At 43.2% G+C, this 71,720-nt stretch overlaps 3 protein-coding genes across 8 annotated transcripts; 1 reads left to right on the top strand and 2 right to left on the bottom strand.

Moving 5' to 3' along the window:
* Window positions 1-26,035: 26,035 nt before the first annotated feature.
* Window positions 26,036-29,479, bottom strand: lgals2a (lectin, galactoside-binding, soluble, 2a). Its single transcript, XM_062407164.1, has 4 exons — window positions 29,346-29,479; window positions 27,415-27,494; window positions 27,075-27,246; window positions 26,036-26,726 (listed from the first exon to the last, which is right to left on the bottom strand). The coding sequence occupies exons 1-4, from the start codon at window positions 29,349-29,351 to the stop codon at window positions 26,580-26,582; spliced, it is 405 nt and encodes a 134-aa protein (XP_062263148.1). The 5' UTR covers window positions 29,352-29,479; the 3' UTR covers window positions 26,036-26,579.
* Window positions 29,480-32,130: 2,651 nt separating this feature from the next.
* On the top strand, window positions 32,131-39,930 carry gtpbp1 (GTP binding protein 1). 2 transcript variants are annotated; one of them, XM_062407428.1, is made up of 15 exons: window positions 32,131-32,215; window positions 32,352-32,589; window positions 34,213-34,321; window positions 34,438-34,618; window positions 34,914-35,097; window positions 35,295-35,459; window positions 35,676-35,799; window positions 36,153-36,267; window positions 36,369-36,513; window positions 36,628-36,810; window positions 37,047-37,182; window positions 37,559-37,737; window positions 37,947-38,102; window positions 38,293-38,343; window positions 38,868-39,930. In XM_062407428.1, exons 2-15 carry the CDS (start codon window positions 32,395-32,397, stop codon window positions 38,982-38,984), a joined length of 2,040 nt encoding a protein of 679 aa, XP_062263412.1. In that variant the 5' UTR covers window positions 32,131-32,215; window positions 32,352-32,394; the 3' UTR covers window positions 38,985-39,930. The 2 variants fall into 2 exon arrangements, with proteins under 2 accessions (XP_062263412.1, XP_062263411.1); XM_062407427.1 differs by having other exon boundaries at window positions 34,210-34,321.
* Window positions 39,931-40,049: 119 nt separating this feature from the next.
* On the bottom strand, window positions 40,050-52,796 carry sgsm3 (small G protein signaling modulator 3). Of its 5 annotated transcripts, none has more exons than XM_062407424.1 (22): window positions 52,608-52,796; window positions 48,300-48,391; window positions 47,962-48,047; window positions 47,560-47,623; window positions 46,666-46,877; window positions 46,366-46,473; window positions 46,001-46,144; window positions 45,701-45,896; window positions 45,426-45,571; window positions 45,008-45,241; window positions 44,678-44,860; window positions 44,362-44,517; window positions 44,194-44,248; window positions 44,044-44,093; window positions 43,719-43,871; window positions 43,555-43,625; window positions 43,191-43,239; window positions 42,899-42,984; window positions 42,646-42,768; window positions 42,334-42,394; window positions 42,118-42,210; window positions 40,050-41,734 (listed from the first exon to the last, which is right to left on the bottom strand). In XM_062407424.1, exons 2-21 carry the CDS (start codon window positions 48,304-48,306, stop codon window positions 42,139-42,141), a joined length of 2,256 nt encoding a protein of 751 aa, XP_062263408.1. In that variant the 5' UTR covers window positions 48,307-48,391; window positions 52,608-52,796; the 3' UTR covers window positions 40,050-41,734; window positions 42,118-42,138. The 5 variants fall into 5 exon arrangements, with proteins under 5 accessions (XP_062263408.1, XP_062263409.1, XP_062263406.1 ...); XM_062407425.1 differs by having other exon boundaries at window positions 42,139-42,210; XM_062407422.1 differs by lacking the exon at window positions 42,118-42,210 and adding an exon at window positions 50,281-50,352 and having other exon boundaries at window positions 52,608-52,795.
* Between the last annotated feature and the right edge of the window lie 18,924 nt (window positions 52,797-71,720).

Raw genomic sequence — 71,720 nt, 5'->3', positions numbered from 1 at the left:
ACGGTATACTTTAACTTGTAGATAGTCTTACCTGTCAATATGTAAATATGTTGTTTCAAGTGGGACTTTGACTGATGATTTGGAACTTTTAACGTTTAACATTTTTGCTAAATAACTTTTCCTGTGATGGTCGGGTGTGGATCTGAGTTGTCTTACTGTCTCTACTCTGAAGCAAAGCATGGCTTCAGACAGACATAGTGCAGTTACCCACTGTCATCACCTCAAAGTGAAGGCAAGAAGCTGCTCCAGCTCGGACTGAAGATCCAGACACCTCACTGGAGCAAAGACCAACTCAGAGCCCACTACCACTCCCTGTCACAGGGTGTGGAGGCTCCATGAGTTCAACCCCACCTCAACCACACAGGTCTGGTTACGGCAAGGATTCTCCTTCTTCTTCTTCTCCTGTGGTACCCATGTGTCCAGCGCCTAACTCCCCCTATTGGCTTCCTCTAGTACTAACACTTTCGCCACTTCCTCAAAGCCAACAACTCTGAAACTATTAATTGAAACAGGGATTTTATGTAGAAAGAATTACACTTGAATGTGATCGCGATACCTTCTAAATACCCCCACTACATAAGAATGAACTACATGTGGCTTTTTTAAATGTCCAGGCTGCAAAGAAATATGCTAAAGAAGATTTGTAATCGTGCGTCAAAGTTTTAAAATAATCTCCCACTGCAGAGAGAAATGAATCCTCCGTCGTACCATTACAAAAAGAAAAAACTGCTGGAACGGATTTAGCTTTTAATTAATGCAAATGACAATTTTCTTGATGAAAATCTTGATATTGCTTTCACCCTTTTAAAGATTTTATCGTTTCAACATCTTTTATTATTGTATCTGTTATTTCATCTTTTATCTTATGAATTGACAAGTGACGTATGATAAAGTTTGATATCATTTATTATATTTGAAATAGGGACCCTGTAACCTACAGAATGGACTAAATGCACATCACTACCTCTGCTTTTTCTGTAGTGGGACCAAGCTAAGGCCTACACACAGCTTTCAATCACCTCAGTAACAGTGTTCTTCAAGTTTGACTCATTTTCTACTCCCCGTTTCCATTTTTCCCGATCTCTCTGAACGTGTGTGTGTGTCTGTGTGTGTGTGTGTGTGTGTGCTCCAACTGAAGTTTCCCCCTCTCTTCCTGTCACACTCCCCCCCTCACCTCCTCTGCAGTTCTCCCTAACAAGCGGCGCAGACTAAAAGGCAAAGAACCAGTCACAAATCATCCTGTTTTCTGTGAAGCTGAGGGGGCTAAAAATACTAATGTCTCTCTGCTCCTCCTCATTACTGTCTGGGTTTCTTGATACAAGCACACACACACGCACAAGCACACACACACACACAAACACACGCACACACACGCACACACATGCGTACGCACACACACACAGGTTGAGCAGCAGAACCTTGGTTCTGACCTTTGTCTTCAGAGTAAACGTCTTCATGAAGAGACGATGCAGTGTCTGTATTTCTGTGAGATTACTTTACATGTCGGTATATTTTTTGGCCTTGGGCACTTTCATTCATTATGCGAATATACATTCTTTTTGGAAGTAAGTCAATTTTTTCCCACTTATTCACTGCAAACAAAAGCATCACTCAAACACTGCATCATTGTCGTTGAGGCTGTTCTGCAACTGACCTCGGACGGACTGACTGACACAGTTCTGGGTCAACAGAATCTTGCTACGGTCCTCTGCCTCCGCAGATGAGGCTCTCTTATCCCCAGTGGGACCTCAGACGTCTTCACTGACAACCTGTGTGTCAGGAACTGAAGCCATGGTCGATCTCCAGCTCTAACAGACGGTGGAACCCTCTCTCTCTCTCTCTCTCTCTCTCTCTCTCTCTCTCTCTAATGTGACATTCATCATCACTGGATGCATATAAAAGCTATCATTATTTCTGAATGATGACTTGGTGTGGCTGTATTGCAATATTGAAAAAAAATGATTGCAACTGTCACAACTTTGCGTCAATGTGTGAAGGAATTTTTTCATTTTCGTGGCATTTATTCATCACGTCTGTGGTGTAAAGGCCCTGAAGGCCCGAGTCAAACACATTAACACCTCCTCGTCACCACACGCACCCACACGCACACGCACACACACACACACGCACACGTCGCTGGAAGTCAAAGGCTGTGTGTGAGAGCAGCCTTGGTTGATCTTAGGTGCATTCAGAGACATTACTTATGTTTAATCATGTCTGTGTCCACCATGTCCAGCATTGCCTGGTTGAGAAGATCCCTTAAGGGGAGGATGACTTATGTAAGTGAGTGTGCATACCTGTGTGTTTCTGTATTTATTGTCTTGCAATTTTCAATCTGTGTCAGTCTGGGATAGACTCTGATCTGTTTGGCTGCTGACCACGACCTAGTATATAGCCTCCCACCTCTGTAAGTCAAGTGGCAGTGTGGTTGTGTGCCTGTGTGTGTGTGGGTGTGTGGTTGTGTGTAGGCAGAGTGATGCCCCAGGATGCCCGCTGCCTCTCCAGGGATGAGAGGTGTCGTAAAAAATAGAGCTTTCATGGTCTAGTTCCCGGCTCGTGTCTGCATCCACAACAGATTAAACCGCTGTCGCTAATTGCTTGCTCCAGTTCTTACTATTAAGAATAGTTTAGAAACATTACATGAAGTTTTCTTCACTATTGGGACACTGCCTGTTATTTGGAACATCTATCTATCCGTCAATTCATCCATCCAGTCCATTCCAAGTGTTCCCTTTGTATTTTTAGTTGTTCCTCTGTTAATGTGTGTGTTTGGGTGTATGTGTGTGTGTGTGTGTGTGTGTAAGCCAGATGGTCTCTGGTCACAGTCCCGGTGGAATGTGAACTCTACAGTTGTTGCCACTGAGGTGTCTGCACCTTGTGTTCATTTCTCCACGGTTTTCCTCAAGACATCAAACATTATGTGAAAAGGATTTTTCCCTGATGAACTTTTATGGCCCGAAAAACTATCAAACACTTATTTTCTCACTTGCACCCAGTTGTATCCATCCCAATAGAGGTGGTTAAATCAAACTGTGCACCAGTAGATGGAGTAACGTCTGTCTGTATTTCAATTCTCTCAACAACCACTCATCCAGTCAACTCTACACTTGCCGGGTGTATTGATATGGACCTGAGAAGTGTTTTGGATGAGTGAGTCATTACAAGGCTTTAAAACGTCATGATTCCAGACCTGTGTGTTGCATGAGGGGCAGAAAGAGGTGGTGTTCAGTTTTCCTCTGCATTGTTGCTCAGTCATGACCGGAGCTGTCGGGTTTCTCTCCACAATGTTCTATGGTCTTGACCTTACTCAGTTAAGTGCCCTGAGATAATGTAAGCTCCAATTCGGTGCTATACAAATGAATCAAGCATATCTAATTTATTGCCGCAATTTTTTTCCCAATCAACCACAGTAATTTGACCTGAATGCCTCCGTGGATTCAGGTGCGAGCAGAGCTTTTATCACTGGAGAAAGCCGAGGGGTGAGATGTCAGCTCCACTCAGTGTCACTCAGAGAGCAGCGTGTGGATTGGGATGTTTTTCCTCCCCAGTCTGCCCTCATACCTCAGGGTGCGCTCCCACATGCAGACATTTTCGACACGCTCACCTCCATGCAGCCCACCCGTCCGTGAGCTGAGCACTTAATATGCGGCTCGACTCGACTGCTTCACCGAGACCTTTCCTCTTCCCCTCCGTCTCGTCCTGGCATTACCAGGGGCCGACTTAATAGAATTCATAAAACAAAGAAGGGATTGATTGGTAAATGAGGCGTGTGAGGGGGGCCAGCGTAGAAATTAATTATTAGAGCAGCACAGTCCCGACTTGTGATCAACAAGCGTGGACCTGTGGAGCCTTCTCCCTCTGTGTGTGTGTGTGGGTGTGTGTGTGTGTGTGTGTGTGTGTGTGTGTGTGTGTGTGTGTGTTTTCCAATTAAACGCAAGGAAATTGAGAGACTTGGCCTGTAGGAATCTAATTACCAGAATCCTTGGGAGGAAAGAGGACAGAGTGCCTTCAATGTGTCAGCACTTCTTGCATTGAGTGAGTGTGTGTGTGTGTGTGTGTGTGTGTGTGTGTGTGCAGAGGCGATGATATATGTTTATGTATTTGTACAGGTGTGAGTGTGTATAAATTCATAAAAAATGATTTCTGCATCAATGATTGTGTATTTTATTAGTGTTGTATTTAGGTGCGCAGGTTGCGTGTTTCCTTGCATGCGGTGCATTCAGGCCATTATCAGCCTCTGTAACGTGTGCGAGCAAGTGTATGTGTAAGTGTGTTTCATTTGATGTGTTGTGAATTCTCTGTTTAGTCACGTGTGAGTTTATGCGCTATAGGTTTATGAGCGGCCAGGGGTAATGAATCAGGGAGGGGCTCAAAGGAGCCGCAGCGTCATCACCATCAACAACCACAATGGCTGCATACATCTGTCAGCCCCCGCCCTGGTCCTTAGAAAACACAGCTGGCATAAAACAGAGAGATCAGACAGGTGAGAGAAGGAGACAGGAAGCCATAGAGGGAGAGATGAGAGGGCAATGAAGGAGGTGGACGCTCAATTCAGACCTGTGACGTCACATCACGGACATGAAAGCTGTTTAATGTTTATTCCAACTGTTGTTGAGCCGTTTCAAACTGCAAATATGAATCTCATGAAAAGCATAGAAGGACGACACCGCTCCACTTCCTCCCACCATCCAGAAATTTAGACAGAATATATACCGGGTACTAGCAAAAGATATTTACAACGTACTTTTCAGTTTTGGCCCATCCAATACCATGGAGGAGGTGAGATGTATGACTTAGACTGCGTTCTAAACAGTCAGAGCGGGCAGGTCGTAAATCTTTATACACAGATGAGTAAAAGTCCGGATCTGAGGACAATCTGTGTATTTCTGCCAAGTGGTGAACTGACCCAGTGACAAACCTGTGTACTGGTACTGGTCGGCATTTGTTTATATCCTCTTCTTCACAGTTTACTTAGCAAAATCCTCAGTGCTGTATGCAGGGCTTGTGAATTATTTCTTCTGGTAATAGTATGCCAATTAAACTTTTTTTCTTTTTCATTTTTTCTCCATAGCAAGTCACAAAAAGCTGAGGAAGCCAAACGGCAAATAAACCAGAAGAGGTCAAACAAAGTCTCATGTTTCAAGTGCCCTTTTATATTCATCAAAAGTTAACTGGAAATAGTAGATTATAGTCATTTTAAGCTTCAAGATACAACTTTCATGTAAGCTGCTCCCTTCTCTTACTCCCATTTAGTCACTTAACTCCAGACCATGACTCAGTGTCTCTTATCTGCACCGTCACTTAACCAATACAACATAACATCATTTTTTCTACTGCCTCACAATGTCGGCACACACACGTGCGTTCACACACTCAACATGTCACGTTGTTCGACCACAGCGATCACTCACACTCCGTTATTCCTATTCTTCACATGGGCGCGACCCACGACTGATGTGTTGACACTTGAGAAGAGGGAGCAGGATTCAGACGTCACAGGAGGAATCACATTGTTCCCCAAGTGATCAGGCTCCGTGTGTGATTGGACAAGTTGTTAGTCACGGAATACGTTGCTCTGTGATTGGTGGGAAGTTGTAAATAACCTGAATATAGACAATATATAAAAACAAGTACCGTGGGGATATTTCTATTGGTCTGAAATTAATGACACCAAAACACTGTTTGTCACTCGGATTGTAAGTCTCTGTCTGTGCGTTAATTCTCTCTCTCTCTATCACAAACACACAGACACACACACACACACACACACACACACACACACATACACACATACATACACACACAAGGAGAGTCCATGATCAATCAAATTTATCAACAAATAGCCAGTGAGTGGGAGCTGACATTTACAGCCCTGCAGCTCTCAGATTTATTTGTGTGTGTGTGTGTGTGTGTGTGTGTGTGTGTGTGTGTGTGTTTGTGTGTGTGTGTGTGTGTGTGTGTGTGCGTGTCTGTGAGTGTGCAAAAAAACTCACTATCGCTACTAATAGAGTATTAGTAGCGATAACTAAATGACGCTGTTGACGAAAACGTCTATGGTTCGACGAAGCTACTGTTTTGAAGCGCTGTGACCTTGAAGGTGCTCAAGAGATTACTTGAATGAAGAAAGTCGTACGTGGCCAGCACCTCTTCTCACAGTATGTGATAGATGAGAGGAGAACGGAGGTGGATGAGTTTAGCGGCTCGACTGAAGAGGATGGGAGGAGGAGGGGAGGAGGAGGGGGGGGGGGGGGGAACCATGTAGAGCAAAGGGAGAGAGAGTACAATGAGTTTCCAGCCCAAAGCTAGTTTGTTTTGTGTGTTCACCTCGTCTTAGATACATTTCTCATCTACACACACACACACACACACACACACACACACACACACCCTCTGGCAATAGTCGACGTTAATCCATTTCATTTACAACCAACTAATAGAAAACATTAGCCAGCGAGAATAGAGTGTGTGTGTGTATACCGTCGTGCGTGTGTGTATTTGTGTGTTTACAGCTTGACTGATCACCTAACAAAGATCAAATCTGATTTTCATTTCACTGCAGAATGCGCTGCCGGATTCATCAATTCAGTCACCGCGGTTGACAAAAGATCAATGTGGAGTCTGATCAGAAATATACACGCTGGTTTCAATCAATTATTTATTCTGTGAATAGAAAACAGAGGAATCGCTGGCATTTAAACCGCCACAGATTTGTCGGGGTTTCAAGTTTGCTTCAAACTTGTGAAAAATGCTGCAGCCTGCAGGGAATGGGAATTTGGATTTTATTTGTTTCAGATCAAAATCCTGTTCAGGTCTGTTAATGGTTTGAGAGCAACATTTAACGCCTCTTTTAGGACTTAACAAAATACTGCCACTTTGTTTTAATCTCTGAAACCAAATTATTGCAAACTTTTGCTCTGTTTGGCTTCTGCCTCCTGGATCTGTTGCCGAATAATGCAGAGCAAGAGCCCGAGAGATAGAGACAGATAGAGCAGAGAGCTGTTTTTCACAGATAACTTGTATTATCCAGTCAAATGTCTCCTAAAATGATCAGGCTGAGATTCTATAAAACCGTTGTGCGTCTGTCCTGGTGACTCAATGGGCAGAGAAACATATAGAATGGATATCCACATTGGTGGACCATGACCGAGGTCGGCGGCTGATGACGGATCCTGATAAGTGGCAGTGGACTAAAGTGGATCATGATCTTGCTGGCTGCTGACCATAGACTATGATTGCAGCAGGACTGCTTGATATATCGTATTGAAGTTATCCTTCAAGATGTTTACCCTCATCAATGCTGCTAAAAACTTTAATCTTGATGTTTTCCTGCACTTGAGATCTATTGCACGTCTGTCCGTCCTCGGAGAGGGATCCCTCACATGTGGCTCTCTCTGAGGTTTCTACATATTTTTACCCTGTTAAAAGAGTTTTTAGTAGTTTTTCCTTACTCTTGTTGAGGGTTAAGGACAGAGGATGTCACACCATGTTAAAGCCCTATGACACGAATTGTGATTTGTGAATATGGGCTACACAAATAAAATTTGATTGATTGATTGATTTATATTTACCAATTGAACGATGGAAATGTCAGTCGTTTCCTGATTATTCAATGGGAGTTATGTAACTACTTAATGTATGTAGCTACTTAAAAAAAAAAATACTCCTAACATGCAGCTTCTCATTTCCTGGCTCGTTGTTGTCGATGATGCAAGTTCTGAGTTTTACAGTTTTGTCAACGTTGCAAAAATGACCTTAATGTACATCGACAGTCGCTGTCAATCATTTTGCACGAATACCAGAAGGATCCAAAAGTCGAATCCCTCTTGCTACAGCATTACCTTGCGTTGCTTGCGAGTGATTAATGAACCGTTAATCATGCAGTCGGCCACGCAGAACATCACCAGGCACTAACGCTGAGGAAGTGACACCCCCGAATCCAAAAGGTCACGAATCTTCGCGGCAGGGGAACCGTTTGTTCACATCAGCGAGCAGCGAGCGGAGTGGGTTTGAACAGCAGGATGTGGTCTCCGTCAAAATGACTTAGTGACGGTGGAGTAGGCCGGTGATGCCCTTCTGCGCCGGTGTCAGACCTGACAGGTGACAAAACAGCTGAGGAAGAGGCACGCCACGGGACCACATGTGTGTCGGTGTGTGTCGGAGGGAGCGGGAGAGAACGGTGTCTGCGTGGGAGAGGTACACATCACTGTATCACAACATGGTACAGTGTGTATTTGAGCAGCACAATAAATATGTGGCAAAAAAAAATTCGGGTACATTTTAGACAATAGCTATAAATATACCGAAACGCCAGGAAGGTGAGATTCTCACGTTGGTCCCGAGAAAACAGGTTCAAATTAAGAATGAAGCAAGTTTGGAGGGAAATAAAAATAAAAATGGTGGCTCGGGATGAATGTGTGTTAGGTTTGGTGTCAGGGTGATGTAGCTGATCATTAAAGTGGAGAGCAGGTGGGAGGGTGGATGTTTCTGGGGCAACAGAACAGAACAGAGGGGCCTTCTGGGGGTGTGCTGTGGTCCAAATTCAACCAAACACCTGTGAGGGGGGGGGGGGGGGGGGGGTTGTACTCACTCTTAAGACCTCAACAGTAAATCCTGAGTCGTGTTTAACTTCTGTTTGTTTAACAGAAGAGCAACAGCAACTTGCGACCCACATAGCAAAACAAATTTTGGTCCAGATTTGGCCCACATCCGACATCTGGCCCACATACCGCATGGAATGATGGCACTGGGACGCCAGGTGTGGACCACAAGTAAACAAGAGCAAAACCGGCAACCAAAGGTGGCCCGAATTTGTTTTGTGCTATTTGTGTCCCATTCACCCATTTAGCAAATGGTCCACTTTAGGTTCACATCCAGATTACACCGTGCAAAAAAAAAGGGGCCACATTTGATTTGGGCTACTTGGACCACTTCTGCTATTTGAGAAGGGCTCACATCCATTTGGTCCAGGCCACGAGAAAAACCAGAGGGTGCCGCGTCATTATCTGAAGTGGGCCTCATCCGTACGATACCTGGCCACCATTTAAAAACTGATGATAATTAATCACGATTATCTGCAGAATTTCAGCTGCCTTGCTCCAGGCAGCTAGTTCGCTTCTCTGAGCATACAAACTGAAAACAGGGAAACAGCTAGCCTGGCTCGGTCTGAACGTAACCTGCCTAGCAACACCTTTGAAACTTACTAATCACATATCAAATTGTACAAAACCAAAACTGAAGGTTGAATGTTTGCTGCTGCCCCCTGTTTTTATATTTTTGTGATAAACTAAGCTAATAGCCAGCAGAAGATCATATACTATAAATAAAGATGGACAACGTGTCTCTACCTCATCCCACAATCCAGTAAGGAAGCCCAAAATATCCTGGACACAAACACGTCATCTCAGAGATGGAGCCACTGTAGCGGGGCTCTGCTAACGTGCTAAACCAATGGTGAGCCAGTCTCAGCTGTCAATCACGAAGTCACAAACCATTTTCATGGAATCGATAGCAAATAAAGAAGCAATCTGACCAAAAATATGAGCACTTGAACAAACATCCATGGACCATCCAGTAACGGGTAATGGTAATGGTATTTATGACCTGTACTGCAGCCGGCCACCAGGTGTCATCAAGACGATTTGGCTTCACTTTTAAGGAGCTGTCATCTTTATACTCTGATTATTACAAAATGCAGTCAGTGCAGTAAATTGGGTCATTTTAAATGTCTTAATTATATAATTTGATTTTGAAGCCAATAGCTGATCGAGTACCACCGATGCAGGAAAGTACAGTATGGATAAATGTAGATAGTCAATGCACTTTTATATAACGTCAGGACAAATCTGGATTACAAATGAGTCACTTTAACCTTCGCTTCTTGATCCCGCCGCAAATTTAATTTACGAGCTGATCTGCAGCTTCACCGGCGACTTTCTGCCGTCACGAGGAAGCTCAATAACCCCCGACATGACAAACACATCAATACAGATACAAGTCTAGTTACCATAAATCCACACCCTCACATGCTGCGCAGCACAATAACTGGGATGTTGTGTGACGGGGCAACGGCTGCCTGTCAACAGAGATTAGCTGCAGATGCGTGAGCGTAGATGCGGGTCTGCAGCCATTGTCGCACCTCAGCACCTGGTTTGAATGTGACACTGTGACTGCACTAACACAACTAAAAGTCTGAGTAAACATAAAACAAACCCATAAATAAAATGATGTGAAATGTAAATCACCAGAGATTAATGTCAAGTTATTATATCAGCGTTTCAGAATGTTTCAGGTTTTTTCTCCGGATGAAAAGTGATTCACTTTTTCCTCCACCAGGCCTGACAGCACCTTTGTCACTCCTGGTCTCCTCACCCTTTTACGGGAAGCCAGAGTGAGGCGATAGAGAATATGGTAAAGAACATATATTGTTTGTTTCAGGCTTATTGGACTGTAACAGTGTCAGTGCAGGTCCACTAACACAACCGAGCTGACCCAGGAAGAAAAGAAACGTCCAAAACCAGGTATTGATCCATTTTGTGTTAATATTTGAGTCTGTAAATTATTTATCAGAAAGTCAAGTGTTTATCTGTCCCTTCTGGTTCACAGCCAACCTGCAGCTGTTGTTCCTATATCTGGACTTTTATTAAGTGAAGAGTTTGTGTGTGTGTGAGTTTTTCCCCCTTTGAACAGTCTGTTAAATATCCATTGTTTTAGTCCCGTGACTCACCTGAGGAGCTGCATGTGTAATCATGATTTCTTGCTCACAGTCAAAGAAAACTACAGTTTTGTGAGGTGTTTTTTTAATGCTCTTTGTGCTTTTGCATGCAACCTGTTGAATACACAAACACTCCTTTGGTCTCTCTCGCTCTCTCGCACACACAGACACACACACACAAACTCACCTTAGGTCACATTCAGTATGAAACAATAGCAGAGCCTGTGGTTGTGTATACATGAGTCAAAAGCCTTGTCTGTTGGTGGCATCTGCAGTGACTCACATTGCCAGAATGACAGACACACACGCACACGCACACACAGACGAATAAAGGCCTAATAGCAAGACCTCCTGATTTATAAAACTCATGAAAATTCTCCCAGGCTTGATTTGCTTTGTTTTGTTTTTTGCAGACACAGCTCACCTCAGAGAATGTCGATGAAGTGAAAGAGTCTCTGGAAACACAGTCAGACGATTAAGATCTGTTTTCTCTTCCTCATTTTCACTCTCCGCCTGGTTTCACTTGCAATTTGAGCTCCTCTGTCATTATGTCTTCCCTGTGTCTTGCTCCCGCTGCTGGCGTTCGCCCCCCTCCCAACCCCGTCACATTTCCTCCTCCTTTGTTTCCTATCACAGAATATCGACAGTCGCAGCCACTGAACCTCTTCTCCGCTGCCTCTCCCTCTCTCGCTCTGTCTCTCTGTCTGGAGCGGGGAGGCAGCTCCGTCTGGCCCTTCACGGGAGGCTCTCAAGGCGCAGTATGTGGCTGCCCTTCGCCGCACAGTTGTCGAGCACAAACCGATCGTTTTCACCTAACTGAATAATACCAGCAAACACTGCAGACCCACTACACACCCCCCCTCCTCCCCTACTCTCTCTTGCTCCAAGTCCTCCCTTGTCTCGTTTCTTTCTTGTCTTTTGCCCTGATGGTCAACTTGTCTCCTCTTTTACATTTTCCTCCTCCCTCTCTGACTCTTTCTCTATCATTCCATCTCATTTTCAACACACAAACACACCCACAGACACACACACCTCTATTTGTGTCACCCCCTGTTAGTTTCAGGTCATTGTGAGCTGCTGCTACGAAATAACTATAAATGCCCGCCCCCCCCCCCCCCCCCCACAGTGAATCCTTATACACAGACCAGACCTGACGTCCATTTGTACATTTTTACATGCATGTGTGTGTGTGTGTGTGTGTGTGTGTGTGTGTGTGTTTGTGTGTGTGTGCACAAACTCTTATGTGTCAATATCTGCAAAAAAGTAAACCTTTATGTGAGCAGGATTTTTTTAACCTGGAAAATGCACCTTGACCCAGGTCTATAAAATGCACATCACCATAATGCATTGATCCTCCCTGAGTTGATTGTAATGGTGTTTGCATTGATGTGTTATTTGGTCTTTTAACAGCAGCACATTTTGTTTCTTTACCACACTGCCGTTAACTGGCCAAGACCCTGATCCCACGCCAGCAGATGAGAGAGACTCAGAGACACAATTTACACATTCATCCTACATCCAATCTACATCCCATCCCGATCAGGTGGTACTGGCCTTTTCTCAAAAACTGGAATGTTGCTTTTATGAAGAGATGATCGAATTTTTTACTTTTTTTTACACAAATATGCAACTCAAAGCTTAACTGTTATTTTAAGAAAAACATAAATTTGCTCATGTTACAGCCAGAGCTGAGCAGCAGCCTGAGGCAGACACAACTGAACAAGCCTCCACAGAATGGGAAGGGGGAGAGGGCGGTCACAAATGATCAGGTTTATTGATGCTCTGCTCCTAGGGTCAGAGTTTAAACAGCTGCGTCTCATTGTGCAGGTTTGTGGTATTTTCACTGAAAAAGACTAATTAAGGTGATTCAGATCGGAGGTTCACTCCTCCTCAGCTGCGAGCAACACATGGACAACGTGTGTGTCTGTGTGCACGATCCAAACCCGAATTATACCGTGTTGAAGACTTTAAGATGGCAGTCGTATGCGGAGTCACTAACAATGGGTGCAGCACATTTGGAGAAAACCATTTGAAAGCATTTCACTGAAGAGGAAGAGGAAGAGGAAGAGGAAGAGGAAGAGGGAGAGGAGAGGAGAGGAGAGGGGGAGTGGTCTCTAGTCTGATCAGATGTTCACACCGCTGTCTGAACTGGACAAATGTCTTTGAAACAAATCAAAATCTTTCAGCAGTGGAGTCTGTCACATGAAATGACATAACTCAACTTTGTGTGCGTCGGTGCATGTGGAAGAAAAACTGTTCAGCATCACCAACACATTGAAAACGTTTTCTGTATGTTCTGCTGATCGTTTGATGTGTTTCCTATGGGGGAAATGTGAATAAATCATACTCTTGATCATTTAGAATTAAAAGAATATTGGATATGTTCAATATTAACATGGTTGGGGGGGGGGGGGATCTGCCTGTGTCTGTCTGTGTCTGCCTGAGGCTTAACAATGGAAATGTTTGCTCAAATTATTAATTTGAGAACTAAGAATCTATAAGGTAAATTTAAGATTATAAACACACTGGGAGTAAACACACTGTACACAATTGCACCTGTAACAGGGTGGAAAAAGGAGAATGGCTCCTCTGCGCACTTTCTTTCAGCTTTTTCTAAATCCTGGAATATCGGGAGCCAAGAGGACAGCAACCTGCGAAGAGGCCAAACTTACCTTGACTGACATTAAAAAAGGTGTGTCCAGGATTTTACTGAACCAAACCGCCGCTGTGTCGCCCTCTCTGAGACAGCCGGCCGGAGAACACCATGGAGAATCAGTATCCGCTGGCCATTTACGGAGGGAAAAAAAACGATGCGCAAAGAGGCGAGGATACTCGAGTCCGTCTTGGCTGCGCCGCGGAACGAAGCCCGGTTCCCCCCTGGTGGAAAATTGGGTTGTGCGTCGCAGCCTTGGCGACTCGGCGTGACACGCACTGGACTGTTCTCCACTGGACTCACATTTCCACAGACAGGAGGAAAACCAAGCAGCAGTTCTTCCAGCGCTTCCCAAGTTTAGTTTTTTGGGGAGGGAGAGCTCCTACACGACCATTCCGAGCCAGTGACTGTCAATCAACATTTTCAGTTCCCATTCAAAGCTGTGTGCACTCAGAAATTTGGAACGTTGACTGAACACAATGCGAACAAACGTCCTACGATGCATGAGGAAAATATTTGTCCCAACTATCGTTTCTAAACAAGGTTCCCATCTTTCCCACTTCCAAAAAAAATGGCACGATGAACATTTCGCACCTTCCGGACCTCAACTTGATATTCCGAGATTCCGTATCCAAGAAGGCGGTTCTGCTTTCAAAAAGCTGCAGCTGATAATCACCTACAGGCTAAAATACTAATAAGAAAATACAGAAATCAATACGAGCTTCACTTCATCGTGCGCCCGGTCCTCCTCCTCATCCTCCTCCCGGTGGAATACGCGACAGAGCGGCGCATTTGTCAAACCATCATCTTCACACAGCCAAAATATGCCACGAAGGTTTAGCCAAGGAAATCGGAGAGTGAAAAAAAAAAATCCTTCACAAAAAGTAGATCTTGTCTAATTCCACAAAACGCACGGCACAGTCATGTGCCTCCCGCGCGTCAAAACCTCATCCTGTGGTTGGATTCAGTGAGAAGAGTTCCGAGTGTGTGTTTGTGTGAGTGTGTGTGTGTGAGAGAGAGAGAGAGAGAGAGAGAGAGAGAGAGAGAGAGAGAGAGAGAGAGAGAGAGAGAGAGAGAGAGAGAGAGAGAGAGAGTTTGTGCCATATGTGCCAACACAGACTCTCAAAGGGAAAAGTAACACAATAGGAAAAGTAACACAATACTGATTGAGGGTTCATGCTCCTGATTATGTAGGAAACGCATTCATGTATTTAGTCCCCATCTGAAATTGACAGTAAATCTCTCCCTCTCTATTGAGCACCACTCTGCCTGCCTGCGCGTGTGTACACCGCGTGCGCGGTTTGAAAATCTGTGGGAAAAATGGTTTATATGGCGAATTAAATATTTGATGAGGCGTTCTTATATCCTCACCACTGGTTCACACCAGAGACTTGCGTAGCACAGGAGGCTATACGCACACGCACGCACCCGCAAAGGGAGAAAGACATGCACTGGGACAAGACGCGCACGCGGCGGTGGTTTTTCAGACTGAGCGTCTCGTGTCTTCATGAGATCGGACAAGCGACACACACACACACACACACACGCACGAGTAACTTTGATTCAAGCACCACGCGGGGCAGAATGTTTGTCTGTGTATGTGTGTGTGTGTGTGTGTGTGGGGGGGGGGGGTGCACTGCGGTTCGTGTCGGTAAGTGAGTGGCAACACCTTGGGATATGTTAAGATAACACACTGTATACATTACAGCATGCAGGAAACGGAGTCAACTCTGGGTCTGGGTCTGTGTGTGTGTGTGTGTGTGTGTGGGGGGGGGGGGGTTATCTCTCTCCCTCTCTCTCTCTGCAGCGGACTCTGCGTTGACTTCCGTTCATTGTAGAAAGCCTATAACCAAAATCGTATATCTTACCTTAAAAGGTCCTTAAAGGGGGACAAAAACAAGTACAGACACACACCTGCTGACACACACACACACACACACACACACACACACACTGGGTAGAAAAAGTCTTTATTCGGTTATATTCTTCTTTCAGCACCATGGACAGCTAACAAGCGTGCAGGCTCTTTTGGCCCGGCGCTGTCCAGCGTGCTGAAAAGTTCTCATTTGGAACGTCTCTCACTAATGTGGGTCATTACTGCCTCGTTCCCTCCATTTATCTGCCTTAACCTCCTCCAGAGAGGGGTCACGGTGCTCGGTCGACTGTCTCACCAACTCTCTGAGAGACTCCCCGCATATATCTCACTATAGCACTGTGAAGGCTCAACCCTTATTCATTTCTCGGAACTTTCCTCCAAATTAGTCCTAATATAATATGATAATAACAATTATAGAAAATAATATCTGCCTCCTCCCAACCTCAGGGGAGGGACAGATCTCACAACTATTTCATGTCACCCGTCACATGCTATATAATTGATATGATGGCCGTGTTGAATCAGTGAATAGGTCAAAGTTGGAGATCTAAGGCCGCACCGCACTGTGTCCCAGATACAGAATGTGTAGGACTACAACATGAGTGCTCCACAAGCAGAAAAACGTCTCTTATTGTTTGTCGGGTGATTAGAAATATCGCTGATCCACACAACCTAAAGAATGAGGCTGCAGAGATTTTAGATGAATTAAACATGTCAACATTCCTTCACATGCCAGAGGTCGGTCACACTCAGAGCCGGAGAGCTTCTCCCGTCGAGGCTGATGAATGCAGGGTTAGATTTAGACACTTTCTATATGTATTGACAGCAAAAATACTTATAATGGCACTTTTGTTCCTCACAAAAGAAAAAAAAAGAGGCTGGTGGCATGGAAATTGTATGTTCCGCCATTGTGAGGTTATTACTTATTCAAGGTTCCATGTGCAAAAATACCCCCACTTGCCAGCTTGAGGTAAAGTACGTTATTCATAAGTTGTGAATAATTGAGGTTTAGGGAGCACATTTGGAACCGAAGGGAGGGGGGGGGGGCGTATTTGCTGACTCTGTGCGGCTGGCACTTATGAGGAAACACACAACGCTCGGGTCAGGCAATTAGCAGAAAGAACAAAGAAACAACCCTGGGAACCCTGTGTGCTTTAATGATGAAGAATAAGCTACCAAACGTCTTCTTTTTTTTTTTAACTAGTTTGGATGTTGTGAACAGCAGATGTGTCACTGACTCGAGATCAGTCCTTCCAAAAATTCCGGGTGAGAGCATGACAGTGTAACAACACTCATTAGATTGCATTAGCTGCCAAACAGTGTGAAAACATATTGTAGCACCATGTTGCGCTGCCTCACATCATCATCATGTCACCTCATGTCCCGACCCATCAAGTCCTGTCTTGTCGTGCAGCAATGCGATGACCTCGTCAGGACAATAAAGTGATTGCATTTACATTAATAGCCTATATTATGTGATATTAAAATGACATCAACAGCTGTATTCCAACATGTTACAAATACGGCACCCGGTTGTGCAGGAGACTGATGCAAAATTAAGATATTTAGTCGCCTAGAACAAAACTATCCCACTCATTCAAGATTCAAGAGTTTTATTATCAAATGCACAGAGATAACATTCAGCAGTCGCTGGCAATGACATGTTTGAGTCACAGGCTCTCTTCTAACAATCCTCAAGAATTAAAAAACAAAAACTAAATTTGAATAAAATAGTATAAAATAGACTAAAAAAAAATTTAAAATATGAAATAAAATCTACATATCTAAATATATATATTTAAATATATATATTTAGATATGTTTCGTTCACTGAGAGATAGTGATGACTTCTCTTTCTTTGTGTTGAGTCCACCTGAAGTAAAGAGTATTGTAAACAAAGTACATTTACTTAATTATTGTACTTAAGTAGGGTTTGCATGTATCTTTCCAGGAGCTCTCATGCTTTATCGTGGCAGAACCAGGATAGAATGGGCTATACAAATAAAATTGGATTGATTGATATCTGTACTATACTTAACCTTATACTCATTTTCAGGTACTTCTCATTTTTAATCCACAATTTTACATCAGTAAATACATGTACTTTCTACTCAACAGCATTTAACAAGGCATTGTTTTACAAAGTTGTATGTACTTTTATAAGCATTTTGCCACCGCTGAGTCTCAGTCCTAATAGTTTAGTGGAATGTTGCATTAGAGGGAACAAGTAAAACTCGACAAGTATTCAAAGTATTTGTAAAGGATAGTTATTTTAATCAATCAGAAAAGTTAATGTTATAATTTGACTTGAGCACATCTATTCATTTGTACTTTTACTTAAGTGAAATGTGTGAATACGTGCTCCACCACTGAAGTGTTCTTTCCATAATTAAGATAACAGCTCCCCACTAGTCAACATGTATAGAGCTACAGTTTGTCAACAAAGATCCCAGACTTCAGCCTCCAGTGCTGATGGAGTGCAGGTGGTGTGTTTTGTGCTATTATTAAATTTGTTTTTGACATTTATATTAGAGTCGTCTGGTAGGAGAAAGCAACATGCCTGAAAAACTTTGTTTCAATCAGGTGTGTGAGCTCGGATGACCTGAGCGATAGAGGCTGGTTTCCACACAGATGCCAGATGTACAGAGCCTTCAGGGCTGCTGGGAAGAGATAGGCTGCATCCCAATGTGAGAGAGCGTGTGTGTGTGTGTGTGAGTGTGTGTTTGTGAGTTGTGTCTATGCGTGAAAGTCTGGGTATAGATAAGGGGAAGTCCTGGAGCATGGAGGGATTTGGAGGGAAAGTGATTAGTGCCAGAGGCTGAAGACAGACACAGACACAGACACAGACACACACACACACACACACACACACACACACACAAACACACACACACACACACACACACAAACACACACACACACACACACACACACATGCACACATACACCACACACTGAAATACACACATGTGCAGACATTCAAGTAGCTTGTTGGTTTGTGTGTGTGTTACATATCTATATGCACAGGTGGTCGTGCACATGCTTAAACAGGCAGGTTAAGCACTTTGGATTCTCCTTGACACACAAGCACACACACACACACGTATACTTACCCAACTGAATCTTGAACTGTGCCCCACTGTGTTCTTATGAAACATTGAAAGTCCCACTTGACTGGACATGTGTTCACCTTTGAGTGGATAAGCCCCCGAACGTCTGCGCCTGTGGGTGAGTCTCTGATCCGTCAAGTCCCTGGCCTTGCTGAGGAATCCTGAGAGAGAGGGAGAGAGAGAGAAAGAGAGAGAGAGAGAGAGAGAGAGAGAGAGAGAGAGAGAGAGAGAGAGAGAGAGAGGTTGAAGAGCAGAAGCGAGCTGAGGAAGTTTGGAAAAGAAAAATGACCAAGAAAGAAAACTCAAAGAAAACAAATCTCTTCCTTTATTTTGAAGTGTTCACATTTAACAGACCTGAGTTCTCACACTTGAACACTGGCACAACAAAAGCGATTTACACAACAACTCCCCTTCAATCAATCCCCAACAGGGTTGCTTTGTTTTCTTTTTGCCCAGTGGACTGACAGATTGTTTGCTTTGCTGTGTGCTGTTAGTTTTGTGCTTTGGCCGCGACTGTTTTGTTTCAAACAGAAATAATACAAACCAAACAATATTTCTAACATTTGAATTGTTTCCTGGCAGGTTTCAGTTGCTGTGAATAGAACCTCAGAATCTCCGGTGTTGTTTGAGCATGTTCCAGCAGGTTCTTGAAAACGTGTGATTGTTTTTTTTTGTGCATCGTAATATTTAATATGATATAATGTGATATTACATGAATGTAGATTTTTTAAACGTTTTTAAATACTTAATGCTGTAATTACTTGGCCTTTTATTGAGGAAACTCCCCATATCTTTCTATAGATATGTGATATTATAAAACCAAACTATTGAGAACTTAATCAACTCCGGTTGTCGGCAGTCACACTCATCAACTGTGGAAAAGTCCATTTACCTGTTGTATGGACAGCAGTTGAGGATTAGCAGCAGCTAAACCAATTTGTCTCGATTTCAAGTCTGTTTACAGTATCGCCCTTTCCCTCTCACACAAACACACAAACACACACACACACACACACATACACACACACACGCGCAAACCTTGGGCACGTACATTCTCATTTCACAGTCTGCTCTTTACCTACCCAGTACCCCCTGGAGGGATTTAGTAAATAGAAAGCTAGTTTGTACTTTCCATTAGAGCCTAATTCTATTACGCGGCCGGGTTTTATCGATCCAAACATTCAGGCAGCCGCAGACATGCAAGAAACCAGCTGCCGAGCGGAGGCCAGTGTGGTTTGAGGGTGAAGGTGAGAAACGTTTGTGTGTGGTGTTTTTAGAAAAAGAAGGTAAGGAGAGCGCTGTTAAACTATGTCACACTGATACAACCTGTATGACAAAACAAGAAGTTGGCCCTGATGTACAATATATTTGATGGCTTTATTATATTTAGAGGAAACGTTACACTTGCTGAAAGACACACTGAAAGATTCACGGCGACCCTTATTTTATGCTATTTCATTTCATCCAGTAATACTGTGGACACGAGAGAAGTAAGAGGGAGCATGCGTGCTCTCTAATGTCCTGAGAATATACATACATGCCGACTGCAGAACAGAAAGCACTGATTCAAAGTGACGGCAGCATGCATGTCATTGGAACAATGCTGAGACCTGAAAGGCTTCACACACACACACACACACACACACACAATACAGAGACAGATTGGAAGGTGACCGCAGCACAGGAAATGTGGAAGCAAGAGCAGAAGAGATAGAAAAACCCATATTCCGAGGAATGTGAGCTTTACAGCGAAGAGATTAGTGTGTGTGTGTGTGTTTGTGTGTGTGTGTGTGTGTGTGTGTGTGTGTGTGTGTGATATTTAACCCTGGGAGTTTTGGAACCATAGTTGTGTTCTCACCTGACTCACGCTGCCTGAGGGGGCAAGTGTAAGTTAACTGAAGGGAAAAAAAGACTTCCAGAGAGATGCTGTGATATGTAGAGAAAGAGAGAGAGAGCGGGGGGGGCAGTGGCGAGAGGTTACAGAGTGCATAATAGAAAAGATGAGTTCAGAGAGGGTGTGAAGGAGCTATGGTGAAAGAGGGAATCAGGCGAGGCACAGAAAACAAATCACTTTGTCATCCTACCAATAATTACAGCATTTTGTGTGTCTGTGTCTGTCTGTCCTCTTCTTCTCACAACAACCTCTCATCCAATCATCCGAGTCCGAGGAACCCTGAGAAGTGCAGCATTCCACTGTGATCTGGTGGCCGATGACATCACAGACGGTGCCCAGTGACATAGAAAGTCAGAATGTTGCTTTTTATTGCACGCACCTACGGGTAAAGACACAATTATTATAAAACACACAAAAATACACCACATGTCACTGCTACCTGCATGGATCCAATGTCCATTCAGTCAGAAGTAAAGCACAGACACGGGTCTTGAGCAAATACAGGCTCAGTGAACCACAAATAGCAAAGTGCACGGAGGATCACATATGAAGAATGAAAAATGAAGCAAGAAGGAAGTGACATTTAAACATAAGAACCTGAACAAGATGATACCTAGAGAACGGCACTGTCGGGCTCAACAGATGTGGAAGAGCTTTACAATTGAAAAATTCCTTCCCTGTGTTTATGGTCAACATCCCGGAATCGAACCCTGTCATCTTGCACATTTGGAGCCAGAGTCTGCGAAGCAGCGATCAGGGGGCGGGCGTCAGATAACTAATTAAAACCAAACTTAGCTAATGAACATTTCAACAACATACACCAGGTTGATGAGAGCGTAAAATGACAGCAACCATCTGGGACACGATTTATTACTTTTTAGTTTACTCCATGTCCCATCCACTAACATGAAGGAGGCAGGATTTATGATCTACACTGCAGACTGTCCACCAGGTGGCGATTAAGAAGCTTTGTGTTCACATTTGTTCCACCTTCGTATCGTCCATCTTTTTATACAGACTTAGAAGCAAACTAAAGACCACGGTTTATGGCCTACATGCTAATCTAGTATCTATTAAACACCCTCAATCCCAATGTAACTGGTTTCTCGTCAGCTGCGTTAGTGTAGGTTTGTCATTTAGAACAATGTGCTGCTCGTTGTGGAAGCAGCTTCCTTTATTCTTGAGATGTTCGAATGACAGGAACCTTAGAGGAATATTCTTCTTACAAAATACGAATCACAGAACTCAGCGTCAGAGGTTTCACTTGATATTCGGAGCAGTGAGAACTGGCATGAAACAAGGACACAGTCAATTTAACTTCCTGTTCAACATTTGTAGCTGCCTGATGGCTGCTGTGATGGATCAGTTCCTTCCACCGGTCTCTAGAAATGGGGAAGATTTAAAATGTTATAATACCATGATGGGGCTATTCAGGTTTATAGGGACATTAAATGCAAATTCTGTTTAAAGGTGGACATGGCTTTTAAATTGTGAGTGTGACTCATTATACACTTGCAAGAGGTAAATTTATGTTCCCACTAGATCGCATATAATGAAGATCAATGCATCGTACGGCAGGTCTGACTCACACAGACATTATTTTCGTTCTGGGACCTCGTTTCCAAATTAAACTTAAAACTTAAGAGTTGGGCAAACACATTTATCCAAAATGACCTTGTAATAATTCAAAGTGGCACGAAAAGGAAATGATCAGGAGAGAAAGAACAGTTGCACTTATGAGTATGAAAGTATGAAAGGTTAGAACTTGATTAACAATGGTTCATCTGGCTGAACTGGGCCAGTGACAGTACGACATCACACTTTGCAAAATGCAGCATCTGTAACTCACTGACAACAAGTACCACCAGGTCGTGTGTCTGTTAGGATTCTTTGTTGATTTAGCTTCACTCCTGCCCAGGAGACAACTCAAGCACACAGGGTGCAGGGACTTTGACACCACATGTGTGTGAGGTGCATCACAAAGCTGCTTTTGAGTTTTATACTGCATTTTCTCTGTAAATCCGGTCTCACTCTCTGTCACACACACATTCAAACCAACGCACCCTGACACACACAATATGCAGTGCAGTTATTTTTATCACTTGCAGACATGGCAGCAATCGTACATCCATCGCTGTGCCTGACTCTCTGTGTAACAGGCTGCTGCAGCAGCAGGTTTCATAACTTTCAGATGTGACGTAGACTCACCCAGTGCAGACTGATTCTTGATGTTTGAAAGGGTTACTCCATGTGAAAGGTCACCTGTGCTGCTGTGCACACACGTGTCTGCACGTGCACACGCACACAGAGAGAGAGGCACTGTAGGGCAGATCCATGACAGCGTGCTCTCCAAGCTGTCAGTGCTCTGCTGCGGTTTACCTGCAGGGACCAAACAGGATTTTTCCCCCGGGTCTCCGCCTCTGCAGATTGACGGCTCCATGGAACAGTAATGACTTAGAAACAAAGACAAACAGAGGCACCGAGACAGGGACAGAGCAAAGTAAAGCTGAGGTGCTTCCACGTGACCAGAAGATTATACAACCAAGCCCTCTCACTCTGATTTGTAGATGTGCCTTTGTATGTCTCCGCTGAGATTCAAGCTGTGTGTCGGTGTCAGAGTTCAGCTCAGGTTAAAGGTTTTATCTAACTCTGTTATTAATTAAGAGAAAATATTCTGAGCTCATAGGGCTGCACGGTAGAGCAGTGGTTTGTGGTGCTGCCTCACAAATAGGTTCATGGTTTGAAACCGAGCTTGGGGTCATTCTGTGTGGAGTTTGCGTGTCTCCTCATGTCCGTGTGAGACAAACACATGCACACTGGGGTTAAGAGAATTTTAGACTTTAAATTATCAGTGGGTTTGACGGTGTGTTTGTCTCTCCGTGTGTTTCACTTTGTTTCACATAGAGCAGCAGAAAATGATTCAGTGACAAGGAAAACCACAAACGTGTGGTGAAGAAACATATCGATCATATATACAGTACGTTACAGCAGTAAACTCCATTGCATCATATTTACCTTATTAAACATGACCTGTCATCTGACAGCAGGACCCCCCCACCCTGTCACATACACAGTAAAGACACTAAGGTCAGCGTACTCCAGCTCTGGACCACGACCCCCCCTGAAGCTGCAGCCTACAAACTACAGCATTCTTCACAACTCACTCTCAGTCGCATCAGATCAACTCCTGTTGTGATCGTTTGGTTTGTTTTGTGCGTGTTGGGTTTTCTGTTCATTCTCTCAGCTCTTTGGGGACAACAACCCGTTGGTTTGTGTCTTTCTCCCACACAGCTGTAGTGTGTTGTGTCTCTGTTTTTATGTCACGGCTTCTAAATAAACCATCATCTATATCTAAGCTCCCGAGGTGACACAAGCATGACGCTGTTACCCAACAGGTTCCTTCAGAGTTTTGCATACGAGATAAGAAACCGAGGCTGAGGTGAGGCATCCGTGCAGCATGTGAATCCAGGACCGCAGTCAGCGGGCAGGGCCCACGCACATTCTCAGTGTGTGGCTGATAGCTACGGTGCAGAAATCTGGAGTCATGCTGCCGCTAAATATAGACAAAGGTTTTATGTAAGCTGAGGTGAATCATCCCATTCCACACGTTTTAGCGCATTCATTCTCGCGCACACACACACACACACACATACACACACACACTGCATGAGTGTCACGGCACAGGTGACGACAACACAGGGACGTGTGAGACATGTGCGATACTCATGACATGAAGTGGTTGAGAGCAGTGACAACACAGCATATGCCCGCTGTCGGCCTGCTGAAAACATGCAGTCACACAAACGAGTGTGTTTGCGTGCACATGTGCGTGTTCCTGCAACGAGCAAGGTTATTTGACTGTGTGTTAATCAAAGCCTTCGCGTGATTGATCGGATTCTTTTTTTTTTTTAAGTGTCAAAATATCATGTGGTGTAATATCAAGACTGTTGTTGTGAGAACTTCTTTGAAATTACTCAAAATCTATTCAAGTAATGACCAATTTGGGACTTTGATGTTGAAATCCATTCAAAGACAGGAAGTTGCATCATGAACCATTTTGCCATGGTCCCAGTGAAGCAGCAACAGGTTTTTAACTCTTTTTAACTGTTCTCACAGCTGGTATGTGGTTGCCATAGTTGGATTCCATGTGGTTTGATTATAAATGTCATAGAGACCTTTTGTGCTGACCTAGTTTGTTTCCTTTAGGTGGCCAATGCTGTGGCTGTGAATTTTGACTGAACTAGAAAAATAACATGTGGAGCGACCAAATGTGGTGAGACCATTGAAGATTGTTTTACATGATAGATTTATGAGATTTGGGCCTTTTTTATATACAATTAATGATTAAAGTACTTTATTTTAGTATTATTTGGAAAATATTCCTATGCAATTAGAGTATTTTTTTTTCGAATATTTCAGAAACAACGGTTTATATTATATATTTGTGCAATATCATGAACAATCACCACTTCAAAAATGCAATTTCATGCCTTGGCCAATTCATCTAAATGAAAAAACACTAAAATCCATAACTTGACATTTGTATATTATTTTATGTGGACAAAACATTCCTAATGTTTGAATAATTATTATAGATTTTCTTGTTTTTGTATTTTAAAATTGGCCTGTTGAAAATTCTCATATACCATATACACAGACATTCCTCATGTCCTCAATTCCTCTTCTTTATCCATTTCTCCTTATACACATTGCCCTCTGTTACATCAGATTAGATTATAAAAACACACAAGCCTCTCACACACTCACACTCACACACACACACACACGCACGCACACACACAGTGTCTGGCTGGAACCACTGCAGAGATTTACATCTCGTCCTTGATTTTCGTTTCCCTCTCTGTGCTCAACACATTGTTCTGGTCAGAAAGAGATGAATAGAGCTCACATGACATTCAGGGTTTCTGTGTAAGATATCACTTCAGTATCTTCTTCAAAGTTTTTTTCGAGCTGAATCACCTTGAGCTCAAATCAAGTTTGTATTGAGTCATGTGAATTTACATAGAAAATTCACACTGAAGTTTCACACAGACGATCAATTGCTGAAGTGAAGTCAAAAGCAACAGTAGCCAGAGTGTAACCTGAAACATTTCCCCCACAATCCTCTGGCAAATTGCATTAATATAGCAATGGCGACATCTGGTGGCTAACACATCTAGGCATATATTCTTGGGTCTATTTTGGTTGCATGGCTGAACGTGTGCATCCATTTTTAGCCACAATGTCTCATATTCTAAAGGATGCCTCATCCAGCATGACGATGAAACAAGAAACGGTCTCAGTAAAGGCTTCATGACTGTGATCAGAACTCCAGTAAAAGGCGCCTTTGGGATGTGAAGCCGACAATTCTGCAGAAATCGTGTGATGCAGTCATAACGTCAACATGGAGCAGAATCGATAAGAACTGTTTCCAACATCCGGACGAGTCCACGCCTCGAGGCAGATGAGAACAGAGGGAGGAACTAATTATTGACAGCATTTTTAGTTTGTCTGGGATTATGGGTAATTGTCACATGCCAGTTCAGAGCCTGTACAAGGTTTTAGTTAAGTGTTCGAGTCTATGCACTGGACCAATGTCACAAGTTGCAAATTCTATTACTTGGTAAGGAAGGGGCTTTTTCACCGACATCATGATTGTTTAACTGAGCAGAGGACTCAGAATAAACATGTTAATACTGTAAATACTGAAGGCAGCGAGTCAACTAGTAGTTATGATGAACCACCCAACAAACATAACCTAATGTGGCTGTTAAAGGAATAACCAAAGTCCTCTCTTTTGTATTCTTTATTTTAAAGTTTTGCTTTAATACATGTTGTTACAAATCTGGAATGTTTGGGAGGGTAAACAAAACCATGAAGAACAAGCAACATTCAAGGCACCTTCAAGAGGAACATGGTCACATTTCAGCTAAACTCTGCAAAGTTAATAAACAATCAGATAACATAGGCTAGGAACTACTTTAAGTTTGGCTTGTTTTTCCAATGAGTAGTTTAGCACAGTGACATCAAGCAAAGACAAGTAAGCTTGAAATGTGCAGACATGACTCACAAAATGTCCTGAAAGCGACTTTCCCTTCATACGACATCACATCGAGACGTTCTGTTCAAATGATGGATGGATAAGATGCTATAGTCCCAACACTCACACACAGTGAGTGTTGGGACTATAGCATCTTATCCATCCATCATTTGTTCTACGATTCGTATCTGCACATGTCAACAAGCTAAATTCTTGCACAATGCGATGATGCGTGATGAGCAGGTACTAAGGAGTTTAAAAGCTGGAGTTAAATGTGACCTGGGAAGGAGCAGGATTACTTGATCTCAATGCTCGTGATGCGAGCCTCCCCCTCAAAGCTCATGAAGGAGTACTTCTCCGCCCCGATGCGGTTGGGGAAGTGGATGTTGGAGCCATCGGATAAAGTCACCAGGAACTCCTGAGGGGTGAATCCAATGATGATCTAGAGAGGACGGTGGGAGAGGGAGGGAAAAGGGGGAAGAATAGGGAGAGGTTACAATACGAACTGCTAATCCCCACCTGGATGAAGTAATTTGGTTTTGGTTATTTCAAACTAAACACCTTAAAACCACATCCTATATACTACCTAAATGTACTTTATCTGATGGATCTTTCTGATGTCATATATAAGTCCTGAAGTCAACAATGATTATTAATGTTACCGGACACAGGATGATTGCAAATGGCACCTGCAGGAGTACAATACATGTAGTAGCAAAATTAAGGGTCTGGATGACCTGCAAAGACCTGTCAGGGTACACAACACACACACACACACTTTCCTGCTCACCTTGAACTCCTCTCCTTGCTGGAAAGGAAAGCCTCCCTCACGGAGCTCCTCACACCACTGTCCTCCGATGTAAGAGTTGCACACCACTGCGTTCTCATCCCCGTGGGCGTTGAAACGAGGGTTGATGTGCATCACGATGTCCTGGTCGGAGGAGCCGATGTTCACTGCGAAACTGCGGCACGGACAAAAAGAAAAAGCCTTCACCACCTTTCATTATGCTCCTCGTGTCTCAAATGGGTAAAGAGCAGTTTTGTTTGTGGGTAACTATTGTAATGTAGCCTGAACCCCCAAAAGACTGTGATTCATTAATATTGAGATACTGCTTCACGTCAGCACTTACTTTGTCGCATCGGGTTTGGCCACTCCAACCAGGGTCAGGGTCTGTCCGACCTTGAAGGACATGTTCTTTACCATCATGTCCTGTGAAGACAAAGAAGCCCAGGTTAAGGATACAGTACCAGGATTGTGAGGTAATACGACTGGATTTTACTAGAGCAGCAGCAGCAGGAGCCTGAGCCAATTCTCCAATCCTCCAATCCTCACTCCATCCTGAGAGACACATGTTTTCAATTATACTCCCACCAATGGGGCTGCTCACAGATTCCACCTCCTTCCATTCCCTCTTTTCCACTACGCCACATTTTGGCAGAGATTACGTTGGAGAAAAAAAAAGGCTGAGAACAGCAGGAATCCTTAGATGCTACTGTACATGTGGCAGGAGAAAGAATCGGAAACATGAGCAATTGTTTATCCTGTTGTCATGGGAGAGATTCTGAAACATCCTTTACTTGCGCAAAAACTTAAAACTTTTGTGAAATGTTTTTTTTTTTTTTTTCTCAACCGCATTCGATCAGAGGTCGATCCTCATCACATCCCTTCAGGCAACAGGAGCAAGAATTTGAATGTGGTCTTTATGCGCTGCAGCTGTTGTTAATGCTAGATACAGTAAACAGGAGATGAAAGTTGGAAAGAACTTCCTCCAGTACATAAAGTTCAAGGAGTTGAGAGAAGTCAAATCACATAGTTCCCCAGTGAAAATGACTCATTGGACTCCTTTATTAAAAAGCCCTCTTCCAGAAATAGTGTTGGTTTGTTGGTTCTGGCAGAAATCGAGATGCTGAATGTGGAGTAAAACTAAAGAAAATGAATCGAGTGGGCAGAGGATTGAACGACATGGGTTCGACATTCTTTCCATGCTCGAGTCCAGTTGTAAAGCGCACGTATGACACATGGCACCCGGGTGGGAGCTATGTGCTGCGTGTGGGGCGGGGCTGCAGCTTGGAGTCAGCTGTCACTCTGCATTTCTGCCTGATTCTGCCGCCTGCATGTTGGGAAAGACAGGCACAAAAACCTGCTACCAAGTAACGAGAAACACTTAATTAAGAGGCATTTGCTGGAAGTAGCCTGTGTTGGGAAAAAACGCCTCCACTATCTGCCACTCTTGATTTCTTTGACTCTGAGGGGTTAAACTTACAGAAACACAGTGTGGTAGCATCTATTTTAATCTCTGAATGACGACTTTATTCTATTTAACACTATAATGGGATTTAAGCCTCCTGACCCTCGCTCCCCGGTGCTGTTTCTAAACACATGATCTGTAGCCAAGCATCAAGCCTGAATGATACAGGGCTTTTTTGTAATCAAGGGGAAGAACCACAATGCATTGCTCTAGATACTGAGGCTGAGAAAAGGCATGACTGGAATAATCAAATGGACAAAAGTAAACAATGTATTTTAGCTCTGTCTGTCGTGGAGCCCACTTATGTTGCATGTCTGAATGAATGAACTTTCTTTGTCATGTGCCTCTTTTAACACTATGTGATCTGCTTTGAAGCCAAAGACACATTTCCATGCAAGTGCAACAAAGAATTTACATTTCTCTTTCAGTGTGTTTAGGTTATCAGAGGAATAATATCTCAACACCAGCAGCTGACTTCCTCATGCATTTGCATAAGTTGATATCTCAGTTGAAAGGTGACTAATGTGCAGTGAATACTTTGACCATAAAAGGTAATGAAACCAAATCCTCAAGGCCAGGACTCTGGAAATCTCTCTAAAAGTTAAAATACAGTGAGACGCTTCTGTTGAAGCACAGTCCAGCTGGTCCGGCTGCATCAGCAGGGCTCAGACCGAGCTGACAAATGTCAAGCAGCTGTCAGGTGACTCAGGTCCACTTTTAAAATGTGCCCTGACCCTGCTTGACCGGCTGAGTCGTACAACACAGATAGCAGAAGACATGCAAGAGCAGCGTTCTGTGTAAATTATACTTACTTTCATTTTTTCTGCAGATGTGGTCCAGGAGCTCGGCTGAGAAGAAATGGCAGTGCTGCAGTGAGGGAAGGCCTTGCCCCTCTGCAGCCTGAGTGGAGAATATATACAGAGGGGGAGGCTCCTTCGCCCGGAGTGACATATCAGACATCCAATAGAGTCCGGCCATTAGTGAAACGTCGACAAATGGATTCAGAGTGAAGTTATCCCCTGTAAATAACTAATTTACTGCTTAACAAGTGATCGCAGACTTTGGTGAAGAGAGGGTAACTGGTGATGGATCATTTGTTGATGTGAGGCTGCTACATTGGAAGCTTTAGGTTGTGGAGTCTGACTGTGAGGAGGAACCGAGGCCAGAGGGGCGGACAGAAATAGAAATGAATTCGTTGCCAGGGAGACTTGTAAATATTTAGCACACAGCCAGGAGCCTTAATGGCCGGTTAGTGGACATGGGCTGTAACTCACTGTGGGATCAGATGGCAGACTGGGACTGCAGAGCAAGACACTGGGGGGCCAAGCAGACAGAGGGAGAGGATCTGAAACTGAGTCAATCACTGGATTTGGATGGAATCCCTGACTCACAGCTGGAAATAGATGACACTTTCATCTGCTGACACACAACTTACACACGCTGCTCTGACTTAGACTCACACACGTGCATGTACTACAAGCTCAAGATTACAATCATGAGGGAATTGCAGGTAAGAAAAAGATGAGAGAGCAACTGTCAGGGAAAAAATAGACACATTATTAGGACTTTGCATTGACTTATATTCCTTACCCCCAACATTAACCATGACCTGTTCATGCCTAACCCTCACCATACCTAATCAAAGTTAAGATCTTATCCATAACCTTAACCAGGAGCTCAGAAATGTCACTTAGACTCATCAGGACCAGGCTTTGGTCCCCATGTGGTCCACTGGTCCTGACAAGGGCTGTGTTTGAGATGGAAAATGTTCTAGAAAGATAACAAAACCCACGCACACACAGACACACACACACTTATTACACTTCCTCAGACCCATCCCCTCATGCAAACTTGTGTGGTTGCAACATAATCACATAATCAATGCTGCTGTGTGTGTTAGTGTGTGTGTGTACTAACCGTTAGCTTACAAAAACTAAGCTACAATACAATATTCAAAGCCTCTGTGATTATTACACGTAAAATAACTTCAGAGGTTTCATATCGTCTCAGCTGATTAACTAAAAGTCTCCTAATTATTAACATCCCATCTGACAGACACACAGTCACAGACACAGGCAGGTTTTCAGATCCAAAGAATGGACACTATCCGAGCCACAGCTGGTTTAATGTTGACCTTCTCCTCAACACACAGAGAAGTGCCTCCCTCGTCATGTGATTGAATCTGAAGGTTTATCTCTCCACTTGACGTAACTGGGAAGATTATACGCTTCGGTCGATACTGGGAAATGCAGTTCTTGCATCAGACGTTCGATGAGGCACGGAGACATGTCACATTTCTTCTTGACCTAAGAACTAATCTATAGACAATTAGTAGCTGCAATATATACACATAGTACTTATGATACATCCATTATGATATACCCCTTATCATAATACACTTTGAAACCCTGCATGTCAATAAATGGCCCATCAATAAACCTGTGTGAATATTTCCACACATCTATACATTATAGGCCGGGAGAGATGATGTAGAAATGTGAAGACATTTTGAGGAGATGAGCTGAATACCACAGAGACGTCATGGAGGTCATGGAGAACTCAAATTAATCAAGGTATTTACAGTAAGAGTTAGCTGTTATAACACAGTAGCTTCACACCTTCACTGTCTCATGGTCATCATTTGTTTTAGTGTGTTTTGTGTGTGTTATTTGTCCCTGGTTGTATTCATACTTTGAACAGGACTCCCTGGCAAAAGAGATATTGTACCTCAATGAGAGCTTCATGGTTAAATAATGGACAAATCAATAAATTATTAAAGGGCATTGAATCTGGTCTGGGTTGTATTTAGCAGATCAAGGAGGGGACTTCCTGGATTGTTTCCCAACACAACATCGCCCACTCTGCTGAACAATACACCACTGGTGGAGGATGATGAAATTACAATGAGCAAAGTGTAATTCCAGTAACACTATGTTTGCCTTATCGTTGACTCTGTTAAATTAAGTTGTTTTTGATCGTCAACTCCGATTCAACGCTCGTTGCATCATATTTCACCGTAAAATGTTCAAATGTTTTAAAAGGACCGGTACCAACTGTTGAATGAGTCGACTTTGATATGAACTGAAACTTAACTCAAAGTGACAAGATAACAGGAAAGTGTTATGACGTTATTATTACTATATAGCATTACATCTGTTTCATGAAAGTTGCATCAACTGAAGTTGTACAGTGCAGCATTGTTTTTGTTGAATTCATGTTCAGCAATTAAACTTAAGTTTGTTCAAAGTGCAAGTCGAGAATCCCTATATTTGTCTTGTCGTTGATTCTGTTAAATTAAGTTAAATCATATTTCACAGTAAAATGTAAAGGGTTGACTTTGATAGGAGCTGCAGCTGAAATCAAAGTGGTTAGATCAGATGGATCAGTTGTTGTTGTTATTGTATTATTACATAAGTTCATTACATTGGTCTCAGGAAAGTTGCATCAACTGAAGTTTCACTGCGATTACACCTGGTCAGCCTGTAATCATATGCACCGCCCCCTCGCTCTGATTGGTCCACAGTTTTCATATTCATATTCATAGACCCTATTGGGGGACAGACAGGACGTGGGCGTGTACACACGAGCCTTACTTATTATTATGAATGAGGCGGTTTTTCATATTCTGTTAAATGGCTCGAACACAAACTGACGCACCAATAATACGCGTGTGATTCTAAAGGTAAATATTCAGACATGAAGTGTTTGACTCTGTGTCCGCTGCTGGGAAGATGATGTTGGTTAATCAACGTTAGTGGTGCTTTGACCAGCGTGTTATTGTGTGTGTGTGTGTGTGTGTGTGTGTGTTTGGTTGTCAGGAGGGAAAACATCAACAGCTACAGACTCAACACTGGCACAGACATGGCATCGCTAGCTGCGGCGAAAGAGCCCGGTGCGAGCCCGGTCTACAACCCGCTGGCGGACGCTCTGGCCCCCGCGAGTATCTTCGCTCCGGACCGGGGAGGCTGCGGGGACGACGCCGGGGACGAGAGCTTCGAGGACGAGGACCTGATCAACGGCGTGCCCGAGCACCGCGGGGTCGACTTCACCAACAAGGTAAGCTAGGCCCCTGGACCGTTGGGCTAACGTTAGCTACCTGCTGCAGCTGCTGCTAACGAATGAATGAAACAAATACTGTGTTATTAGCAAACACACGGTTAGCTGCTCCTTGGTAATACACTGCACACACCACTGGGTTTGTGGGCGGTCTGGAGTTGTGTTGTTGCACTCGCATAACAACACCGCAGCTAACGTTAGCCTAGCCGGAGTGTTTAGGATTATCCATCACTCAGGGAACAACCATATGCTAACACAACAGGTATATGTAGCTGTTCATTCTGTGTGTGAAGGGAACACGACCACAACACGATCGAACCCGTCGCCATGATGAAACACAAGGCAGCAGCTGCACACCCGAGGTGGGCTCCTCCAGCTGATGTTTACATACGTGTGTGTGTGTGTTGACGTGTTGACATGACAGCGTTGGAACGTGCAAACAGCTGCTGCGTCAGGGAGGCCGCTCCTCGTTCACCTTTGGCTCCTGTCATCACTCTGCGTCCGCATGACTCCAACTTTAACATCAATAAACCAATAACTTTTAAACGTCCAGAAGAAATTAGGTGAAACGAGAACAAACTTCAGAGACTCAAGGGGAGGAGGTGATGGTATCAAACATGAGGTTTGGTCTTACAGGTGTAAACAGCCCGCTGAAGTTACTGGACAGGCAGCTGTGACAGGGGAGCAGATGTTTTTAGTCTGTCCTCAAAACCCTCCACAGAGACAGACCCTTACAAACTCACTCCATAGAAACAGTTTGGAATTAAGTCTGAAATAAATATTACAGAGGGCCTCAGGTGATGCAGGATGTAGGTCGATATTCAGGTTTTTAAAAGACACAGGACTCTATAACAGAATTTAGGTAAATATCCATTCTAACTTACAGACAGTGGCGGTAATGCGCCGATAAGTTGTTTGCCAACCGCCATAAAACATCAGAAGAAGAAGAATAACTGGATTAATGTACTTATATTGAGATTATTCATGTGACACCTCAATTCGGGCCTTTAAGTGTAATTATTTTTCATTATTATTATTATTATTATTATTATTATTATTTTTGTTGTACATGTCACTTTTAAAGGTTATATCTGAATCGTAATCAGATTTTCAAGGGACAACCCTCTGCTGTTGATCTTAATAGAGAAACAAAAAGTCCCACTACACTGCTCATGTGATATTATTGGGATATAATTGTAGACTTGATCCAGTGGTTTCACTGTTTTTATAGAAAATACAACAAAAAGTAGTGAGAGAAATGATTTTGGTCAAACCTTATCGTAGTAAACACCCTGATACCGCTTTACTTTGGCAATGGTTAGAATCTATAGCTTTTCCCGTTTGTTGAAGCAGCGATAACCCTTGTGTGTTTACATGTAACCTTGAGGTGGGTAATGGGAAAGGAGACAGCTGTGTTTGCGTGTGGAGAACAGCTTTCAAACCTTCTACTGCAGAGGAAATATCCACAGTGTAGTAGACTCTGAAGTCCAGTCCCTGGTGGGAGCAGCCACATCTGATGGAATCCCTTCTAATGTTTGCATCAGTCCTTAGAACAACCATCTCATCATAACAGCAGCAGTGTTCATTGATCTTGTTTCCTTTCTTTTTGTGAACCACCAGCAGGCTCTTGTCAGCCCCAATGGAGAGCAGTATGACTCGTTACTGCGCCAGCTCCGGGACCGGATGGAGGAGGGATGTGGAGAAACCATCTACGTGGTCGGGATGGGCTCAGGTGAATCAAAGTTCCCTCCTTACCTGTGTTTCAGTCTGTGCCAGAGCATTTCATAACAAATGATAATGTGTTGTTAAATGTACTTACCTCTTGTTCCTCTTCCATCCCTCTGTCAGATGGTGGTGACTGGGGTCTGGATGAGACAGATATGGAGGCCTCTGTGGCCACAGTGCACTCGATGTGTGAGCAGCTGGACGCCGACCTCATTCCACTCCGAGAGCGCAGCGAGGCCGCAGGTCTGGTGCACGACTATCTGATCCGCAGGCGTGTGGGCGAGCTGGACTTCCTGGAGGTCAGGTGAGTGGTCAGAGAGCACATAGTTGTTTTTCATTTACCAGTTGGACAGGAGAAGTCTTTCCTCCAGTATTCCAGCAGTGCACATATTAGCCTCTCTCAGTTCTAGATTTTCAGATTAGAAATATATATCATTTATGTTGTAAAAAACTAAGTTCTTGACAATTGTACAGTTGTGTTTTTCTCTCTTTTTGATAGATTACCTTTTTCATTACATATCCTTTTAACTAGACATGTCTCAGTTATGTTTTCATGGTTGAAATGATTGAAATGTTGAAATGATGTTTTGGTTCCCCAGGGTTGCAGTGGTGGGGAACGTGGACGCTGGAAAGAGTACTCTCCTCGGGGTGTTGACGCATGGAGAGCTGGACAACGGCCGGGGCTTCGCCCGCCAGAAGCTCTTCAGGCACAAGCACGAGATGGAGAGTGGCAGGACCAGCAGTGTGGGCAACGATATCCTGGGCTTCGACCAGGAGGGACAGGTTAGGGCCAGGGAGGTCGACTGGCTGGGTTGATGCTAAAAGAATTGTAATTGTTAAACATTTAAAGCAGTGGTTGGTTATTGATTTTTGTGCTGTACAGTGAGGTGCTTGACTACACATTGAATGGACTTTTCTGTGAAGCAGCATTTGGACAGTGTGACTGCTGGGAATTGAACCCCCCCTCCGTCTTTCCCTAGGTGGTGAACAAACCAGACAGTCACGGAGGAAGCCTGGACTGGACCAAAATCTGCGAGAAGTCCTCCAAGGTCATAACCTTCATAGACCTGGCCGGCCACGAGAAATACCTCAAGACCACTGTGTTTGGGATGACTGGACACCTGCCCGACTTCTGCATGCTCATGGTCAGCAAGGACGAGCGAGGGGGGGGGGGATAGAAAATTTGCATTAGGCAATTAAATATCATGATTGTGCTATATATTATAAAGGGCTGACTAAATTAATTCAAAAGCAATATTTTAATTTGCCGGAACCTTACCTGTTATTAATTCGTAATGTCTCTATAAACAGTGTCTTTAGAAGTAGAGTATAGAAATTAAGTTTTCTGTCCCCCCCCCCAGGTGGGCAGTAACGCAGGTATTGTGGGGATGACCAAAGAGCACCTGGGCCTGGCCCTCGCTCTGAATGTGCCCGTGTTTGTGGTGGTAACCAAGATAGACATGTGTCCAGCCAACATCCTACAAGGTCTGTCCCCTCTCATTGTCGACACTATGGATATTTATAACATATCTTTCCCCCTATGTTTTGAAAGAAATCGTTATTTAGCAAATTATCTCTGTCCAAATGAAAACACAACTAAAACAAATGCCTATATGTCATATCAGACCAGCAGGTGGCGATAAAGTCTACACCAACAATTCTTCTCATACTAGAAAAGAGCTCTTTGGTCGCAGTAATATGAGCTGAACCTACTGTGACAAGTCAAAATGGATATTTCATCTATGCAGTGGGGCTGCTTCTTCTAACACAACCTGACTGTAGTGTGTCCTTCTCTGTATCAGGCTTTGTGCTGTAATTCTTGTTTTCACTTCTAACAGAGACACTGAAGCTGCTCCAGAGGTTACTGAAGTCTCCCGGTTGTAGGAAGATCCCGGTCCTGGTGCAGAACAAGGACGACGTCATAGTCACAGCATCAAACTTCAGCTCTGAGAGGTTTCAAACTTTAATCCAGTGTAATACTTGAACTGGACTTTTAGAGCAATAACACTGAAAAGGCCCCTTTGTAACGTGTGTGTGTGTTTGTGTCTTTCCAGGATGTGTCCCATCTTTCAGATTTCCAATGTGAGCGGGGAGAACATGGACCTGCTCAAGATGTTTCTCAACCTGCTCTCCTCCAGGACGTCCTACCGAGACGATCAGCCGGCAGAGTTCCAGATAGACGACACCTACTCTGTGCCGGTGCTCAGACCAATCACATCACACAACACTTAATACACCTTACTGTGTGGAATTACTGATAAATCTACCCAATGCTCACTTTAACCATCAAGTTTTGTTCCTTTAATATCTCAGGGAGTGGGCACCGTGGTTTCAGGAACTACTTTACGTGGACTCATACGCCTGAATGATACCATGCTGCTGGGGCCGGACCCCCTGGGCAGTTTCATCCCGATCGCCGTCAAATCAATCCACCGCAAGAGAATGCCCGTGAAGGAGGTCCGAGGAGGCCAGACCGCCTCGTTTGCTCTCAAAAAGGTAGGAGGGGAACCGTCTCCCACAGTAGGACTAGTAGTAGTGAAGTTTGGGATTGCATACGTGTACAATGTAATGTTTGTTATGCTGATTCTGTATCCACAGCATGGTCTCAATATAATTTAGTCTCAGCAGCAAGGACTTATAATGATCTGGAGCCATAATTATTAAATTAACAGTTGTGTCTTCCTCCGTCTCCTGTTGTCTCAACCCCTCCTTTCACACCACTCTTTGTACAGATCAAGCGTTCATCCATAAGGAAAGGAATGGTGATGGTGTCCCCGAAGTTGAGCCCACAGGCCACTTGGGAGTTTGAGGCCGAGATCCTGGTGCTGCACCACCCCACCACGATATCCCCCAGATACCAGGCCATGGGTGGGTAAAGGCTCATGTCTGCTGCCTCTGATTGTGATAAAAGTCTGTTTTACAAGATGTCTTCACCCACATGCCTCTATGGGTCCTGTTGGGATGGTTGTTAAGCAACACATCCACTAGAGGGACGTGGAGAGTTTGACAGCAACAAGCGTTCCTCCTCTGATTCACGGTCGTGACAGGACGTTAAAGTTTTGTATCTTGTTTTCCAATAACATTTAATATTTGAGGACATTTGAACATAATGTCCTCAAGCCTTGTGCACACTGATGAGGCAACAGAGCAGTAGAGTGTCTCATTACTCGGTACACGTGTGATTCATTGTTGCTCTCAAGCATAAACTCACATCTCCCTGTCCTCCCGTCTGATTCCCACTCAGTCCACTGTGGGAGCATCAGGCAGACCGCCACCATCCTGTCCATGAACAGGGACTGCCTCCGAACAGGGGACAAGGCGTCCGTCCACTTTCGCTTCATCAAGACGCCCGAGTATCTGCACTGTGACCAGAGGCTGGTCTTCAGAGAGGGTCGCACCAAGGCTGTGGGGACCATCACTAAGGTAGCAAAGCCTTCTGGAAGACGGCTCAACTTTCCCTGAGGGGAATCTGTAATCCCGATGATCCACAAATGTAGGATTCGCCATGTTAATAATTATTTTACCTGCTGCCTTGTGAGACGTGTTCCAGTGAGATAGGGCCTCAGGTTGAGATAAAAAATGATTTCTTTACCTCTCAGAGAGACTGACTTGTTTACTCAAATTCCTTTCAGCTGCTGCAATCCACCAACAACTTGCCGTCAAATTCCAAACCGCCGCAAATCAAAATGCAGTCGACAAAAAAGGTGCCGCTCCGAAAAGAGGACGGCACCGCGGTGGACGACGTAGCGACGATAGCACAGCCGGCGGGACCGAACACCACACAAGCTGTGAGTCACAAGTCGATGGATGTGCTGCAAATATACTATCATTGAATGTACTTGTCCTAATACTTACCCCTCTCTCTCCTTTTCCATCCTTTACTTTCTGCTTGATTTTGCCTCATTTCATCCCAAACTCAATTTTTGTCTCGTCGCTCCTTCACACCCCCTCCTCTGCTTTCCTGACTGGCTCCATAAGGGAGAGGGGGATGAAGACCCTCAGATAAAGGAGGGCAACAAAGAGAACAAGGTAAAATGGGTCAATTTAAAAACGAGCCAGAAAAATGGGAGTGTTTCTTGATTTACCAAAACAAGATTGTGGAGTTGGTACCTCAGCGGTCTCGATCCGTAGTAGGTTTTGAAGGTTGGGTGGTGTCTGCTCAACGTCTCCATCAGCTGTAGCTTCTCGGTTTGAGCTGCAGATTCATGGTATCAGCTGGAGTCAATCAACTTGATGCCAGGCCTATTATTAAAAATCTCTGTAACACAAATGTGCAACCACCAGCAAATCGGTTGATTTTGCAGCGCCAAGAAAATGTTTTTCTTAAATCAAGAGTAAGACATCTTGGTGTCTCGACTCATTTAACTTTCATTCGTAATTCAACAAAATGAACATATATACTTGAACCATAGAAATTAATTATACTGAGGTTGGGATCAAACTCGTTATTAGCAGATATCCATTAGCAGATATCCACGATAGCCGTCAGTCCAACCACAGGTTTGAAGAACCAGTTAAATGTCAAACATCTTTTTTTTCTCTGTCCTTCATAGCCAAAGTCTGGAGGAGGCGGGAGGCGACGGGGGGGCCAGAGGCACAAGGGAAAAGGCCAGAGCAGCAGCGCCAACTCGACAGCAGCTCCGTCCTCCTCGGGGACGGGAGGCTGCTGAACTTTCCTCCTCTTCCGCGCCAGTCTCCCTCTGCGATCACTCCACCAAGTGTCTTCATCCCACAAACCATGAGAGATTGGCAGAAAGACACTCTCCTTAGTCCAACTTCTTCTTGCCTTTTCTTTTTGATTTTACACCAGGTCTTATTGTTTTTAAAAAGGGAACACCAGAAAGGCATGCACCTTTTCTGTATTTTAATGTCTGCCGCCTTTGTGTTGTTGAATGGATAATTGCAAACAGTGAGGTTTCTGAGGTTAGCCTCACTCTGGATGCTGATTTATGTAATTTTGTTGTTGGAATCTTTAAGTCAGTTCTCTGGCTCAGTGTCAGCGGTGGGGAGGGTCTATTACCAATATGAGCAGCTATAAATAACCCCCCCCCCCCCCTGCCCAATGCATTCCCCGTGTATTTGCAATGAAAAACAATTCATGTTTCTATTTATACTGCATATGTTGAATAGCTGTTTGTAGTGCTCTGTTCGGAACGATGCCACTGTACAAATGTATGCAAATCCCAAGTGAATGTAGCAGAGGGCACAGTGATTACAAATTCTAGATATATATATATAGAAAGTATAAGCTGTTACGTTTTATAATTGTCAGTTATTTATTCAGCAGCATACAAGCAGAACGGTGGCGTTCGGATGGTCTGAAGGTCTTTCCACCTGCTCTCGTCTGCGCTTTTAAAAATCAAGTTGTATCTGATGCTTCCACCGTCACTCATATCCACGCACACACTCCGTATTCCAATAAGTGTACGTACAAACAAATACAGCACATAATCCCATCATTCCAGCAGTTGTTCATGATTTGAAAACACGCAGTACTCGCAGTGATACCTGTAACTCTAGTGCCCCATGCGTTAAGGCCGGTTGCTGTTAACATGTTGTAACATTTCAAACTTTGCCGCTATCAAACCTGAACGTTAATAAACATGCTTTACTGAACTTTTCTCTTCTTAAAATTGGGATTCTACATATTTCTAATTATGTATTAAAATAATCTAATCATGCATCTGTCGGAGTGAAAAAATAATTTGACTTCAACTAGAGAAGGAATGGACGAGTTTCTCAAATTGTACTGTGACACATTTAATTTACAGGCTACAATAGCTACAATCTTGTAAAAATAATTTGGATGATTGAGTTTTTTTGCACATCTGAAAGTAAAAAAAAAAAGAAACACTTAAAGTACAGTTTCAAGCTTCATGCCAAGAACAGCAACACATTCCACTGATCTGTTGTTACCTCCGCCAAGGAAGTTGGTTCACACACGTTTGTCAGTTTGCAGGATTACGAAAACACAACTGGGCCACTTCACATTCGATTTTAAGGAGGGCATGGCCATAACTGCAGAAAGACCCCATAGAAATTGTAGATCATATTTTCACCTTCTCCAAATATAGCAAGAAGGTGGTTTTCAACATGTTCATTGATTTCTCAGAAAATAATTAACTGATCTTGAAATAGAATGAAAACTGGCCTGATAGGAGGGTGTGAAATGTGGTTTCAGTGAATTGAAATGTGGTTTCATGAAGGGGCTTTTGGGGCTTGGCGGAGGTTTGAGCACGACTGACTGCCATTCTAGTTTCTGTATGTAGCAAGTATCCAAAAATGCAACTGCTGAAAATGAAACAAGTGAATATAGAGCTTCTTTTTGCATACAAAATAAAGTCATTTAGCTTTGTTAACATTTAGTTGCTCAAGTCCCCACTTTTGGTCCACAAGTTACAGGCGACCCGCTGTTTTTTAAAGACCTTTTAAATTAAATTAATTAAATCCTATGTTGAATTTCTTAAACTTGCAAGTACACATTTATTTGACAGGTATGTTTACACACAAAAAACATTACAAATTGAATTTAGGACCCACTGTATATACACACACACGTATATATATGTAACATTTATTTACTGTGAATTGTAACACAAAAAGCATCTGCTTCATTTACAACATGTCATACAAGTGCAGACTGCACACTACCACTGTTCAGGTAGCACACATTCCCATCGTCTTGTATCACAATTTGAAAAGGCTTTACTCGGTGTGTGCAACATTAGTGTTTACTGGAATATTTGGGGGTAATCAGCATTCCTCTAAAATAATAAGTAACTTTACGCCTCCGTGTTCAGGAATGTTCTGTTTTGGTCTTCATTGAGGGAAGTTTACAGGTTGATGTGGATTTTGGGACCGTGTTAGAAAGGCCCAGTGTTTGGGATCACATGCTGCTGTCTTTAACGTAGATGGAGAACGGACTGCATGTCTCGCTTCAGCCTAAAACTCAGTCAGCTGTAAAAAGCTGAAAGCTCAGTGTAGTCAGTTCTCCAGAAATGTTCAAGTCCAGAAAGTACAGACTGTTCTGTACTAGAGGAGTGCCTGACCGTTTTATTTGTAGGGAAACCTCTTATAGAGGGTCTGAATAAAAATAAAGTATGCATCTCAATGAACACATGAGATGCATATACTGAAGCTCATACAAACCAGTCCACCTTGGTGGTGACGTGAGGGTTCCAGTCATCATTATGGAGTGTCTGTGAAGCGGTCACTTCACGTAGCAGACAGTAGTGTTGCGTTTATGTTGGACAGTCTGTAGGGAACGAGTGAGGAGACATCAAATATTAACGGAAGCAGAAGACGGGGTGGGACTCAGCCATGTTTAGCTGGGTGTCTATCCATCAATGTCCCAGCTGAAGAGGTGATGTTTCACCAACATGTCCTGCACGCCTTCCTTCAACGGCCTCTGCTCCTTCTCCTGGAAAAGAGAAATGTCATTTAGCTAAACCCAGACGCAACACCACACGGACCTCTTGCCAGACTCCTGTCAGCAATTTAAAGGAACTATTTTCTCTTTGACAGCTAATGCTGATTAGAAAATCCTTATGGCTTCACTGACGGGAGTCTTGCAAGAGACTAGTTAAATATTTAAGATATAGAGAAGTAGTGCACTAATGTGTTTTGCCTATAGGACAATGACTGACACTTTGTCGATTGTATAACAAATCCACACAAATTTGAGACAATTTGATTAAAAAGAATAAACGACAGAAAATGAGAAATCATTTGATTGATATGAATTCTTAAATCAGTAGCTTAACAAACTAGTGGAACTAATGACTGCGCTATAGCATCTCTTACTTTGTCTCATACGCACGTTACCTAGAGATCCCAACTAAAGAGGTGATGCTGAACCAGCACATCCATAACTTCTGCTTTGAGAAGAGTGGATTTCTGAAACAGTATAAAGTCACACGGGTTTTCCTCTCGCCTGAATACTAATAAATTGTCTTTGAATAGTGAGACGTGCTCACCTCTGTTCGCTAAGATGATACTGAGGCAATCTGCTTTGCTCACCTGCTTTTTGTCGGGTAGCTCACAATCCTGGGAGAGACTGAAGGCGAACTTTGAGAGGACCCTGAGGAAACACAGCAGGAGACTGGTCTTTATCTGTTTTATTGGTCTGATCATGTGTCCTACTTTTGAAACCATATCTTCAAACTACTCAATAGTGTTGTACAGATAGATAAAGATAGTGGGTGGACACAAAAATCGGGAATTCAGAGCTGAGTCAGCCAGCACCTTATCCTATTGAACCAGCTTTAATTACTTAAAGTTTCCACATTCTACAACTTAAAATCCTCTCGATGAGATTTAGGGTTTTCTTACCTGAGCTCACATTTGATCTGAACCCATCCAGGACTGCGCAGGAACGACCAGGGGTGATACCATTTCTCTACAGCAGCCATGCTGGAACACAACACCTCCAGCCACAAGTGGAGCACCTGCTCACTGGAGAAACAGACACATGTGTACTCAACATGTGTAGATCTGCACGTTTTAAACCTGTTCTAACTGATATTCAGTATAGACTGACACATAGGATTTCAATCCTGTGAGTATGTTAGTTTGGAGAACTCACTTGAGGCCGACGCAGATCAGAGACCTGAACTTGACATCCATCTGAGTGTGTGCCGTGTCGTGGCTCATGTTGACTGACTGTACTGCCTGAAAGAGTCAACAGAGGGCGCTCATGTACTTTCCACTAACCTTCACCAACTACATCAAAGAATAATACTTATTGCTGGAAGCGGAGGAAAAAAACTATCAAGTACAAAGAAAACAAATGACAAAATATTTTACGTTCATAGAGTTGGTGCGTTTTACATTGAGCAAGATGAAAATTGCATTTGCTTTACACATTGATGACTCACTCTGTATAGCAGCTCCTCTGGTGTTAGTACTTTCCCATCTTCATCTAATCTGGTAAATGCCAAAGACAATAAATTGTTACTTAATAATATTAAACTGCTGAAGGCGAACTTCTCAAAGGCGAGTTTCCCCTGTCAAACCACATTATCATCACCCTGTGCATGTAGACAAGAGTCAGTTCTCTATTTATGTTCCTAACAGACAATATCATCTGATGTGAATTGAGTCAAGTGAATCACTGATCACAGTTTTGATGATCTGGACTCCAAACATTTTTTACAATGTGTTCTTGCAGAATCAACAGATATATGAATTGCTCCTGTTAATACAGAACTAATGAAAACACAATGAGTGTCTATGTTCTACCTGTAAGTTTTACATAGCACCAGTCTTGAGTAGACAGAGTTGAAGTCCCTCTCCACCTCTCTACTGGCCGCCTGAGAGACAACCAGAAGAGGAAGAATGATACAAATTAAATGTTAACTAGTGTGCAATATGCTTCCATGTGCACTAAAAAGACGCTCTCCTACCTCCTCTATGTATAACCAAGGGTGACAGGGTCCTCCCAGTATAGACGGCTTCTTGAGACCATGCTGGAAAATGGCCTTTAGTGCCGGACACAATGTGCCTCTGGCCAGGTCTGTCACTGCCTCTGTCACAGAGTCATCACCTGCTAATGAATACTGGAGACAGATGAGAAGTCAATGATTAGGACACTTGAATTCATATTCATGATGCTGGAATGTGGACATGAAGCAATAAAGAAGAAAACAGACAAACATCACATGGTTCAACGGAAATGAAATGGCCTGAAGCCAAATGCAGAATCAAGCTCAAAAGTAAATTCTTCTTTACCTCCTTGCTTCTTTCATCAAGGATCTCCACAAACTTAGCTGGAAACCAGCCTGTTACAAAGCATACATATTGAAGTCAAATGAGCTGTGTCACAGAATATATCAATCAAATATCCCGATGGCAATAGTTACAGACGAGGAGGACACGCACCTCGGAGGCCGTTCAGATCCCCAACCCAACAGTGTTCATCCTTTTGTGAGATGATCTGAGGGACAAAGATACAAATACTGGGATAAGCATTAAGGCGATGGGTGTCATGCACAGTTGTCATGAGTGGAAACATCAAGACGTATGTATTGTGTGCAAGTAAAGACTCACAGTGATGATGTCATTCTTTCTGAAGCCCAGTTCGTCGTCATCGTGTCGCTCGAAATCCAACAAAGCCTTGGCCCGTCTCCGCCGGTTCCGGGACACAACCAGGAAGTTCTCATGGTCTCGCTGGTGGCTCTCCATGGAGTAGTCAGGAGTCAGGTCCTAGAGAGACAAGGTGGGACGTCAGGTAACAATGAACTAAAATAATTCAGGATTAATAGGCATCTTTACTAATAGCTATAAGAGGTAGGTTTTCCTATTTCAGTTGATTCTCAGTCCACAACTAGACACACTGTTCTCTCGTTGACGTGTCTGAACTCACAGTGCTGGAGTGACACGGGTCCAGACAGTGGAAGTGCTCTGCAGTCCGGGTTATGGCCTCTCGCAGGGCAGCGACCAGCTCTGTCTGCTTTATGTTCTTAGATTTTAGAGAATCTGCCTCATCCTCCCCAAACAACAGGGAGCTCAGGGTGGACTTCCTGCGCAGCGACTGTCTTCTCACCACCTGCTCGTAAAACAAATACAAAGTGAATTATTTGTTTTTTATTACTTTAATAAAAAAAAATGGTCACATAAACCTCCTAATCAGTCCATATGTGTCTAGTTTTAAATTTTTTATCACAGCTCGAACAGAAGCTTGACACCAACTGACCTTGTTGAGATTTGTGTTGTGTGTTGGGTTGTTCCCATTGCTGAGCTGCGCCTGTTCATTTAGGATATAGGCTTGGTGCTTGTGGCGGTGGGCGTCCAGAGTTTCCTGGGACAGGGTCCCCGCTAGCCTCATGGCTTCCCCAAGAACTGCAGGTCCATCTCTCAGCTGGCTAGGCAGGTCCGACAGAGTATTAAAAATGGAAGCAGAGTTCTCTGACGATACAAGCTCCTCCTCCTGGAGTCAAGGAAGAGATTTTATTTGGATTAATACTACTAAGTTGGCCTTAATATTAGAAACTATTAACATTATCAGTTACTGAGTGACTGAAACAATAAAGTAACTCTGAAGCAGCACAGCACACACACAAGTTAAATTGCAATAGAGAGCAAAGACTCAGGAAACGGTTCAGAGCAGATACCTTGATCTTGAGCATCCCCAGTGTGACCTGGAAGAGCACCAATGAGCCCTGGTAGTAGAGCAGATCCCAGATCCTAAGCAGCAGACGGATGTCCACCACACTGGCAAATGATGTCAGGAACCAATGGAGTGTGATCAGCGACAGCTCTGGATGTGTAAAGAAGAGGGGATAAGATATTGTATTGACTGTTTATACTAAATATTTAATTTGTTTTCAATTACTGTCCATTGATTATGAACCACATTTTCACGCTCTTTCCTAAAACCCATCCTGACCTATGTCATGCTCCTGCAGAAGGCGGTCGAGGGCTGGTAGGTACTGAACAATGAGCTGGCGGAGAACCCTCTGGTCCGTTTGGACACCGAGCAGAGTGGAGGAGAAGTAGGATGGAGGGAGAAGGTCTTCGATCAGGGCACACATCATCCATAGGGCATCCTCCTCCTCAAGAAAGAGCAGGAGACAGGAAACCACCTGGAGCGATCAAGCAGAAAAGGTTATGGAAAAGGTTAATAAAGTAACCGAGGAATTAAATAAACACTTAAAAAAGCTTCAGTATGCTCAGTAGGTATCCTCACCATCCCAGTACCCTGACAGTACCCGATGTCCGGGTAGAGCCAGGCTAGACCTCTCAATACCCGTCTGAGCCTCGGCACTCCAACACTGGTCATAGTGTTGAAACATGCATTGGTTGGCATTGTCCGTAAGAGGTCCTTCTCTATCTGAGGGACAGACGTAGACAAGGAATAATTACGTTGAAATTATAAGGATCAATTGAAAAAGGGAGGTAATGATTATAAAACTGAGCAGTGTATTACTGTACTGAATATGTATTTCCATTGAAGTAATTTCAAGAGATCATAAGAATACTTTGCTTCAGTGCTTTGTGTAACCAGAGAGATTGTGTTTGCTACACGTGGACAAGTAGTTTGGGATGTAGTACCTGTTTGGCTGTGGAGGAGTCTTCATTGGAGCTGTTCTTAATGATTTCTCTGTATGAGATCTCAGTGGTCCTCTTTTTCTGCAGCGCTCCAGAAAGACGCATCCAAAGCTAGAAGACAGAAAATCTTTCAAACTCTACAGCTTGTTTTGTGTCCTTGGAAATTATTAAAATCTAAACAGCTTAAGGTAACAGATTTTTATGTATTCTCTATGACAATTCTGGGCAGTATTTCCCCCCTAATATTTACCACTGCTAGTAAACACCACAAATAGCTAACCCCCGCTGTGTAAGTTCACTTACCTGTGGCCTCATGCTGTGAGGTATGCCACCGAGCACCAAGGAACGCAGACGCTCGGAGCGTGGAAGCACAGGATCAATGAGCTCCCAGGTCAGGTCACCCACCGTGTGGTTGTGGGTGAACTCCAGGTGGGCTTGCCAGCGCAATCGCTGCTGTGGATCTTCACGCTGGGGTGAGCCTTCAGCGCCAAGCCAGGACCTGGGTTCCCCAGCGTCTGGGGAGAGAGAAGAGAGGCATCAGGATTTGGTTTGTCTGGTTCTTAGTCTTCTTTGGAAATATAAGGTTAACACAGCTAGGCACCATGTGAACTCCTGAATTGAGGAGGATGGAATATTGGAAGATGATAGCAAGAAGAACTGTAATGTAACCGAACATAGAGGAACAAGAGAGAAGAGAGAGAAATTAATGAAAGTCTGTAGGTGATGCAAATGTCAAGTGTTCTGCAGGTTTCAGAAAAGTTAGATTATTTTTTTAAGATCTTTACGAAGTACGGGAGAAAATAAGGAATTTCCGAGTCGCAGAGGGTATGAAAGAATATAAACATCCCAGAAAAATTAAGACTAAGACTACTAGGTGAAGTAGCCTAGACTGCAACCCTGGTATATTTAAGACTTTACTCCCTTTTTTAACCCTGGAAATAAGAGGCCAAGACCTCTGGGATGGGAGCCATACTGTAGTTTACATACAATTATGTCTATGTACTAGACATTTAGTAAATAATTAAATAAAAACAGGCAGTAAAAATGATCTTTATTCACACAGGAAATACCAAAAGAGAATCTTAGGTGGTCTTAGACATTACTCTTGAGATCACATGCTTTTGTGCTAATGTTATCATTGTGAGAAAAGGAAGGGTGAAGACAGAACAAACAGGTGCATGTGTGAACAGGTATTACCTTCAGTGTCCACTCTGAAGCCAAACTCGTCATAATGGAGTTCTGGCTGCTCTGATGAGGTTTTCTGTGGAAACGAACACATAACATGCGATTCATTAGGCCACGTGTCATAGAAAAGAGGTGACAGTAAAATATGTGGCTAATGGTGGCTGCAGCTTTTATAAGTATCTTAAATTTCAGTTAGCAAACACATGCCCGATGTCAAATGTCACATGATGGCGAAGCTACTGAGGCTTTTTGTTCGTCTTGATATTCTGTCAGACTATGTAGATGGGTTTCTTGAAATCTAGTTTCCTGCTGTTTTGATGTTTGGCATCTCATATTATTTTAAATCTGTATTTGTTGTTAGCAAAAAGGAAAACATGCTATTTATGATGTATCAACATTAAAAGTCGTCCTCACTTGATGGTACTTGGCCAAGATCTCCTGAGGCCACATACTTGGAGTGAGAGCAGAGAATGGCCCCCCCGGGGCGGGTGTGTAGGTCCCTAAAACACAGATTCATGTATTAGAAACAGAGTCATTTAAACTGAAACTAATAGAAAGACAATAAAGGGAATTGTGAAAACAACAAACCTGAATAAAACCACAATTAGAGAGAGTATAAGGTATAACTTTTGAAGAAATTTAATAAAACAAATCAAATACACTGTTAATAATGAATAGTCAGTGGGCATTTGTGAACATTGTTGAGTCACAGAAATTCACAGGCACTCTCTTTAAACTTAAAAAATCCATACCGGACATTTTGTTGGTAGTTGAGTGAGTGGCTTCTTATTGTGGAGAACGCAGTCACTCCGGAGAGAAAAGGTCAGCCGATGGTATCTGCTCTCTAGACAGAACAAACAGAGGAAGAGAAAACATTTGGTGGTTAAATCCTTGGCCCGTTCTAACAACAATCACTAGAGCCCCAGCCAGTAATACTACATGTAAATGATACTGAGCCCTCTATAAACCTGCCTATCCAAAACCTAAGAACTACTGTGGCTCTTAAATGTTTTTCCAAGTACCTTAATAGTGAAGAAACAGAGCATAGTCTTCAAACAGTGTTGTACCAAGCAAAGACTCAGGGTTAATAAATGTTAGGAGGAGAGGAAAAGATACTGAGAAAGAAAAGGAGGGACATTTCTTCTCAAAGCCATGTGACTGATGCACTTCCTTGAGGCTGTTTACCTCACTATACTTCGGACGTGTTTTCATGCTCTACTTTCAAACAGCGAACGTCCTCAGGCTAAATTAACAAGTGGTCTTTTAGATTACTCTCAGAGGATTCTGAACTAGAAATTTTGAATAAAGAGGATATTCTCTATTCATTATTGTCATCTCAGTGAACAGCTTGTGCCAGGAGGATTTGATGTTATCTTTTTAGGAAGGGAGGTGCTTCAAAAACAGAGGCCCTGACAACAACTTTTCTTGTAAACTAAATAACCAAACAATAGATGCATATTGTTATACTGGCAAGCATATAATTCAAAAAGAAAATCAAATTTTATAGTTAATGGTTCCGGTGAGTTAAAGAAACAAACTTGTGCATAGACAATCATTTTATAGCTTTCATCCACTCTTTTACATCTAATTACAAAACTGGTTTTAATGCACGCTAGCAAAACAGTCAAAATATGTCTTTGCAATTCTAATGATTCAATTAAGAAATAACAAGCATATTATAGGAGAATAATGAATTAAACAATGAGGTTGATTATGGGAGAATATACGCGGAATCTAACCTTTACCCCTACTATTATCTCTCCTCTAGATACAGTGCAGCCATTCAGAGCGCTCACACTTTTATCTTCAGTAAAGCGACATTTAAAAAGCTCTTCTCATAACAGTCAGCCAGCACTGCCTAAATAATATAATTCAAAATGTTATTAGTCGCTTCTGTGAGTATTTCTCTGTCCATAAACATTAATTTAGTACCTACTTCTTATAAGCCTAACAATAAATGTTTTTATGATCCTGAATTTTTCTAACCAAATTCTACAAGGCTATACTGTTTTACATGATACACAGAGTGAGATCAGATTGGCAGAACTACAAACATACGTGCATATAAACATGTTAAATCTTGAAGTCAAAGCTAAAGAAAGCTGGTCATAAAGATGAACACAAACCTGTCGCCCAAATTAATTCTTAGCATACAGAATAATAACAATTTTTTAAATTATAAAACGACCACACAAATACATTAAAATCAGAGCCAAAGCGCTGATCAAGCCATGAAGGGGGGGGACGACTTTATATTCATATATCATCAAGACATCCTTTTGTCATATCACTAACACTTCTACAGTGATGGTAATACTGTCTCTGGTTCCTGCTGTAGACTGTGTATAAAGATAGACGACACTGCAGCTTCCAAAAAGCAAAGCCAAAGCATATTGATCGCCACCTGGTGGCTGGCTGCAGTACAAGTCATTAATACCGCCTCCTCAATGTTTATGAATGGGAGACGGACCAAAATAACCAGGTTTGTAACCAGGTTATTAAGGCATGAATTCTGGGTAATGAGGGGAAGTTTTTTACACAGTATATGGTTCCTGCTCAGTCCCTCAGCCCCAACCCATCTGTCTCACACACCAATGCATCTCTATGAAATCACTGACACATGTTGAAGTTTGAGAAAAGCACAGTACGGCAGCGGGAGGGGACAGTATTTGGAATCAACACGTGCAGGCAGACACAACAGCGTAACAGCCATAACCTATAAAAGAGGCTCACCAGCATGCAGATGCTCTGCCAGAGTGATTCATTCCAGCAGCAGGCTTGTGGCATCTGAAGAGGGATTTAGGACTTAAGAGAGATGAGAAATCAATTTGAGGTTTGGAGGGTGGCCAAGTAGTTTCAGGCTAGCTGTGCTGTGTGAAGCTCAGGGGAGAACTGGGATGGGATTTTGGAGCAACTCCCTAAGAACACTAACAGTTTTTCACCTGCCAAGTAGGAAGAAGCCCCTCCTGCACACTGTTGCATCAAACTTGGCACATCATGAGTTGTTGATGCAGCTTTATCGTCACTGACGCTGTCACATTTTTACAGTAACAGTAAGTAAAGGTGTTAACACAAGAAAGGGTTGTGATCTCGACAAATGCTTATCCAAAACTCCTCAAAAGTAGACAATCAACTTCCTAAAATCCTAGGAAATACACTGAGTAAGTTTGATGTTGATCCGAAGAAGAAATCTACGGTCAGAGGCTGATTGCTCGGTTTATTAGAAGGACTGATCATCGCTTCTAATCCATCCGTTAAAAATATTATATTTTTACATAATTTTAGGGTTTCTTAGCAAAAATGCCTGTGTAATATAAAATATCAGCTGAACTTTGACCATCTTTTTTTTTTAACTACCAAATTGCAAAAATGGCTTTGACTTCAAAAGTCCAAAATCAGATAAGAACAATAAATCATTCAATATACTATAAAAAAGTGTTTTGTGTGTATTGTCCACATATAAAATAATATCTAATTGTGGTGTATTTAATTTACTTTAATTCCCTATGGCAAAATACAACCAGATGTATTGAAGGGAGCGAAACCGTGGTGCAGATTACAAACTCTGACGTTTTATACATTTGAATAATCTCCCAGCATACGACAAACCCTCTAACAGATTAGGCAGATATGCATCAGTGGATTTTAGATAAACTACTAATGTTTGGACTGAATTCTAAAATGTTTGCAGGGAGAAGTCAGTAACTGTCTAATGAATAGAATTGGCGCAGCTCAGCAAAAGCCCATCAATGGTAAAAAAAAATGAACTATCTCCATTCCTTCCAGTTCCTGCTACCAGCTTCATTTAAACTCAATCGCTGATACTACAATCTTGTTTTAATCTTATATAATCTCGTTAAAATCCGCCAAGGATATAACTCCCCATAACACAAACGAGGAAACCAAATTAATTCCGGTGACTTGGCAGACCTGGAGAGACTCAAACAGTGAGTCTCTCCATCTTACTCTAAAACAAAAGAAGATGTTTTCCATTGTGGAGGTGCGGCAGCGTTCACCCGTGTTTGCACACACTGGTTAACACCCTGCTGCAAGAAAAGCAAAGAGAAACATCCTGCTCTCACGTCCAGTTGCTAGCACTGAACTGCCTAAAGGGGCTTTGCAACCCTCTGTACCGTCAACACAAACCCACCCACCAGCAGCCATGTATGTCACTGAAACCATGAAAGAACAATGTGAATAAAACCAATACTTCATGGAAAGTAATGTTCATCCAAAGGATAAGTAAAATAGGAGCAGGTTCCATGATTAAAATTGAAAAGGAGTTCAAGTCCAATCATTTATTTAACAAATAAACTCCACAATCTAACTTGTGTGTCTGTGTGTGTGTTCCTGGACAATTTCAGCATAGACCCTACAGAGTGAGGCCATTTTGACCGGTCCTCACTTTTTCAATGGGCTGTTTGAGGGTTTAGACTTGGTTTTAGGGTTAGAATTAAGTTAGGGTTAGGTTTGAGTTAGAATCTAGTCTGGGTCAGGGTTAGGGTCTTATTATGTGTAGGTTATAATTAGGTTTTGGTTAGAATTAGGTTGAGGGCAGCCATTGAGTTGGATGGTTAATGTTTGGATAAGTGGCTAGTGGATGTATTATGCCAATAAGTGTCCTCCCTAACGTATAAGTACAAACGTTTTTTGTTTGTGTGTTTGTATAAAAGATGATGTTGTACACAGTTGCACATTAGACAAACGCACGTGATGAATCAAACCACAACACGGGGTGAAACGACATTTTCTGCAACTCGTGTTAAGTGTTCACGCATGACGTCACTGGTCCCCCATAGAGTAATTTAATGGTTCATTAATCGGCTGCTGACGTCCGTTGGGGGGAGGGGGGGGCTGTCAACACGTCATCATGTCGGACTGAATCTACGTTAATTTACACGTGTCGCGACATAAAAAAAATATGACGTGTCAACCAACACAGCCTCTAACATCTGTCAATCACTCGGTGGGGTCGTCAGCTGTTAGCAGCGCATGCTACCATTAGCCTCTAGCCAACCGGACACATCACGGCTTCTAGCGGCCTGGCTCTGCGGACTTACCGTGACATTACTCCGGTGGAAAAGCGGGGTTCCGTTGCGTGGTGTGACGGCACCTCGGTGGTTTTAACGGTAAAACACCCCGTCAGCCGCGGACTCGTTCCTCCCGTGTTATTCCTCGTTTCCCTGCGCAGTGCACCTGCTAGCGACGCGTAGCCCCGTCGTATCCTTACGCCCGTCAACGTTATCCCCATCCAATCCCGAGAAGTAGTCCCACATCCCGGAACTACTACTCGGGGGAGAAAGTATCCTTCCGCTCAGGGATAGGTGACGTAGGCTGATGACGTAGGTTTGTTCCACTCATTCATTTTTTTTCTACCTCTGTTTCCTCACGCGCCCTGCAGCAGCACAACACGTCCCGAGACACAACATGAGCAGAAAACATGGAGCACGACCTGTGTGTGGGTTCGTTTCCAATTCGGAAAGACACGTTGTAACCTTTGAGTTTTTAAGAATCATAATATTTGAATAAACTGACAAGAAGAGAGGAAAAGCTTCACGTCATAATAGTAGTAAAATTAATAATAATCATCACAAGAAGATGAAGAGGAGGATAAAGAAGCTGTCAAAAACAGTTGCAAAGTGCTTTACAAGCCAAAAAAAATGAAGGCAGACTATACAAAATGATTACAAACCAATCTGAATATAATAATATTAACATAATAACAATAAACTTTATTTGAACTAGCTATTTTCATACAAGACGTGCAGCTCAAAGTGCAGATTTTAAGTGACAGAAGATGTTAAAATGCCTTTCAAAAGATAAACACATTATATGCATAATACATGACGGAAGCAGAAGTGTTTCATTAATTGTTCCAACACTGAATCTTTAGCCTTGTGATTACTGTGACTGTTGCCACTTGTGCTGTTACACTCTTGCCCCACAAGATGTCTGCAGTGTGTGTAGTGAAGCTTCTGGGCACCATCGTTACAGCTCAGCCATCAAAAGAAAGACTTTATGTAAGGTTCTTTAATTACAGCCCCAACAAGCTGCTATCCTCCCACGCTACACCCCCCCATCAAACACACACAGACACAAACACAAACACACACATGCATACAAACATGTCTGTGTTATCCTATACATTAGTTAGTGGAAGTTGGCATTAGAATGAAATGATATGCCATTCTCCTATCTCTGAGAAGATTCATGTGTGGCAGGAGCTAATGTTTGGACACTGCAGTAGAGAGAGAATTTGCCAGTGTGTACGTGTGTGTGTGTTTGTGTGTGTGTGTGTGTGTGTGTGTGTGTGTGTGTGTGTGTGTGTGTGTGTGTATGTGTGTTTTTGCACTCATTGCAGGGCCTCCTGACTGCACAGGAGCCAATAATCCTTTCAAATGTAAATCACTTTCTCTCTCCCTGTCTTCATTACACTTACACTAATCCATCCCTTCCCTCACCCCCTGGGTCCTTCACTCGTCCAGCGTTCTCTTGCCACTACACCCTGCATAGCCCTACACACAGTGAAAAGTTCTGACGTCCTTCTCCCTAAAAAACTCTTTCCGTTCACATACCCTTCCCTCAGATGATATCTTCCTCTAGCCCCTCCCCTCGCCTGCTCTGCCCTATGACACATCAGTATGACGCCCCTCTGTCTCTAACCCTGTTGCATGCTCAGTTTGCTGCACCACGCCACAGTGAGTCACATCATTAAAATGCTGCAGCCCATAGCCGACCTTGCCAACAGCGTGCCGACCAAATAGCCTTAAAACTGCCTCCACCATACATATCCTCCCCCCCCACCCCCCTGCTTCACCTGCTACTCTTGTGATCACTGGTCAGGATTGATGGAATGACGTGCACAGTGTCGAGCAAGCCTCTGGCTCGCACACTGCTGTTGCTATGATGTCAGACAGTGAGGGGTGGGGGGGATGAGGAGACAGACAGAGATCAGGAGGTGCAGAGGGTGGGAGGACACGTGGTGGGACAACACATCGGATAAGGGAAGTGTGTGTAAGAAGAATATGTATATAAAAAAGGATGAATAAGACAATAAAGAAGGAATGGCGAGGGATTATTGGTTGAAAGAGCTGAGAACATAAAGGAAGATGTGGACTAAAAGAAAATGTATGACATTGTTCATATCAAGCAACAGAAGCCTCACGGCCTTGTGGGTGGTATTTCATTCGGCTCAGGAGCTTGTATGCACACACATCCGCGTGAGAGAATTGGTACTGACATGCTCATTGGAAGGTGAAAGAGTTTATCGACCCGGATGAACCAGCAGGTTACACCATCAGACAGATGGGGAGAGGAAGAAGGAGACAGAGAGAACCACTTGTTCGCAGTGGATTGGTTTGCTGCAGTGTTGCATTCTTTCCTCACGACACGAGATGGCGCTGTTGCATTACATCAGGCAGGACACATTTAATCATGCTCGTGGGCCATATTTGAGTAGATTATTGTAAATGTAAACGTGAAAGTGCATGTGTGTGTGTGTGTGTGTGTGTTTCTGTGCATGGCCACATGTGCGCATGCGTGCCAGGATGCAGTGAAGCATATTAAAATGAGCCTGTGTTCATGTTTACTCTCTATGTGTATACATGCATTACAAATATGGCTTTCTTTGCCATATGTCTATATGTTTTTCTAGCATTCATCATGAAATCCCAATGGGTCTTAAGTGTCTCTTGTGTCCATTGATTTTTTTCGACTAACTTGAAACCACTAAAGCGGAACACATTAAATCTACGCGCCATACAGGGGGGCTCCTCAAGCGACGCCGAGCACACAGGTTTATGTAACCTGCATGATGTGGCCTCTGCCTTTGGGATAATTTACATCATTTATGCTTATGAGGATAGACTATAGGCACGGCTGCGTCTCTGGGGCTGGATCACGGGGCTTTCGCTCAGCTGCTCCCCCCAGCCTCAGAGGAGCTCTCCTGTGATGAGGAGGGATTGGAGGTAAAGGGCAGGGGGGCTCTGAGGCTGCCCGTTGCGATGGTGAGGGATTTCTCCCGGGTGTTGTGATGGGAGTGGCGGCACTTTGTATTTATCACTCTGTGTTTTTAAGATCTTTGCGGTGGAGCAGAGAGAGAGAGAGAGAGAGAGAGAGAGAGAGAGAGAGAGAAAGAAACCTGTTAAATATCTGTAACGTGAGAAATGAATGCAGGGAGAGAAACACACGTTTGAAAATCATGCTTCTTCTTTTCTGGGTCATGGGAGGGCAGGAAGTGTGAACGAGGAGATGGGGGGGTGGGGGGGTTGGAGGTGGTTGACAGGGGCCTCATGAATCACTACATCTTTAATGCACCTCTATACCAGCCACATATTTTCCTATTTTATCTGTCTTCGCTTGTTTGATCATTTATAGAGGCCCGCTCATTGGGGACATGCGGCACCGAGCTGCCACGCGCGCACACACACACACAAACCCCTTTCACGCACTGTGGCACGTGATGATGCACACAAAGGTCGAAAGGTACCAGCATCCCGGAGCGTTGGACTGAGGGAGAGAAGGGAGGCCCAGGGGTTGGATTTATTGCACGAGATATAAAATGCAGAGCCAAAGAGAGAGAGCGTGAATTTGTGGATGGTATTTTTCACTGCAGTGTAAAAAAAAAAAGAAAGACACACGCGCTAATGCATCACTGCAATAAAAAACTTGCTGCCCTAATAAAGTGCTGCAGGAAGCCTCAGCTGCTGTGGTATCAGCGTGAAAGTTAATCTTGATCCTACAATAGAACAACAGGATAAACGTATCCGTTGTATCGTAGCAACTAGTTCATTAAAATGTCTTACACAAAGTTATATAACCGTGTGCGTCCAACCATTGTTAATACCCAATGTACATTTTACAGCAGTCATTTATTATGCATATGTCCCCACTGTGCAGTGTCTTTACTCGTGCGTTTTTTGTGCAACAATGATGTCACTTTGTTCCGTTCATCCGCTGCTGCCATTTGTTGGGTGGGAGGCCGGTGATTATTTGTTTAAGTGGTAGACACAGTGGAACGGAGGCTGCTGCTACATAAATCAATCTACCCCCCCCCCCCCCCTTGTATTTATGAGTGCGAGTGTAATGCTTGTTAACCCTTGAACCCCCTCGACCCGCGTTGCAGTGTCTGTGCCCGCTCAGATTAACTCACAGCTGACGGAGACGACTAAAAATAGTGTGGATCCCAATCCAGTATAAACTAGCAGATTTAGTGTTTACTCACTTTTTAATTCCTGCATGGTTCTGCAGCAGAGTGCAGTGTATAGCCGGGATACGGTGGCATGCACACCAAGCGTTTAATCTTCACTCAGTCATTGTGCAAAACTGTTTTGACTGTAATCGCTATGAGATGATCAGATCGGTGCCTGTGGCTCCTCATTAAACCTCCACAACGCTCATCCTGGGCGTCACTGTTTCTCAATAACTGTGAATTACCTCTTGTCATGGCTGAGCTTCCTTTCTTTCTGCTGCCGCTTGCACCTGCATTGTGATGCTTTCACGAGGTTGCGTTAGAAAAGGGCTCTGACATAAGAACCAATCTTTCTTACACATTGTCAGTGTTATGGGCTGAATGGGTTTTGTTGCACCTGCAGGTTTCTCACAATGATTCTGTAAATTGAAGAGAGAAAAAACAATGTTTAAACAGCATGAACTTGTTAATTGATATTTAAGTTATGATGATGGGTAATGATTCATGTATAATAAAGTGATTTGTTTAAAGAAAATTATGAAATGGTTAGTTTCAGGTAATATTATTCCGATTAAATGTTTTCCTGTTGTTAATAGAATGGGAAAACAAGGCTATTGTTTTGTATACTCTACTAAGGTGATCATTATTATTCTCTTTTTATTGTGGTATTTCACTGATGAGCTCCACACTGAGCTTAAAACTGCTGCCACATCCATTGTGAGCAATCAGCTTACATCCATGTACAGATGGTCATCTGCTGCTTCAATGATGAAGTTTAATTAAAAAACTGATGTTTACTCGTTTGCTGTTCTTAAGTTAGTAATTATCAGCTGCACAGCGGCTTGTCTTCGCCTTCCGCTGCACTTTTTTCAATGCAATTCAGCAGCAAATACAAAAAAAAAGATGATTGGGATAAATTTGTTGTAAAACTTTGATCTGCCTGAAACAACAACAAGCTCCTGTTTTGTTCTGCTCGCAGCAAAAAAAAAAGATGTGCACGCTAACAGCATCATTTATTGAGATGGATTGTGATGGTCCTCGCTGAGGCTCGTCTCCGTCTCCCCCATTAGTCTCTGTCAGGACAGAAAATAAAAAAAAGAAGGACCAGCCACAGAGTCGGGAGGACAGAAAATATCACCGAATAAAAATAGAGGGGATGGAATGTAGATCGTGACTTAAGTCAACACATCTGTCTGTGTGTGGATGTATAGGTGTGTGCACGTCCATGTGGTTTGTATCACTAAGTGCAAGCTAAGAGGATGAAGGGGCGGCATCTTTGATGTGTATGCTGATCTGTATCACAGTGGTTATAACAATGGGTACACACACACATTGTCTGCATTGACAGTGACGAGTGTAATCACATTCAGTGTTGTGAGGAGGCTGAAATGGGTAAAAAGAAAAGTGATTACGAAAATGGAAGTGAAATATTCCCAGTCAATGAAATTGTTCCAAGTTAAAAAACGAAATGCATATCTGTGTGTGTGTGTGTGTGTGTGTGTGTGTGTGTGTGTGTGGGTGGGTGTGTCTCCTGAGTGCTCCTGCTGTAATTTCATTCCATATCTTTAGCTTGGTGTCAGTTAAGAATAGTATACACTATAATATAAAACGTATCTCTCTTCGTCATTTTTCATTCAATTTCCTTTAATTTTTTTGTCTTTTCATCACACACTGTCAGCTACAATCCGATCAGCGTGTCGGTCTCTTACCCGCTCGGAAAGATCTGTGTCGTTCCCAACATTGCTGCAAGAACATGAGACAGAGAGACAATTTAATGACTTGAGACAAATTGACTTCATGCGTAAAAAAACAAGACAATCCCATGTCTCCTATGACATATCAAAACCCTGTTAATTCATATACATGCTATGCAATATCATGGGGTGAGTGAGAATTTCATCAGAAAGCATACAAATTTTATTTTATTTAACTTTTAAAAGACGTATCAGTAGCCCCAGGTAATCAGTCACAACTACACTCTTCCAAACTCATTGGATCCGATAGTCCTTGGGCCAAATGCTCAACACACTCAATTATCCTTGACCTTGAAATAGTTTGAGAGCAGTACCATTTTTCTCATTCGACAAGGACTGTAATTTAACTGTGAAATAATCCAGATACTAATCTGACAAGGTGTAAAAAGGTCCTGCAAATGTCCACAGCTGTAAGTCTCATTCTGGGCAAGTTCTCAATTTCAGTAAGATAATGGAAATATGAAAGTTCTTCACTTCATCAGCGGCTGCAGTAGCGTCTGATAGAGATCTGTCGGCCTGCTGGTGCAGATACGAATCAGGAGCAGGAGGAGCACTCTGTGGTGGTAATCACTGATAATAGGAATGAATAGGGGCCCTGTGGCACTGATACACATCGGCTGATAGAGACACTGCTGTTTACTTTCTGTCAACACTCGGGCGGCTGATAAAAGCTGCTGGCTCTTTGTGTGTGTTTGTGCATGCATATTTGGAAGAGAGAAAGAAGAGGAGAAAGAAAGAGTGTAGCAGAGAAGAACAGGAGCACAAAGGAGTGTGCACGTGTGTCAGAATCCTCGCCAGCAGCTCCGGAAGCGGATGAGAGGTCATGGTCTTGTGTACGTGCACTTGTGGGAGTGTGAGCGTGGGAACAAAGCAGGGTTTCGTAACCTCCAGTAAAAATGAAACCTGGGCCTTTTCTCGTCTTCCAGGTTGGCCAGCGATCAACTCTTGGGTACCAGATCCCAGTGAAACAGTCTGTTCCACCCGTAGATCATGGAAAAGAAACTCTAACAGCATAAAGAATAACCCTATTCTCATTGGACATACACCAAAAGACTGCTCAATGCTCGGCGCAACTTTGATGCAAGTACCATCTAAAATTTTACCACTGAGACCTCATTAAAATCCAAATTTCCAATGACTCCATCTGCAGGGTATAAAACATTAAAACCAAAATATAGAACCATGGTAGAAACACGTACATAGTTCAGTTCAATATTTAAGATTTTGGTGCAAGGGTGTGCTGGAGGACCTGTTCATGAATAATGTGCACAGCTACAGTCGTCCATTTCTCCCTGTGAGAACACACCCACATACTGGCTGTATATCGGAGAAATGTCCAAACAGGCAACAATTTCTGAATTCAACAAACAGTTAATAATTAATCTCAATGTAAAACATGCACCGATTGAAGGAGACATATTAGTTTCTCTTTCCAATACTGTGTTTTTAAAGGGGTTTAAGTGTGTGTGAGAGGTTAAAACACCCAAAGTCCACGCCAAGGTAGCAAACAGATGTGGGCCACTTCCTGCAGCGATGCGGCACTTCTTTCCTTCTTGCGAATCAGAAAAAAACCCAGCGTGAACCTCAAGGTTGGCAAATGTGGCCCAAATATCTCAAAACAAATGTGGGCGGCCTCATTTTTTGGCAAAACTGCAGCTCTCCAGGCAAGCTGTAATCTGGATATGCACCCAAAACGGACCATGTGGTAAATGGTGAAATGGCCCAAATAGCACAAAACAAATATTGCGGTGGCTCACTTGTGGTACAGACTTGCCAATAAGGGGGGGGGGGGGGCACCCAAGTACCATGATTCCATTCCCTGTGGGTCCGGATCTGGGATGTGGGCAAAATCTGAACCAAAACAAATGAGGGGGAAATTAACCTACAGTTCTGGGAAAGTAGATCCTCTTGTTGGATACTTGTTTGTCAACAGCTGGCCTCATCTGTATACTGGTTTACATATACAGCCCAGTGCTGGTTATTTTTGATAGAACAGTTGAATGTGTCAATGTCTTTTCGTGGGGGATCTGAGAGCAGCTCATTTCAAGGAGGTGGAAGATGAAGAGGTGGAAGAAGAGGAAGCAGAAAGAGGAGGTGGATGAAGACATAAAACAAACGTGATACTCAGAGTCATCATGTAATTGTGAGATATGCGATGAAATGACTCGAACCACAAAGAGTAACGTGATGTGCCACGAGGGAAAGGTCTTTTTCAAATCTCCTTTTTTCAGTGGCATCACCTGAACTCTGCGGTGGGCTTCATCATCACCGGGTTCATTCCTCTCCAGCTTCCGATAAAACCATCCCATCTCATCAGCGTCTATTTGTATCCCTGCATGCGTGTGTGTGTACCTGTGTGTAAGAGTCGAGCTCAGAGCGAATGGATTATTTATTGCTGTGAAATGGTCCTAAAAGCTTTACAAACCCTCTGCGACCGTCTGACTGAGCGAGGATGAACTGAAACATCAACACAAGGTCCAGACACCACAAACAAGTCCGCATCTGCAAGGTAAACATGGTGATACAGTCTGTGTGTGTGTGTGTGTGTGTGTCGGTGTGCAGATTCATGTGCTGCCATTGCATGACGGATGTTACGGCATTTTGGATGACAGAGAATAGGTGTAGGTCTTTCCATTTGTTTACCTCAGTGATCTGAGCCAAGGTATGACAACCAGGTGAGCCAAGGTATACCAATCACATGAACATAATGAAGAAATAAGTACTTATTTTGTGTCTCTGTAAAAAACGTCAAGAATGAAGAGTAACTAAACACAATCTGCCTTCGATGCTTATCTTGCTTTAGATTCACTTCTGTTACATTATGAAACCATGACTGTCAGTGATGCCATGTCGACACATGCAGCTCTACAGGTGGGAAGTTAGACAACGTTATTTTGGTCTGGAGTTAAATGTGAGAGTTCCTCAATCAAAACAGTAACAAAAAAACTAAGCCTGATGACATTGAGCAGCAGCGTGGGATCATGGGAGGTGTTGTCTTCACCACCATTACCAATCCGCACTTTACTAGTATGACCCAAGGGTTTATCTTACTGACACTCACTGGCAAATAAAAAACTCTTTTTACAACCCGCAGTGGCATGAGGTCATTAAAGTTTGTGGTGCGACTCCAGAGATAACAGTTGTTGGTTATGCTCATACAGAGGATGCAATAGCTGCACTGTTCTCCTGAGACGACCTCTCCTCTGCAGTTAACGCCGGATACGCTGTTGTCTTATTTGAAACCATAATTCATGCTGTTGTGTTTAAGTGTAAAAAAAACAGTAAAAACCTTCATTGCAGTATGTGTGTTCCCTGAGGTTGAATACACACATCCTTCTTCGGGACAGGATATCAAATATTAAAACAGTGGGTTTTCTTTAATAAGATGAGCATGCCGCACACACACAAACATTTGTGAGCATATGCGCAGCTATGCATGCGTAACTACATATTTACTTATAAATGCAGAGAGATGTATGACATTCGAGAATATACACACACACACACACACACAGGCCAAACAAATACATTACGATATGGTTCTGAAACCCAGTTTTTGCAGCAGATGTCCCCCGAGGACATTCCTTTGACCTTAGAGACTTTGTTGATAAAAAGGTCAGCCTCAAGTTCCACATGGCCCTGATCACATGCTTCGTTATCTCCACTCTCCAGAAGCAGCCCTCATGCTCCGAGCCCACAGATGTTACAGCCTCACAGGGACCCGAACACTCTTCTCTTCATTCGTTGCTTGCTGACAGGTCGACGTGTTCATGTACACTGTGTGTGTAAGTGTGTGTGTGTGAAAGAGATAGGGTAAACAACGCACATAAATCATATACAGTTCCATGGAGTGGCAGCACTGGGATGACACACGCACTCTAGGCACCGATGTACATTAGAGGCACATGTGACTCTGCAGCTGAGCGACATTGGATAGCATGAGGCGAATGATGAGTTTCACAGTGGACAGTATACAGTGATATGATTGCTGCAGCTGTTTTCCTTTCCAGCAGTTCGGTCTATTGCCTTTTTCCACCTCAGGGCTGTTGGACAATAGAACAACATGTCCCCTACATGAACCTCCTTCAGCATCTCACAGCATTGTGAACAGTTAATGCTCCGGGAAGTTTTTTCTTCAATATTTTTATATATTTTTACCCTTTTTTCCTGCTCTACAATACATAATGTTCACGATTAGAATTCCCCATTTTATAACAGGATAATGAAGGTGAAGTGTGCAAAGTAACCATTTTGTTTTTATACACCATAAAAACAAAACAAAGAAGACAAGACCGACGTATCCTTGAATACTCAGTATACATTGTCCGGCTTCTTGGTGTCTGCTTTGTATTATCCGTTATTTTTGTACTCTCTGCAAATTCGTGATTTAATGAATTTATGTATTCACATGGACGGGGATGTTAATCTGCCTTGGGTACACTTTGCATCTATTCTGTGATGTTCTCTGTGTTTATCATCGTGCGTACCTATTAATATTTTAGCAAGGTAACAATGGGGACTCGCTTCACTGCAAGAAGGTTCCTGGTGTGTGTCTGTGTATGCTGGCACTGTGATAGGCTGGCTCGATGTCAGCTGATTGGCTCCAGCCCATTCTGTCACCCTCAAAAGATAAGCAGTAGAGATAATAGATGAATGGAGAGCTAATAACAGCCAAGAGGAGGTCCTCAAATACCCCCCCCCCCACACACACACACACACCTTCTGAGCTGTTTCCTTTAATCGTCACTCCTGGACACATTACTACACAGTTAAGTTTTATAGTGGAGTGACTTCTCGTGGTGGTAGATGGGGCAAAGGAGACGGTTCTGACCCGTCTGCTTTAAGAGGAGGTTGGGATGGATGGATAAGATTAGAAAGTCCAGGACATCGCTGTTCATTTCCCACGATCCAGTTGTCCGTGGTTCTTTTTATTACCTTAACCACGTGTTACTGTACCCGTGATGACGGACATCCTCTGACCTTTCAGGAGTGGATGAATGGAATTATTCAATCGGCTGAAATCAGGGACAAGTGACTAACGTGGTCATTCAGGGTGGAGGACTTGTCAGATTCAGCCGTCAGCAGAGATTCAAGTCTCTCTCTCTCTCTCTGCCTGATGACTCCACCCCCTCTATCATTTTTCTTTCTGACCCCCCCCCCCCCCCCCCCCTCGTCCCTGCCCTCCTCCCTTCTTTTTCTTAATCTGTGCTCATCTCTCCATTCACCTCTGTCCCCCCACTCGCCGGCCCGCAGTCTGTCCTCGTTCTCTGCACCTGATAACAAGCAGGATAGTGCAATGCCACGCTTGGCTGGCTCTCCTCCCTGCTGCACAAGAAGAATGTGAATGTTGTGCAGAGAGAAAACACACGTACATACACACACACACACACACACAAACACACACACACACACACACACACAGGAACATGTTTGATTTATCCATTTTAACTATGAGTCATCAGCCTGGTGAGAGGCTAGCTCAGGCTATGAAGTAATGCAATTTAAAGCAGTCTTTCTGTAGCTAGCTTCACTTTCAATAGGAATGCTGAAGCAGCAAGACATGGATATGAATAATGCCATAATTCATGCCTGGAAAGTTACATCCCAGGGAAATATTTTTTGCAGAGATCCGCTCTTCCTTGTTGCGTGTGTGGTACTGTAATGAAGTTATGAGGAAGTATCTTCTTTACAGGGACACAACAGGAGTCTGGGGCGGTATAGAAACTTTGATCAGATTTGTTATAACATCACTGGAATGTTCTCTGCGTATAAGAAATGTAGAGAATGCCTGGCACATGTGGGCAGATGTAAACTGTAATCTGATAAATGTTCATATCGCCTGTTAATAATTAAAGGTCCAGCATTCATACATTCTGTTTTATGCAATATATTTGAGGATAAGCTTTACTGTTGATTCCATTACTTTTCATACTGTATAGTCTAAATTAATATCAGAATCAGAATCAGAATCAGAGAGTATTTATTGCCAAGTGGGCTTACACCTACCAGGAATTTGCTCTGGCTATTGATGCATACAATGAACACAGAAACATAATAACACAATAAATACAGCATGCATAAGAAAAGCAATAAAAAAACTATATATATTTACTCACTATTTACTTCTTATTTACTCACTTTTTCAAATATTTGTAACATTTATTTAGAAATAAACATATCTAAATAAAATATATATAATAGATAAAAGATATAAAAAGTGAAGTAAAAAGTGAAATGCAAAACAGTGTAAAATTGCAATATGCAATGTAATGCAGTATAATATAATATAATATAATGTGTTAATTTAACACATCCTTGAGGTGTGGGGGCGGGATAAAAGTCAGAGTCAGGTGGGGGTCCCCCTGACTCTATTGATTGACTATTGATAACATTGATAGATGTTATCAATATGGTATCTTGATCCACACAAAACAAGAGGCTGTAGGATTTTGGATTCCTCTTCCACAGACTCTGCAATGGAACACCACCACGTTTCTGAAGTCGCCCATAAAGACAAACCAAACACTGGCTCTGTGCAGAGGGTCTTTGACAAATTTGCACAACTGAAGGCCACCCTGGTTGAAGAAGAGGGTGAAACGAGGGATTTAGAGTTGCTTCCACCACGCAACTTCTCCACAAGATAACACAAAATCCTACAAACGGATCCTTTAGCTGTAAAATACACTGAACACATGTTAAACAAGGGAGATGCCGGCTGTGCAGTAATCAGCCAAACAAAAGGAGCTGGCTGCTTTGTCTCGAGCATTGTACAATTCCTTCCGAAGCTCAACTTAAACAGCATGAAGGAAAACAATGAATAGTAATCAACGTTGAATTCTCTGCTGGTGGCGCCGCTTCCGGAACGCCTGCACAAAGATCAGAGCGAGTCCTGGTGCCACTAAAACAGATTGTTGGCCAGCGGGGGGGGGGGCTGGGTTTTAGTTGGCAGTGTGTGAGTCACACCTGTGGGAAAATATCAGAAACAAAAGACAATAATGCTAAAGAAAGTTATAACAGGGAGAAAGAGAGACAAGAAACAAATCACACAAATATCTACGTGGTCAAGATGTAGCAGCGAGGAGAGTCTTAATAAAAAAGAGCGTAAATTATATTTAATTTGTTATAACTCATGGTTTCAATGACATCTGATTTTCTAAAAGCGTCAGCTCAACCACAACCAGTCCTGACTATTAATCCAGAAGAGGGAATCATAATCAGACGGTCCCTTTGGCGAGGAGGTGATGTGGAGAGAACCACACGAGAGCAAACGTCTGCCTCTGTTTAAGTGTCATTGAGTTGCACTGAACTTTGACCTCGCTATGGAAAGGGGAGCAATTACATTTATACATTTCCCCGCAGGGAATCAAACCAATGTCACTGTGCAACAAAACAAAAACAGAAAAGGCTACAGCAGACCTGGTGAGAGCACAACACAAGCATGAACAGAAGGTTTTCGTTGAACATTGTTGGCCAAACCTGTGACGTAAGGCTGCAGAGTAACGCCCATCCATCAGCGCATTGGTCAAACTACCATTAGATTGCAATGCCATGACATTTTTAAATGCTTTAGCAAAAAACCTCTGTAGTGAACTGGGATATTTTCCTGTAATCTGTCAGCTGCTCAGGACATTTTCTTGGAATTTTCCTGTCAGCCCCTGGAAAAAATGTCTGTAGAATGTCCAAGTGAACGCACAAGAGAAAACAGGAGCGACAATGAGAACCGAGAGCTTCAGAGGATAACGGCCGATGCTGGTGTCGACGATGCATGATAGAAAATCAGGTAGTAAAGATGTCTTAGCCTCCTGACGCTAGCACATCCAGGCACCACTGTGACGAAGTGCAGCTTCACAAACCTGCTTGAGAGGCTGTAGAACCCTGAGTCCTCTCATGTTTATACGTAACATGACAGCATTCCCAGTTTGTATACGTTGTGATGCATGTCTTCCTTAATGAATGCTTGAGAGGGCGAGTGAGCAAATGCAACAATACCGAGTTCGGTGACGAGCCAAGTCATGGAGACTAAATCTAGCCAAAAAAAATGTAGATAAGTGTGCGGGCAGAGGAAGGGAGTGAACAAGAACAAAGAAAAGAGAATGCGGCAGAATCGGCGATATGAGGATGAGGAGGGAAAAGGAGGAGGAGGAGGAGGAGGAGGAGGAGGAGGAGGAGGAGGAGGAGGAGGAGACTCCTCTGGGGTGTAATCAAGGCTCCCGCCACTGTATCCCGCCACTGACCGCTGGATCTTGAGAGAGATGAGGGGAGAGATGTATAAGAGAAGATGCAACAGGAAGAGGAAAAACACAACGGAGAGATAAAAAGTGAGGACAGAGGAATAAAAGAAAATGCTCACTCACAATGAGAAATCAACCACTCTGTAAAGCAGTGGTCACAAACCCTTTTAGCCAAAGATCCCCCTAAGAGTCTCGATGAAGCTTTAACCATCTGAGGTGCAGAGAGAGAAAAACAACCCAGACACCACTGGGGCCTGTTTTTATTTGCAAAACTGAACTGCTGCAGACTTAATACGAGGAGGCCAGAGAGAGAAAGTCCTCAGAAACTCCCGAGGCTCACACACACACTTTCCCTTACATGCAGCTTGTGATGCAGAATCTACAGGCGTGTTTAAAACTTTCCCGGCAGATGGTTTCAAACCCAGTATGAATATTCAAAGTGCGGGGTCGGGAAATTGTCTGTGTACCATAATGTAACACCCGAGATTCGCTGTGACATACCTTTGAAAGTGGCGTGCCCTTGAAAGAAGTTCTCTCGGGATTAGCCGGTTCCCGAAGGATACGGCACAGCCCACAGAACATCTGTGCTCTAACGTGCAACGCTGATCCTATCGAGTTTGACATCCGTGACACATTTGATTGATCGATCAGGCCGGACAGACGCTGTTAATTATTTCGTGTGGTCCCTTGCCGTAGAGGGTTGTGCATCTGGACGCGTGTCACTAATATAAACCACCATTGTGTCAATATCCAGACTTTCCCAGACTGAACCTGATATTATGTCCGATTGTGCAGCGCTTTCACTCAAGACCGTAACTGAGGATGACAATTCAGCTCCAGCTCAGAAAAGATGAATTGAAGCAAGTAGATAATTTGAGAAAAGACTCTGTAATTGACGCTGACAGCCGTCGGATGACTGTGTGTTGGGTTCTGTCTCCGCTCCGAAAAGAGCTTTGGTGCCGCGAGCGCTCGTCTGGATGGGCTCGCCGCTGATTCCGAGTTCCCCCGGGCGCCGTGGTGAGTCAGGTTCCCTGTCGCAATGCATTCGCTACAACACAGACACGCTCTGGGGAGTCCATGACTGATCTCTCTGCCCTGCAGTGGACGGTTTGTTTATGTGTGTGTGTCTGTGCGTACGTGCGTCTTGGGGTGGATGTGTACACTTGTGACCTACAAAACTTCAGAGCTCCTCGTAGATGTCAGATACCTTGATCCAGAAAGCCAATGGAAAAGATAAAGTCTGGACAAACTGTATTAATGTCACAGTTTGCTTTTTCTTGCCGTTTTCAAAGCTGCAGTACAGAATGTTCAATGCCCAATAAATGTGAATACATACAGTTTGAATATTCCACGTGTGTTTGTGATTATCGCTGATTCCAGGTGTGACCTACAGTAATTATGTAATTAAGGTAATAAATGAAATGCTGTTTACATGCCAGTGTCTCCTGCAATCAAGTGCTTTATCCTGAGGAATCGTGAGGAATTGTAGTGTGTGTGTGTGTGTGTGTTTGTGTGCGTGTGTTTTTGTGTTTGCGTGAGGCTGTCCCTCTCCCCCTATGGCTCCTGCTCTACCTGACCTGCTCTTACTATAGAAATGGTTTTCATATTCTGTAATTTTGCCTTAATTTTTTATAACAGAAAAAAAAGAGTATATTGATTTCCTTCCATACAGAGGAAACATCGATTTCTCTCCACCACTCTTTTATTACCCAAGCTTTTGTCATTTTAGTTGAAGTTGCAGCTTCTATTCTTACACTGTGCATTGATCAGTTGAATAAGTACCTGCATCAGTACTCTGCATTGTCCCACTTAATGAAGCACTTTGTTCTCCAATATATACAAGAGGCTTGTTTTGGAAAATGTCATCGGTGCACCTCAGAGTGAACGCATCGAGGGAATTCATCTGACATGACAGGAGAACATCGTTGGACCGAAGATGCAGATGTTAGACGTATTCAACAATTACGTCTCATAGTGCATGACTGAGCCTCCATGGATTTTGTTTTCACTCTAGTTTGGAAAGTAGGAGAGTACAAGGTCGAGGTTCTAATCCATGCACGTCTGTGATTTCTCTCTGGCTCCTGCAGTGGGGTTGACTCATTCCTGACACTTGAGTGAACACGATGATGACTGCATGATTTTCTATGAGTCTGTTTGATCTTTGAACTTGGTCAGTCAGTCAAATTGTCAGAGGATGTCCGGAGCAACCTAGGAGTCCACTGCACGTCTGAAGGCATCTCAGGAAACAAAAGCAAGTCCAGTTGCCTCAACCTATAGAACTCCTGCACATTCCACTCTTACATTCTTAAATTCTAATCTGGGTTGAAGATGTCCTGTTGGTGCGGTAGAGCGTAGAGAATCAAGCCTGATGTGGCTGAAGATGGAGGCAGTAAAACAAACAGTGCCTGACTTCTGTTCTCCGGCCAACTTCATCCAACGTGTGTGGAAGGAAGAGCTGAGGATTTATTCCCTGAGGATGCCTCCTCACTGCAGAACCTTAATACCTTCCTTTGCATTCTATCTATATGTGCATGTAAGGGAATAAACAGGTTATGGTGCATCATGAGTTATATGTCATATATTGTTTGTGTTACCAGAGAGAGCTAAATAAACTCTGTCTGTGTCAATTTAATATTTGCTCAGGAAGAACCTTCTCTTTCTGTATGAAATGTCACTGTGTCAGATGTGGAGAGAATTCAATGTGCGGTAAAAACTATTCGGCACAAGTTGCATCGCCTGCCAAATCCCTAATGACAACAATTTTTAACATTTTCACCTGGGAGGGGGAGAATAAGTCAGCGATAATGTCATGTTTTCCTCAAATGCTATCAAATCTCGGCCCTCTGCTCAGGCCTGCAGGGAAACCACTGAAATAGATTGTCTTAAATTGTCTCTTAAGAAGTCCTTATCGGAAGGAAAGTGAAGGGGGGTGCAGAGGTGGGAGAGATAAGAGGGAGGAGGGAATTACACAGAGGAGTTAACTTTCCACAGTTATTTAACCTCCTTGTGCAGTTAATGTCTCCCCCATCTCCTCAAATAGCGGTTCATATATCCAATGCTCTACCCCTCCTCCTTCTCAGCACAGTGACAAACACAAACCATTATTTCCTCGTATATAGTCCAGCCATGCTCATTTATTCAACATATATTTACTTGGATACAGTCGACTGTGCATTTAGAGCTGATCAGTTTTAGAGGGGGAGGTTGTCCTTTCCAGAGCATGTCAGCAGTTTTTCGTGGGCTGCATGTGCCTATGTCAGGGGAACTGGGACATATTCCACCTCCTTGTGCATGCACGTTAAAAAAGTGCATGAACAGTTATCATCAGTGGTCACAGGTGCAAATAGAAAAAACATTGCTTTCAAAATGGCTTGTAAAAAGATGGAGGACATGACTGCTCCACAAACCTGAAGCAAAAGTGTCAAACTCCTGCCTCCTCCGTGTTAGTGGATGGCACATGAACCAAACAAGTCAAGTGAACACACCCAAACTAAATTGTCTCCGATTTTAAGTTGTTCTTATCCAACAGGTGGTTTGTTCAACTGCTCATTTTTCCCAGTAAGTTGTTTTTTTGGGGTTCATGATTGACAGCAGAGACTGACTCACGATTGGTGTAGCGTATTCCTTGAAGGAACCTCAATGCTTTGGCTCCACCCCCTGTTCGCCACGGCGTGGATTCAAATTCTCAAGATTTAGGCAGCAGTGTTATCCGGGGTATTTTAGCTTAATTTCTGGATAGTGGAAAAAAGTGGAGACATGTCATCATCCCCTTTGAATCTGTAGTTTTCTATTATACTTCCTACATATGTAGTGTTTGTTGAATATATTGTACAGTCGTACTTCTAAACATTCTACATGCAGGTATTACAACATATATCGAATTGAATCTATGAATTTAATCTATGTATTTTGATATATATATAGAAAATTGAAGACAGAGAAAAATCAATAATGGCAAAAAATGTACACACAAACACTAGATCTGATTTGATCTCTGTCAGTAATCTCAGGTGTGGACAAATGGTACATTTTATATTTTATGACTTTTAGGAGCAAAATTATTTAAAAACCTTTTTAATTTACTTCACTGAACACAACTGATTTACACCTTCACATCCCATTGTGCCTCAAGGAGTATCTTTATTTGCTTGGCTGGAACCATCTGATTAAAATTGATTATTTAAATCACACTGTAGGCTGATGGTGAGATTATTGATGGCTGTTAACATGGTATTTATCTGGTGTCAGTATACTTACTATAATTTGAGTCTTTCAGAGTTCAACAAAAGTTATTTATTCTAAGTTGTATGAAAAATGGAGGCGAATGGAAAGAGCCCTATATTTATGTGTATGGACACCCACTGTGCTTCCCTGTAATTACAGTGCCAGGGACATGAAACCTTGCCACTGCCCATTCAACCGTGCAAATTATCATAATCATGTTTTTCCGACTCGTGTTTGACTTTTTTCTCCCGCTCCGTTCTGCTCTCTCTTTCAAACCTCCTGCTCGCTCCTCTTCCCTCTCCTCCTCCATTGGCGTTTTTTGCAGCAGAGAGGTAATTACAGTCTGCACCGATGACTTGCTGCTCACGCACGTACCGACGCACACGCACGTACCGAGGCACACGCTTGCACACTAGGGGCCTTACGTGGAGAAATAGAGCACATTAAATATTTATGTCGGCACTCTGAGAGGTTATTTCTCTCTGAAATTTTAATTTCTCTTTCCTGGTAGAACCTTGAGAACATATATGCATACAGCCTCAGGCCAGAATTGGGTGAAAGTTGCTTTATGAATTTGGGACGTTTTGTCTTCTGATCCGCCGATGGGCACGTCATAGATCCCTAATTTGCAGCAGGGATGTAAAACACTGCTGAGGGTCCCGCCGAAGTTTTCATTAATCAATTTGCTTTGTATTTCTTACAGAAAAACAGGAAAAATTATTTTTTAAAGCCAAAAAATTGATTCGCTACCAGGTTTGAGTATTTCTTAAAAAT

This window comes from Platichthys flesus, chromosome 16, assembly GCF_949316205.1.
Source record: "Platichthys flesus chromosome 16, fPlaFle2.1, whole genome shotgun sequence".
Classification (NCBI taxonomy): Eukaryota; Metazoa; Chordata; class Actinopteri; order Pleuronectiformes; family Pleuronectidae; genus Platichthys; species Platichthys flesus.
The sequence above is the reverse complement of the archived record's forward strand: the minus strand, read 5'-3'. Positions and strand labels throughout refer to the sequence as shown.

Coding starts and splice junctions, on each gene's coding strand:
- lgals2a (XM_062407164.1), bottom strand. Junction 27,247..27,414: donor GCCAAACCCGATGCGACAAA/GTAAGTGCTGAC, acceptor TCCGTGCCGCAG/TTTCGCAGTGAACATCGGCT. Junction 26,727..27,074: donor AGCAAGGAGAGGAGTTCAAG/GTGAGCAGGAAA, acceptor CGTCCTCTCTAG/ATCATCATTGGATTCACCCC.
- sgsm3 (XM_062407422.1), bottom strand. Junction 44,249..44,361: donor GAAAGAATGACATCATCACT/GTGAGTCTTTAC, acceptor TTTGTCCCTCAG/ATCATCTCACAAAAGGATGA. Junction 41,735..42,333: donor AGCTACCCGACAAAAAGCAG/GTGAGCAAAGCA, acceptor TCTCTTTTCCAG/GAGAAGGAGCAGAGGCCGTT.
- gtpbp1 (XM_062407427.1), top strand. CDS start 32,395: ATGGCATCGCTAGCTGCGGCGAAAGAGCCCGGTGCGAGCCCGGTCTAC. Junction 34,322..34,437: donor CGTGGTCGGGATGGGCTCAG/GTGAATCAAAGT, acceptor TCCCTCTGTCAG/ATGGTGGTGACTGGGGTCTG. Junction 36,514..36,627: donor ACGACACCTACTCTGTGCCG/GTGCTCAGACCA, acceptor TTAATATCTCAG/GGAGTGGGCACCGTGGTTTC.